Source organism: Telmatherina bonti (genome assembly GCF_933228915.1).
Source record: "Telmatherina bonti genome assembly, chromosome: 3".
Classification (NCBI taxonomy): Eukaryota; Metazoa; Chordata; class Actinopteri; order Atheriniformes; family Telmatherinidae; genus Telmatherina; species Telmatherina bonti.
Genome location: NC_136621.1, coordinates 41,895,847 through 41,967,935, shown reverse-complemented (window position 1 = coordinate 41,967,935; position 72,089 = coordinate 41,895,847). Strand labels below are relative to the sequence as shown.

The 72,089-nt window shown below is 50.7% G+C and overlaps 1 protein-coding gene across 2 annotated transcripts; it reads left to right on the top strand.

Annotated features, from left to right (window-relative positions):
• Positions 1 to 34,819: 34,819 nt before the first annotated feature.
• Positions 34,820 to 48,443, top strand: LOC306774929 (creatine kinase M-type). Of its 2 annotated transcripts, XM_079265119.1 has the most exons (10): positions 34,820 to 34,918; positions 35,020 to 35,117; positions 35,237 to 35,283; positions 36,526 to 36,724; positions 37,617 to 37,771; positions 37,844 to 37,976; positions 40,724 to 40,877; positions 40,967 to 41,090; positions 41,166 to 41,355; positions 47,275 to 48,443. In XM_079265119.1, the coding sequence occupies exons 2-10, from the start codon at positions 35,099 to 35,101 to the stop codon at positions 47,433 to 47,435; spliced, it is 1,182 nt and encodes a 393-aa protein (XP_079121245.1). In that variant the 5' UTR covers positions 34,820 to 34,918; positions 35,020 to 35,098; the 3' UTR covers positions 47,436 to 48,443. The 2 variants fall into 2 exon arrangements, with proteins under 2 accessions (XP_079121245.1, XP_079121246.1); XM_079265120.1 differs by lacking the exon at positions 35,020 to 35,117 and having other exon boundaries at positions 34,853 to 34,918.
• The last annotated feature ends 23,646 nt before the right edge of the window (positions 48,444 to 72,089 follow it).

The following is a 72,089-nucleotide window of genomic DNA, read 5'->3' as shown; positions in this document are numbered from 1 at the left end:
TTTCAAACTGAGGCTGGATTTTTTTTTTTTTTTTTTTTTTTTTAAATTTTTTTTTTTTTTTTTCTTTTTTTTTTTTTTTTTTGTCTTGTCCAGCATTTAAGCAGCAGACTGATGTTCTGGATGCTGTGTTCTGCTGAGCACATTTATTTTGCCAAGGGGAACTTTTATAGATGTAATGATCCCCTTGTATTTCTTGATTCTTATTTTATTTTTCTATTTGCTTTGGATAATAGTTAACTATTATTAACTATTATTATTAACTAACTATTAAATAGTTAAGTTAGTTACAGAGTTTATGCTGCTGGACCCGACCGGAAAGGACAGGAAAGGGGCAGAAAGAGAACAGAAAAGAGAACATAAAAAACAAAAAGAGATCAATGCATACACGTATATGCACATACATACCCACCTACATATATATGTATATACACTCGCACATACATTATATATATACATATATACATGAACACACACACACACACACACACACACACACATACATACATACATATATGTGGATATATATATATATATATACATACATATACATATCCATACACATACATACATACATATGTACACACACATACCCACCCACACACATAAATATATACACCCACACAAGCCAACTCTAGATCCATGGTCCCTGTGGAGAATAAAACCATTGACAATCAGGAGGACCAGAAACTAGCAAGTTAAATCAGAAAGACAGAAAGAGAGGTACCTGCTGTTAGTGAATAAACTTGCTGGATGACTCAGTGACTGTGACACATGCAGAACATTCATGCAGAACATTCAGAGTGGAACGTGTTTAGAGAAGAGTGATCATGCCAATGTGACCCCGCCCGCCTACAGCTAGAGGAAGGCCAGGAGAACCCAGAGACCCGGGTAACCGACAGTCACCCCCAGGTACAGATCCCAACCCCCCCACTCCAGAGCCAGCCATGCATCTGCCCAGGAGGTGGCGAAGGAGGTGCCCAACCAGAGTCCCCCGCAGTCAGGGGGAACAGGCCCCAGCAGGCCCAGGCCGGCAAGGGCCGATCCCACCGGGCACCGGCCACCTAGGGCAGACAGAGCGCAGGCCCCAGGGCCCCAAGAGCCCGAGAGCAGCCCCCCGCCCCCGCAGGCAGAGGGTACAGCCCACACCGACGGAGGACCAGGATCCCCAGACCGCCACCCAGCGGCAGCCAGGCTGCACCCCAGCGCACCAGCTGCGCCCCCGGGTACAGGACACCACCCCCCCACCACCAAACCACACACACATATACATGCATACCCTCCCTCCCCCAACACGCACTCCCCTCTCAGCCCCCATCCACACACCCCTCCGCAATCCACACACATCTCCCATCACATACACACCCCCACCCCACCTCTACTCACTCACCCATACCAAGTCACACAAACCCCAACCCACCCCTCCCCCCCTCCCCACCCCCACACACGCTCACCCCCCCGCCACCCCATCCCTCTACTTCTACCCAACCATACATGCCCCACCAAACACCCCTCCACCACCCACAGCCCCCCCACAGACACCCTCACCCCTCCAACACAGGCACACCCCATTACATACAACCCACCCACCAACATACCCCTCCACACACACACACACACACACACCTACTCATCCGCACACGTCCCTATCCCCTCACCCCCCTACCCACCTATATCCCTAACCCTAATCCCCCCCCCAGCCATCCCACCATCCATCTGTAACCCCATACACCCACTCCCACACATCCTCACCTCACCCCTCCATCATGTCCCATGTGAGATACCTCAGAGGGGGCAGAGGACAGGATGGCCCCGATCAGGGCCCCCATAATTACCGCCCACCACTCCCAGCGTCCCCCCCACCACCCCACAGATGCAGCCGACCCAGCACCCCCCCAGGGCCGGCGACAACCCTCCTACAGCCAGGCCAGCCCAGACTTAGGTCTAATGGACGGCACTCTTTCCCCACCCGTACCCCCCCCCCCCCCAGTAAAGCCCCGAGAGCAGGGGCATGAGAAGACCCTATCGTCCCTGCCTCCCCCCCGCTTATGACTGATTGTGAAGTATGTTTTTTAAATTTTTTTTAACAGACCATCTTCATTCAGTCAGAAGTCTTCGTGCCCGTCTTGTCTCCCCTGTCTCCCGACAGGTTTTGGAAATGTAGTTTTTGTTAAGAATTGTTTTTGTTGGGAATTGTCGTTTTGGAATTGTTTTTGACAGGAATTTGGAGTTTACGTGGTCGCTTTTCGTCTCTTCAGAGCAGAATTAACTTTTATTCATGGAAAGTCAGCCTCTGGTTCAGATTTAGTTGACATGATGTTAGTATGACATGACGACAACTCGGTCAGCCATGCAGTTGCTCAGATGTAAAAGGCCGGAGCTTATCACGGACGGACAGTCATGACCGACCCGGCTGCTGCAGCCAAAACCGGACTAAATGTTAGAAATAAAACAAGTGTGTTACAGGTGAATTGTTAGAAATGATCTCTGCAGCGAATGCAGAACAAAGAGAAGAGCCAATCAGAGCGGCCAGCGGACGGCATCTCACATCCCTGCCGATGACGACAAGAGTTTCAACTTATTTCAACAGATAAAACTTTAACTTTTGTTGTCATGTGACTTTGAAATGAGAACCTGTCTGCCCCAGACAAGTTTATTAGGTCCTTTTTACATGAAAACACAATCTGATGAGTTTCACCTCATTATCTCCAGTCCACACTGAGGAGTCTTCAGCCGACAACCGGGCTCTTCCAGGAACTTGGACAGCTCTGCAATGCTGCTGTCCTTCACGTTGTTTCTGGCCAGATCCAGAACTTTCAGATGTGCAGGGTTGGACCTCAGACTGGAAACCAGTGCAGCACAGCTGCTCGCTGTAAACCGGCAGCCTTCGAGTCTGCCAGGAGAAGTTTGACGATTAAAGCTCTGGAGAAGTTCCATCTCACCGTGTTTAAAACTTCTACCGAGTCGTGTCGAGACGGTTGGATTTACAGCTCAGACCTGGACTTCTCACAGCCTCAGATTTCTGTCTGGACCGGTCGATTGTCAGAACCGATCCGAAAGGAACCAGATTGGACTGGTTTCAGTCATATTCAGTCACATAGTCAAGATTTTCCCAACAAAGCTCAGAGTTTACTGCTGGTTCCCAGGAAGGCAGAACCTTCGGTCAACAGAACCGTCTCTGTGGAACCGGATCCCGGTCTGGCTTCAGGAAGCAGAACCGGATCCCGGTCTGGCTTCAGGAAGCAGAACCAGGACCCGGTCTGGCTTCAGGAAGCAGAACCGGATCCCGGTCTGGCTTCAGGAAGCAGAACCAGGACCCGGTCTGGCTTCAGGAAGCAGAACCGGATCCCGGTCTGGCTTCAGGAAGCAGAACCGGATCCCGGTCTGGCTTCAGGAAGCAGAACCAGGACCCGGTCTGGCTTCAGAAAGCAGAACCGGATCCCGGTCTGGCTTCAGGAAGCAGAACCAGGACCCGGTCTGGCTTCAGGAAGCAGAACCAGGACCCGGTCTGGCTTTAGAAAGCAGAACCGGATCCCGGTCTGGCTTCAGGAAGCAGAACCGGATCCCGGTCTGGCTTCAGGAAGCAGAACCAGGACCCGGTCTGGCTTTAGAAAGCAGAACCGGATCCCGGTCTGGCTTCAGGAAGCAGAACCAGGACCCGGTCTGGCTTCAGGAAGCAGAACCAGGACCCGGTCTGGCTTCAGGAAGCAGAACCAGGACCCGGTCTGGCTTCAGGAAGCAGAACCGGCTCCCGGTCTGGCTTCAGGAAGCAGAACCGGCTCCCGGTCTGGCTTCAGAAAGCAGAACCGGATCCCGGTCTGGCTTCAGGAAGCAGAACCGGGACCCGGTCTGGCTTCAGGAAGCAGAACCGGGACCCGGTCTGGCTTCAGGAAGCAGAACCGGGTCTCGGTCTGGCTTCAGGAAGCAGAACCAGGACCCGGTCTGGCTTCAGGAAGCAGAACCGGCTCCCGGTCTGGCTTCAGGAAGCAGAACCGGCTCCCGGTCTGGCTTTAGAAAGCAGAACCGGATCCCGGTCTGGCTTCAGGAAGCAGAACCAGGACCCGGTCTGGCTTCAGGAAGCAGAACCGGATCCCGGTCTGGCTTCAGGAAGCAGAACCGGATCCCGGTCTGGCTTCAGGAAGCAGAACCGGATCCCGGTCTGGCTTCAGGAAGCAGAACCGGATCCCGGTCTGGCTTCAGGAAGCAGAACCAGGACCCGGTCTGGCTTCAGGAAGCAGAACCGGCTCCCGGTCTGGCTTCAGGAAGCAGAACCGGCTCCCGGTCTGGCTTTAGAAAGCAGAACCGGATCCCGGTCTGGCTTCAGGAAGCAGAACCGGATCCCGGTCTGGCTTCAGGAAGCAGAACCGGATCCCGGTCTGGCTTCAGGAAGCAGAACCGGATCCCGGTCTGGCTTCAGGAAGCAGAACCGGATCCCGGTCTGGCTTCAGGAAGCAGAACCAGGACCCGGTCTGGCTTCAGGAAGCAGAACCGGATCCCGGTCTGGCTTCAGGAAGCAGAACCGGATCCCGGTCTGGCTTCAGGAAGCAGAACCGGATCCCGGTCTGGCTTCAGGAAGCAGAACCGGATCCCGGTCTGGCTTCAGGAAGCAGAACCGGATCCCGGTCTGGCTTCAGGAAGCAGAACCGGATCCCGGTCTGGCTTCAGGAAGCAGAACCGGATCCCGGTCTGGCTTCAGGAAGCAGAACCAGGACCCGGTCTGGCTTTAGAAAGCAGAACCGGATCCCGGTCTGGCTTCAGGAAGCAGAACCGGATCCCGGTCTGGCTTCAGGAAGCAGAACCAGGACCCGGTCTGGCTTTAGAAAGCAGAACCGGATCCCGGTCTGGCTTCAGGAAGCAGAACCGGATCCCGGTCTGGCTTCAGGAAGCAGAACCAGGACCCGGTCTGGCTTTAGAAAGCAGAACCGGATCCCGGTCTGGCTTCAGGAAGCAGAACCGGATCCCGGTCTGGCTTCAGGAAGCAGAACCGGGTCCCGGTCTGGCTTCAGGAAGCAGAACCGGGTCTCGGTCTGGCTTCAGGAAGCAGAACCGGATCCCGGTCTGGCTTCAGGAAGCAGAACCGGGTCTCGGTCTGGCTTCAGGAAGCAGAACCGGGTCTCGGTCTGGCTTCAGGAAGCAGAACCGGGTCTCGGTCTGGCTTCAGGAAGCAGAACCGGATCCCGGTCTGGCTTCAGGAAGCAGAACCAGGACCCGGTCTGGCTTCAGAAAGCAGAACCGGATCCCGGTCTGGCTTCAGGAAGCAGAACCGGGTCTCGGTCTGGCTTCAGGAAGCAGAACCGGGTCTCGGTCTGGCTTCAGGAAGCAGAACCGGGTCTCGGTCTGGCTTCAGGAAGCAGAACCGGATCCCGGTCTGGCTTCAGGAAGCAGAACCGGGTCTCGGTCTGGCTTCAGAAAGCAGAACCGGATCCCGGTCTGGCTTCAGGAAGCAGAACCGGGTCTCGGTCTGGCTTCAGGAAGCAGAACCGGATCCCGGTCTGGCTTCAGGAAGCAGAACCAGGACCCGGTCTGGCTTTAGAAAGCAGAACCGGATCCCGGTCTGGCTTCAGGAAGCAGAACCGGATCCCGGTCTGGCTTCAGGAAGCAGAACCGGGTCTCGGTCTGGCTTCAGGAAGCAGAACCGGGTCTCGGTCTGGCTTCAGGAAGCAGAACCGGGTCTCGGTCTGGCTTCAGAACGTACAGCTCCTCTACGGTACACATAAGGACTGTCTTACCTCAGTACCTCCAGCCTGCAGTCTGGATTCTTTAGTAAAGATGAAATGTGTTCCACTCCTGAATCACGTAGAACATTTGCACCTAGATCCAGTTCCCTGAGGTGGGTCGGGTTACACAGCAGGGCTGAGGCCAGAACGTCTGCATCTTCCGCCTGTAGTTCTGTCTTAAAAAGCCTGAAAAAGGAAAAGCAGCAGAAGTTTTTCTGTTTATCCTGCAGTTCTCTGAGCAGGTCCAGAGGTCCAGTGATGAGGGAATAATTAACACGTCATTTTGACATATTATCATTAAGATGAATTGGTGGCGGATGTGGGTGCTCGGGCAACTGTACGTAATCTACATACCAGCTGTAATAAAAAAAATCAGTTCCAGGGAGAGTTTGATCAAACAGTGCTGTAAGAAATGTTGACATTCCTTTTGTTTTTTACCTAGTGATTGTGTGAAACAGGAGTTATCATAATGGCATCTCTGCGTATTCAGACAGGACATTCATGTTTTTATTGATTCATTCTAAGCTTTTATTTTGCTTTCTGCCATAACTCACCATAACCGTTCCAGCTTGCAGTCACGGTGCTTCAGGAAGTCTGACAGCGGAGCGACTGCCTGACGTCCAACGTTGTTCATGCTCAGGTCCAGCTTTTTTAGATGGCAAGGTTTCTTACTGAGAGCTGAAAGCAAACATTTGCATCCACTCTGTGTGATTCCACACCCACGTAGCCTGCAGACGCGACAAACGACATGGTTATGCTCTGGAATTAGCTCATTTACAAGTCATTACATTAGGAAGCCGACCTGGAGAGATAATACCAGAGCGCTCTCGTTATCAGTGTCTGTTTCTAAAAGCTAACGTAAAAGAAAAGAATTCCCCCCATGTCTTAGACTTAGACAGACTTTATTCATCCACAAGGGAAATTCTGTTGTCACAGTAGCTCAGAACAGCAATAGAGGAAGAAATAGAAACAGCAATAGTAGGTAAGAGAAAAAAAAAGTAAATAATAATAATAAAATAGAATAGGTACTATCCATAAAGCAATCTGGAATATGTACACTTTTACAAAGATAAATAAAACTATCAAGTAAAATTGGCAATATAGAATATGGAAATTTAGAAATTTACAATATATACAACATGTGACTAAATGCAGTGCCAGTTTACACAGAGGCTTTGAAATGAATGTTAGTTATCTGTCACAAAGTGGGGAGTTATTGTACATCTGTATAGAGAATGGTAAGAATGTGTTCTTGTAGCGCTCACTGTGACAGCGCAGCTGTAAAAGTCTATTGGAGAAGGAGCTCCTTAATTGCCCCTCTACAGTCCGGTGGAGTGGATGAGCAGGATTGTCCATAATAGAGAGCAGTTTGTCCAGAGTCCCCCTGTCCCTCACTGTCACAAATGTCTCCAGTTGACAGCCAACCACCTGTCCAGCTTTGCGGATCAGTTTGTCAATCCGAGAGATGTCCCTTTTGGATGTACTGCTGCCCCAGCAAGCCACAGCGAAGTACAGGGCGCTGGAGACCACAGACTGGTAAAAGATCTCCAGCAGTTTACTGCACACATTGAAAGACCTGAGCTTCCTCAGGAAGTACAGTCTGCTCATGCCCTTCTTGTAAACAGCATTACAGTTGTCCCTCCAGTCTAGTCTGCTGTTCACATGGACTCCGAGATATTTGTAGCAGTCCACTATCTCCACCTCTGAGCCCTGGATGGTGATGGGCTCCACTGGTGTCCTCTTTCTCCTGAAGTCGATGACCAGCTCCTTTGTCTTGTCCACATTCAGGAGCAGATGGTTAGCCTGGGACCACTTCACAAAGTCTGCAATCAGTGTCCTGTACTCCATCTCCTGTCCATCCCCGATACACCCCACCACCGCAGAGTCATCAGAGAACTTCTGCAGGTGGCAGGACCCGGAGCTGTACTGGAAATCAGAGGTGTACAGAGTGAACAGGAAAGGAGACAGGACAGTGCCCTGTGGAGCTCCTACATTACTGACCACAGTATCAGACAGGGTGTTCCCCAGCCGCACATACTGAGGCCTGCCAGACAGGTAGTCAGCAATCCAGGAGACAGTGGAGGAGCTGACACCCATCCCGAGCAGCTTGTCACTCATCAAAACAGGCTGAATAGTGTTAAAGGCACTCGAGAAATCAAAAAACATGATTCTCACCGAGCCTTTAACACTATCCAGGTGTGAGTGAGCACGCTGCAGAAGATAGATGACGGCATCATCCACACTAAGTTGAGCCTGATATGCAAACTGTAAAGGGTCCAGGGCAGATGACACGAGGGGTCTCAGCTGGGCCAGGACGAGTCTCTCAAACACCTTCATCACGTGAGATGTCAGTGCAACCGGTCTGAAGTCATTGAGGCCAGATGGGACGGGCCTCTTTGGTACCGGTACTATACAGGAGGTCTTCCATAGCACCGGTATCTTCTCCAGCTTCAGATTCAGGTTGAAGATGAGGTGCAGGACTCCAGTCAGCTGAGCAGCACAAGTCTTCAGGACCCATGGGTTGACTTGGTCCGGTCCAGGAGACTTGTTCTGACGAACCTTTTCCGGCTGCTTCCTCACCTGGCCGGCTGTCAATGTCAGAGGGGACGTTTCCTCTGTGGGGGTGGGGGCAGGTAGGGGGGTAGAGGTGTTGAGCTGCGACAGGGGGGCAGGTAGGGGGGCAGGGGTGTTGAGCTGCGACAGGGGGGCAGGTAGGGGGGCAGGGGTGTTGAGCTGGGACAAGGGGGCAGGTAGGGGGGCAGGGGTGTTGAGCTGGGACAAGGGGGCAGGTAGGGGGGCAGGGGTGTTGAGCTGGGACAAGGGGGCTGAAGGTGAGGGTTGTTGATTGTCCGTCTGAGTGCTCTGTGGGGAGGTGTGTGTAGACGGTCCAGGAAGTGTGAGTACAGGAGGGGAGGAGGAGGGGGCAACAGGAGGTGAGAGGCTAAATCTGTTGAAATGCAGATTGAGTCGTTCAGCCATGTCCTCTCCACCATCCTGTTGTTTGGCTTTGGTGTTGAAGCCAGTGATGGACTTTACACCCCTCCAAACCTCTCTGGTGTTGTTCTGTTGGAGCTTGGCCTCCAGCTTCCACCCATAAGCGCTCCTACACTCCCTTAGTCTGACCTTGATCTGTCCCTGTATCTCTTTCAACTTGTCCTTATCAACAGACGCAAAAGCCCTCTTCTTCTGATTAAGAAGACCCTTCAGCTGACTGGTGATCCAGGGCTTGTTGTTCGGATAACAGCTGACAGTCTGAGTGGGCACAGCTACATCCTCACAGAAGTTGATGTAGTCCGTGATGCAGTCCGTTAAACTGTTGATGTCCTCCCCATGGTCCTGACAGAGCACATCCCAGTCTGTAGTGCCAAAGCAGTCCTGCAGCGCCTCAGTGGCCCCCTGGCTCCACTTCCTCACAGTTCTAGTGGAAACAGGAAGCCTCTTCACAACAGGGACATACTCCGGTGACATCCAGATAAGGTTATGATCCGATCGGCCGAGGGGGGGCAGGGCAGTGGAGCTGTATGCATCCTTGGAATTAGCATACAGCAGGTCCAAAGTTTTATTGTCCCGTGTGGCACAGTTCACAAACTGATTAAAGGTGGGCAGGACAGAGTCAAGAGAAACATGATTAAAATCTCCAGAAATAAGGACGAGGGCCTCCGGATGTTTAGCCTGTAGTCCTGCTACAGTGGAGTGTAAAGTGTCACACGCAGCAGCCTCGTCCGCTGAGGGCGGAATGTAGACTCCAATGAACTGCACAGACGTGAATTCCCTTGGTAAATAATAAGGACGTAATCCCACAGCCAAAAGCTCAATGTCCGGTGAGCAGACACGCTCCTTCACAGTAATATGTCTAGGATTGCACCACCGCTCGTTCACAAAAATAGCAATTCCACCGCCTTTCTTCTTACCGCTCAGGTGCTTGTCTATGTCCGCACGTAGAGATTTGAAGCCGGGTACAGACGCGCTGTGGTCAGGGAAGTCCGCATGGAGCCATGTCTCCGTGAAGCACATGATACTACTCACAGCATACTCCTTCTGAGTCCGGACAAGCGCATGAAGTTCGTCCATCTTATTTCCCAAAGACCTCACGTTCCCCATAAGCACAGCTGGAACTGCAGGCTTGAACTTCCTCCTCCGCTCCTTCACTTTCGCTCCAGCACGGACTCCTCGGCGCTTCTTCCTCTGCAGTTGCTTGGGGATGACTGGCTTAGCTCCACTCAGGAATGGGACCCTGGCCAGAGAAAGAAGCTGTTCTCTGGAATACACAAAGGGCCGGCAGTGCTGCTGGGCCAGACAGCCAAACACAAAAAGTCCAGAGAAAAACCAAAAAAGCAGTTTAAACAAACAAAAACGCCCAAAAAACATGTTTCATGTTTCATAAGGCAGGTAAAGTGAGGAAAAAAGAGAGAAAAAAAAGACAAAAAGTCAACTCTAGAAGGTGTGAAAAGGTGTGAAACCCAGGAGCTACTGTGACCTGCTGCCTCTCTCTCAGGCGCCAGGCTGTCTCCCTAGCTCATGAGGGGACACAAAACAGACATCCCTCCATCATTTGCATTATGTTAAGCTAAGCTAAACTAAAGTAAGCTAAGCTCAGCTAAACCAAGCTGAATTGAACTGAACTAAGCTAAGCCAAGCTAAACTAAACAATGCTAAGCTAAGCTAAACAAAGCTAAGGCAAGTTAAACTAAACCAAGCTAAGCTTAACTAAACCAAGCTAAGCTAAACTAAACCAAGCTATGCTAAGCTAAACTAAACCAAGCTCAACTAAACTAAGCTACGCTAAGCTATTTAAACTAAACTAAGCTAAGCCAAACCAAGCTCCTGGATTTTTAGCGCAGGTTTGATGAAAAAAAAAAATATATATCACAATTTTTCCTGATCTGTCAGGGACGTCAACATTTTACGTCAAGTAGAAGGATCTAGCAACATTTGGCCAGAGATAAGATTGACAAAGTGTCCTGCTAAGGAGATATTCAATACTAACAGACCTGAAGAATGGCCCAATCGTGACATCATCAATATAAGCATGGAAGGTCACATAGGACATAAATATAAGCATGGCATTACACATGGAATTTTCATACCACCAATTTAAACTAAACCAGATCAGACTAATGGTAAGGCAGAGGAAAAATTTTGCATGAAGGTTTGAGTTGCATGAATCCCAGCATTCCCACCTCAGCGTTTCCAGAAAACATTCCAGGAGAACTTCAGAAAGCCGCTCTGCTCCATCATCATGACACTTATTTTTACTCAGATCTAGCTCCCTCAGATGGGAAGGGTTCAAAGATAAACCACTGACCAAAGACTGGCATCCATTCTGTGTAATCCCACATTGTTCCAGCCTATATCACAGGAGGGAAAAAATGTCATTTACATTGGAATGACCACGATTATTATTTAAAAAGAAGCAACAAGTTATACTTTCTCCAATTATTTGCAACGAACAACTGACATGATCATTTCACATTTAACAAAAAAATATGTCTGGAGTTGTGATCAAATGGTGTCAGGGTCTTCTGAAGCAACATGTGTTGTATACATGCTCCTATTTTCTCGCCAAGCTTTGCACAGTTGCACAAGTTGTATTTCCATGACACTTTTTCTGGAAATGGAATGATATTATATTCTTTTAAAATGGACAAGATAGCAATGTCACCAGATTGCCATGTAACCAGATAGACATGTAAGCATGTAACCAGATAGCCATGTAACCAAATAGCCATATAGCCAGATAGCCATGTAAGCATGTAACCAGATAGCCATGTAACCAAATAGCCATATAGCCAGATAGCCATGTAAGCATGTAACCAGATAGCTGTGTAACCAGATAGCCATGTAACCAAATAGCCATGTAGCCAGATAGCCATGTAAACATGTAACCAGATAGCCATGTAACCAAATAGCCATATAGCCAGATAGCCATGTAAGCATGTAACCAGATAGCCATGTAACCAAATAGCCATATAGCCAGATAGCCATGTAAGCATGTAACCAGATAGCCATGTAACCAAATAGCCATATAGCCAGATAGCCATGTAAGCATGTAACCAGATAGCCATGTAACCAAATAGCCATATAGCCAGATAGCCATGTAAGCATGTAACCAGATAGCCATGTAACCAAATAGCCATATAGCCAGATAGCCATGTAAGCATGTAACCAGATAGCCATGTAACCAAATAGCCATATAGCCAGATAGCCATGTAAGCATGTAACCAGATAGCCATGTAACCAAATAGCCATATAGCCAGATAGCCATGTAAGCATGTAACCAGATAGCTGTGTAACCAGATAGCCATGTAACCAAATAGCCATGTAGCCAGATAGCCATGTAAGCATGTAACCCGATAGCCATGTAGCCAGATAGCCATGTAGTCAGATAGACATGTAACCAAATAGCCATGTAGCCAGATAGCCATGTAAGCATGTAACCCGATAGCCATGTAGCCAGATAGCCATGTAGTCAGATAGACATGTAGCCAGATAGCCATGTAGTCAGATAGGCATGTAAGCATGTAACCAGATAGATATGTAGCCAGATAGCCATGTAGTCAAATAGACATGTAGCCATATAGCCAGATATCCATGTAAGCATGTAACCAGATAGCCATGTAAGCATGCAACCAGATAGCCATGTAGTCAGATAGACATGTAGCCAGATAGATATGTAAGCATGTAACCAGATAGACATGTAGCCAGATAGCCATGTAAGCATGTAACCAGATAGATATGTAGCCAGATAGCCAGATAGCCATGTAAGCATGTAACCAGATAGACATGTAGCCAGATAGCCATGTAAGCATGTAACCAGATAGATATGTAGCCAGATAGCCAGATAGCCATGTAAGCATGTAACCAGATAGACATGTAGCCAGATAGCCATGTAGTCAGATAGACATGTAGCCAGATAGCCAGATAGCCATGCAAGCATGTAACCCGATAGCCATGTAGTCAGATAGACATGTAGCCAGATAGCCATGTAGTCAGATAGACATGTAGCCAGATAGCCAGATAGCCATGCAAGCATGTAACCCGATAGCCATGTAGTCAGATAGCCATGTAGTCAGATAGACATGTAGCCAGATAGCCATGTAGTCAGATAGACATGTAGCCAAATAGCCAGATAGCCATGTAAGCATGTAATCAGATAGCCATGTAAGCATGTAGTCAGATAGCCATGTAGCCAGATAGCCAGATAGCCAGGCAAGCATGTAACCCGATAGCCATGTAGTCAGATAGCCATGTTAGATAGACATGTAGCCAGATAGCCATGTAGTCAGATAGACATGTAGCCAGATTGCCAGATTGCCAGGCAAGCATGTAACCCGATAGCCATGTAGTCAGATAGCCATGTAGTCAGATAGCCATGTAGTCAGATATACATGTAGCCAGATAGCCAGGTAAGCATGCAACCAGATAGCCAAATAGCCAGATAGCCATGTAAGCATGTAATCAGATAGCCATGTAAGCATGTAGTCAGATAGCCATGTAGTCAGATAGTCATGTAGCCAGATAGCCATGTTGTAAGATAGCCACGTGCAGTTAGTTGTTCAAAAGGTATAGCTCAGATAATCAGAGGAACAGTAGAAGAATTTGGCACGCATTTTACATATGAAATATGTTTGTTGGTGGCGAAAAGTGTTTTATTTAACAGTCAGTTCACTCTTAACGTACGACTAGATTCGTCAACTGCATACGTCATAGTGGCGCGAAGTTCTGTTCCAATCCACAGGCTCCTTCCAGTCTTTTATATTCCCACATATTTGTCCCAACAGACAAGTTTGGAGGACAGCAAAATTGTGTCCAATAATCACTAATTAATTTAATTGCAGTCGTCTAACAAGGATTATTTTCCACTAAAGTTAACATCAGCCTGACAGGATGAGCTGTCAGCCAGAGGAGAGCGCGTATAAACCACCTCCTCATGTTTGTCATTTAATCACAAAGGAAAATTAATAAAATCAAAATTACTGGCACCATTTTTTGTCATTTCAAAAACATTTTTATGCTTTTGTGGAAGAATTGATGAGTATTCAGATAAACCTGACAGTTTGTGCAGACCCTGAATTGAGACACAGAAGTTAAGAGCAGTCCAAACTTTGAGGTTTTGTTCTTCTGGTGTTGTAGACAGTTGTAAACAACTTAATAGCAGTGTGTTGCCGCTACCGACTGCTGCCAGAACGTAGAAGTAAACTGAACTCAGCACTGCCCCCTAGCTGCCTTAACAACCGTGGGAATGTGGAAGCAAACTGGAAGTATGAGGACGGAGTCATCAGACAACATTGGAAACAGACGTGAAGGAGCATGGCGCTCTGCTGTTCTGGTAAAGTGCCTGATTTATGTTCTGATCCATGTAGTGATCTTGGCCTTCCAGGATTACAAGACATTCGAACTGGATTAAACAATAGTTGTTATTTCTTTCTCTGCAGTAAGACTGATCCACACAGGACGAGGAGGGGTGACCATTTGACCCAAGAGGAGGGTGACACCCCGAGATTTACACCTTTTCTCTCTACAGAATGCGGCTGTGTCAACACAAAGGGAGTAGAACATCTAGCAATTTATGGTTGCAGGTCGGGGGATGCCGAGAGTCGCATCTGACCAAACCCTGGTTCTTGTCAGAAATGACACCTTTAAGCCAAAGAAGAGACTCCATGGCGCCAGCCAGACCAACAACTTGACGGAGAAGGAGACTGGAAAGGAATCCAAACTTCTTTCCCCAATTGAAGGAACCGATTTAACTTAGTCTAAAGGACTGTGGTTAATTGTTTATGATTGAATTTCTTCTTTTCCATTATTTTATCTTGATATGTGATTTAATTCTTTGAACTGAGCACACATGCATATTAATCATAAACACTGTATTAAATAATTGTTGATTATGTTTTCCAAGCTTCAGACTTCTCTTAGGCTACTAATGTGATTGAATAAAATGCGAGTTTCCTTTCTTTTTAGGATTACCCGATGAGGACAAGTCATGACAATTAATTAATCAACCTTTAATAAAAATACATGCAGCCAATCTCTTCATGTGTGAAAGTAATACTATAAAATGCTTTCCTTCCCCAGCAAACGAGGAATCTGCATAACTCTGAAAGGATGTGACTTGATGTGTATTGGAGTCAAACAAAGCAAAGAATTGTGGGTATTCTGTTCACATCAATAAGATGCAGAGGGAAGGAACTAGAGCTGACCTGATTGGATAAGGTTGGTCAGCCTCTGACAGAAGCAACTCATGATTGGCTGGAAGTTCGAAAATTAGATTAAATTAGACTGGCAGACCGACTTCCTGGGCTTTTCGTCTCCTCCTAAAGTTTCTGTCTTCTTTCTCTCAGCTTTTGCCTTCTGTTTAGTTCTTTAGCCTTTCGCCTTCTTTTCTTTTTGTTATTTCATTATAAGTTTTTACCTCTCCGTTCTTCCGAACGGGAGAAAGTACAACAAGTGTTTATTCGTAACCAGTATTTTTCCCGAGATCAGTAATTAACTAGAACCGTAGCTCCAACTTTTTCCACTACGTCTTTACACGTAAAATCTGGAACTATCTATTTTTGGGACAATCTGGATCATCATCACGCCGCTCTGGACTCCGCTGAACGGATCCAGAAGGCCAGAGTAGCTGCGTAGACCTACCCGTCTGACGCTCCAGGGATCCAATTCCCCCGGAAACGCGGCAAATAGGGAACCAACCACCCGCTTCGACACACACTCCGGATTCAGCGATCAAAAGTAGGATCTGATAGCGCTCTGACATTTGTGATGTCCCAAACCAGTACATCAAATTCTAATTAAATAATTAAAATTGAATTCTTATCCAAATTTAGAATTATTGAACACGTTCTTATCAAAGATTTAAGTAAGATAATCATCCCGATTTATTTGCTTAATTTCAACCAGTTTCTTCCTGCCTCCATCTCATTTAATTAATTTCAGCGTTCCTTATTAATGTCATAAATGAAAATCCATGCAGCCAAATCCATTAGACCATCTTACCAATAACCTCTCCATCATTGCTCATTTCCACTGTTGTATGTTTACCATCATTGTAATAAATATGTGTAATCAATTCATCCGTTCCTGTCATAATTTCTGAATGCACAATTTGTGGTTCATTCGTTCTTAGGATTTACTCCTTTGAAGTGAGACTGTTTATTGAATTGAGTTTATTTCAGGTGTCTCATCCGCTTGAATTTTAAGTTAATTAAAAGTGATGAGTGGTGCTCCGAGGTAATTAATAAATTCATAATTTGTAGAGACTATTCCGCTACATCCATTTATTGGCTTTGTGTTGCAGACTGGTGAACCTGGTTACCAGCAACTGCTTTGCACATTAAACTACTCATAGTTTCAGCCCATTTAAGGTGTGATAAATTTATCACACCTTAACGGGTCTTTTTTTCTTACCTGAGCTTTTGAAGTTTGCATTCAGGACTTTTAAGGCCAACAAACAGAAGCTGCATTCCAGAGTCCTGTAGCTTGTTTCTGCTTAGGTCTAACTCCTCCAGACCAGAAAACTTCAAGCTTAGAACTGAAGAAATGCAGTGGCAGCATCTGTCAGTGAGGTTGCAGTCACTTAACCTCAAATGAATAGAAAACAACTGATTACCTTTCACACTCATACGATGGCAAATGACACCCTCAAATGAACTTATTTGAAATCATGAACCTACAATGCTGTCTTTGATACTTTGAGCACTGGAAGCAGCCTCTCCAGAACTTCATCCGATCCATAGTACTTCCTCAGATCAAAAACGGACAAGTCATCATTGGAGACGAGCAGCACAAAAGCCAAAGCTGACCAATGGGATGGAGAGATTTTACTAACATCTCCTGAACGCTGGTACTTCTGAACTTGCGTTACAAGCGACTGGTCACCCGACTCGTTTAAGCAATGGAACAGATTGATACTCTTGTCCGTGTAGGACAGTTTCTTGATCTTCTCATGAATGTAGGTGATTGTGTTCTGGCTGCTCTGTGAAAGTCGCTCTGAGAATCCAAAAGCGTTGTGAAGAAGCTTCTGGTTTTTATCTTGAGACAGGCCAAGCAAGAATCGCAGGAACAAGTCCCATTGTCCATACTTGCTGTCCAAAGCCACCTCTACAGCCGTCTTGTGGAGGAAGATGATCGGACTTTCTCCTTTCTCAGACATCACTTTCACACTTTTTGGGCTGAGAAGATTTTCTCCACTATCGATGAAAGTCTCTTGGACATACAAGGCTGCGAGAAACTCCTGAACGGTTAAGTGTATGAAAGAGTAAACTTCAACTCTGTGAAGGCCGTGTTCTTTCCTGACAATCTGTGTACAAACTCCTGAATAAATTGCAGCTTGTTTCAGGTCAATCTGACAATCTTTAAGGTCTTGCTCATAGAAGTAGATGTTGCCCTTTTTTAACTGTTCAAATGCCAGCTTTCCCAGTTTCATGACCATGTCTCGGTCAGCGTCGCCTTCCTGATAAGCCTTTTGCTGTTTCAGCTTAGTCTGGATGATCAGGAAGTGCGTATACATCTCGGTTAGAGTCTTGGGCAACTCGCTGTCATTGCCGTTGGCGAGGAGGTCTTGAAGCGCTTCGGCTGAAATCCAACAGAATATGGGAATGTGACACATGATGTGGAGACTTCTCATCGGCTTAGACCGAAGATGATGGAGGATCTTCTGAGCCACCATCTGGTCAGGGACTTTCTTTAGAAAGTATTCTTCCTTCTGCTCATCATTAAAGCCTCGAACCTCCGTCAGTCTGTTGATGTGTTGCAGAGGAATCTTTGCGACAGAGGCCCCATCCAACAGTTCCCCATTTATTAAGTTAGTGAGGAGGACATCTACTGTTGTTTTTCTTGTAATATTGCGACACCTGTCATTCCGATGAAAATCCAGAGGGAGTGTGGTTTCGTCCAGGCCGTCGAAAATCAACAAAACATTTGAACTTTTGTAATCTGACCTCTGCAAATCCTCAACCTCTTCCTCAAAGTAGTGTGATATTAATTCCATCAGACTGAACTGCTTGTCTCTCAGCAAGTTCAAGTCTCTGAACGTAAAGGGAAATATGAAGTGGAAGTTTTGATTGGCTACTCCATCGGCCCAATCCTGAGTGAATTTCTGCACAGCAACACTTTTTCCAATGCCAGCAATTCCCTTTGTCAGGACTCTCTGTGGTGGGATGTCTTCCTTTGGGAAAGGCGTAAAAATGTCATTGAGAGGGATTTTCCTTTCTTCGCTGGCAGGCCTCATACACTGTCCTTCAATTATTTCGTGTTCACTGTTGACTTCACCACTGCCTCCTTCGGTGATGTAGAGCTCCGTGTAGATCTTGTTTAAGGGAGTCGATGACGGGTCGTCCTTTGTTCCCTGAGACAGAGTTCTTGTTTTACGCCCAAGGTAAGACTTTAGTTCCTTTTGGCAGCTTTGGATCGTCTCTGAAACTTAAAAATTAGACTTATATTATTAAAATACATCTATTGATATTCCTGTAAACACAAACTAAAGCAAAAAAAAAAACAAAAACAAAAAAACAAAACAAGCAGTGTGGCAAATGTGTTCGGTTGTTGGAAGACTACCCAGCCATCAAGTCCATGTGAGGCCCATAAGGATTAAGTTCAGGTATATGGGTTTAACTTTGCAGGTCTCCTGTGGTTTCAGTTACATGGACTCCATATGTGAAGGGATCTATGAGCCCCCCTATGGGATGTACCCTGTACCCTAGGAGACACAACGCTCTGCGACAGGGGCGTCAGGCATGAAACTGTTATAGTTGGATGGTGGCATGGGGGGTTTGGCTTGTGCTCCCCCCATGAAAACAAACATACAACTAAAATAAAAAACAAAAAAAAAACAAAAAAAACATTATTATCAATTCTTTAGTGTCGTCAGGCTTCGTGATACCTTTGGCCCTGGGAGTAACAGCTTCGCTCTCTTCTGCTCTGACAGCTGGTTGAACTGAAACAAATGTGCAGCTTGTTATCTATCAAATTTCAAGCTAATTTTAAACGCTCTTATTAAATAATTATTTTTTCAATTATTTGAAAATAAGAGAAATAAAATCTGTGGAAACATTACCAACTGTATTGATGGTAAGGTTATTAATGGTCACGTTATTCAACTGAGGTGTGCTGACAACGCTCCCGTTCTGGGCTGTGATCGCAGGTTGACCTAAATAAGAAGGGACAAAAACATTTTATTTGTTTTTAGAAATAACTAAATGTTGAAGTGTCATGCATGGGACTGAAACACATTTTAATACAAATTCTGACAATTCCTGTTGGACTGCCCACCCTTCCACCATTAATGAGTGGCCTAGAGGGGTGTGGGCCACCCCCGGGTACCATCCCATGCATGGACAACCTTTACCTGATGGTCCGATTCCCAGCTACAGAAGCTAGTTGTAAGGATGTGAACATCACCTGCCTGTTGGAGAACGAGTCTGAACCGGTGTGCAAAGTCAGCGAGGTGCAGGCATCTCACCTGACCATGTAAAGGGTTAATCTCTTCATCACAGTTTGACAAACTACAGACCCCCAAACAGCATTTTGCCCAGGGCCCCCACAAAGCTAGAAACGGCCCTGTTACATGTGGTCAGCAACGGTGGTCAGTGCCTGTCATGGCGGTAACCCTCGAAGCTGTGGGAAAATACCAATGATGAGGGCTGATGTCAGGCTGAAGAGGGAGTTCTGCTGGACCTTTTTCTCCTGTAGACTTAGAGTTTCTGCATGGGTCTGTCCTGGTGAAGAAGGAGTGGAGCAGAAAGGAGAAGCTCTGGATTTGCCGTCCATCTACATTCCTACCCTCGCCTATGGTCATGAGCTGTAGAGACTCAAAGAACCAGATCATGAACACAAGCAGCTCTTCCTCCTCAGTGTCAGGATTTTTCTCCACATCCGGAGGAACCAGATGAGGTGGATCAGACATCTGGTCCGGATGCCTCCTGGACGTCTCTCTAGTGAGGTGGTCCAGACACGTCCCACCGGCGGAGACCCCCCAGTAAGACCCAGGACACGCTGGAGGGACTATGTCTCTCAGCTGGTTTGGGAGTCAGGTGTGTTGGGGCAGGGAAACATGGAAAACCTGCAGCACGGGAAATGGATGCCCCTGCTGTAGCAGGTGAGAGGCAGGTACACCTGGACAGGTCACCTGTCTACCGGGACATATTTCCACGCCTAGCATAGACTTTTGTTTGTAAGGGACTGTTTTCCAACAAGTTGGGACAGATATGACGGATTTTCTCCCAGCATGACTCATCGTTTTCTGCCTGCTGCAGACAGACATGCCAAGCTGACATCAACACAAAGGAAAAGAAAAACTGACTGTGACTGAATTACTGAGGGTGTTGAAGCTTTTGAATAAATAACTGATATTAACTCATAAAAACAGCCTTATCTCACCGCGGTGGGAAGGTGCTGGGAGCGCAGCTCCATCAGGTCTCCAGTCGTCTCCCATTTTGATTCACTGTCCCTCAAATTCAGAAGGTATCTCAGAAAAATCACAGAAAACATACAAATCTGCAATAAAAACAAAGAACTGCAGCATTTTCCTGTATTTCTGTTTCTGTAATAACTATAATCCTGTTTAGTGGTGTTGAAGTGGAGACAAGCAGCAAGCCTCTTGTTTGTTAGCTTGACTTTTGTTTCTTCAAAGGAACCTCAGTGAGTTTCTTTCTAGTTTTCATCTCAGCCCTTCCTTCCTTTCACATGAAACAGGAAGTGAATTGTTACCATGTTACTCATCACACCACTGTGCCACCCTCTTTGTTTTCCTCTGAGCGGATGATAGAGAAAGGTAATTTATTACAGTGTAAGCCATGGAGGAGATGATGACTTTGTTTCTGGCATTATAAACTTTATAAATCATCATGCCTAAGCGAAAGCTGGAAGAAGAAATTCACCACCAGCCACAGGAAAAAGATATTTGAGAGCTGGTCTGTGAACTGGTCTTACTGGTCAGTAATAAAATGCCATTCTTCTTCTTTACTGCGACTGACTAACCAATCCTCCCGTGTCGGGAACCCAGGAACATGCATCCAACAGGGTCTGGAATAACATTGGACCGTTCATCCAAACTGGTCCAGAATAACACTGGAAGTCTGTCCAACTGGGTCTGAAGTAATACTGGAATGTTCATTCAACCAGTTCGAGGATGATTCTCTCCTTCACTGACAAAAGGCATCGGGGTTTGGATGGTGGAAGTGTTAGGTAGGTTTTTTTGTTTTTTATGTTCTCTTTTCTGTTCTCTTTCTGCCCCTTTCCTGTCCTTTCCGGTCAGGTCCAGCAGCATAAACTCTGTAACTAACTGTTAACTATTTAATAGTTAGTTAATAATGATAGTTAATAATAGTTAACTATTATCCAAAGCAAATAGAAAAATAAAATAAGAATCAAGAAATACAAGGGGATCATTACATCTATAAAAGTTCCCCTTGGCAAAATAAATTTGCTCAGCAGAACATCCAGAACATCAGTCTGCTGCGACGGCGTTAGGAAGGCGAAGGCGTTAGGTAGGCGAAGGCGTTAGGAAGGCGGAGGCGTTATGAAGACGACGGCGTTAGGAAGGCGAAGGCGTTAGGAAGGCGAAGGCGTTATGAAGACGACGGCGTTAGGAAGGCGAAGGCGTTATGAAGGCGAAGGCGTTAGGAAGGTGAAGGCGTTATGAAGGCGAAGGCGTTATGAAGGTGAAGGCGTTAGGAAGGCGAAGGCGTTAGGAAGGCGAAGGCGTTATGAAGGTGAAGGCGTTAGGAAGGTGAAGGCGTTATGAAGGCGAAGGCGTTATGAAGGCGGAGGCGTTATGAAGACGACGGCGTTAGGAGGTGAAGGCGTTAGGAAGGCGAAGGCGTTATGAAGACGACGGCGTTAGGAAGGCGAAGGCGTTATGAAGGTGAAGGCGTTAGGAAGGTGAAGGCGTTATGAAGGCGAAGGCGTTATGAAGGTGAAGGCGTTAGGAAGGCGAAGGCGTTATGAAGGTGAAGGCGTTAGGAAGGCGAAGGCGTTAGGAAGACGACGGCGTTAGGAAGGCGAAGGCGTTAGGAAGGCGAAGGCGTTATGAAGGCGAAGGCGTTATGAAGGCGAAGGCGTTAGGAAGGCGAAGGCGTTATGAAGGCGAAGGCGTTAGGAAGGCGAAGGCGTTAGGAAGACGACGGCGTTAGGAAGGCGAAGGCGTTAGGAAGGCGAAGGCGTTAGGAAGACGACGGCGTTAGGAAGGCGAAGGCGTTAGGAAGGCGAAGGCGTTAGGAAGGCGAAGGCGTTATGAAGGCGAAGGCGTTAGGAAGGCGAAGGCGATAGGAAGGCGAAGGCGATAGGAAGGCGACGGCGTTAGGAAGGCGACGGCGTTAGGAAGGCGATAGGAAGGCGAAGGCGATAGGAAGACGACGGCGTTAGGAAGGCGACGGCGTTAGGAAGGCGAAGGCGATAGGAAGGCGACGGCGTTAGGAAGGCGAAGGCGTTAGGAAGGCGAAGGCGTTATGAAGGCGACGGCGTTAGGAAGGCGAAGGCGTTAGGAAGGCGAAGGCGTTATGAAGGCGACGGCGTTAGGAAGGCGAAGGGGTTAGGAAGGCGAAGGCGTTATGAAGGCGACGGCGTTAGGAAGGCGAAGGCGTTAGGAAGGCGAAGGCGTTAGGAAGGCGAAGGCGTTAGGAAGGCGAAGGCGATAGGAAGACGACGGCGTTAGGAAGACGACGGCGTTATGAAGACGACGGCGTTAGGAAGGCGACGGCGTTAGGAAGGCGAAGGCGATAGGAAGGCGACGGCGTTAGGAAGACGACGGCGTTAGGAAGGCGACGGCGTTAGGAAGGCGAAGGGGTTAGGAAGGCGACGGCGTTAGGAAGACGACGGCGTTAGGAAGACGACGGCGTTAGGAAGGCGACGGCGTTAGGAAGGCGACGGCGTTAGGAAGGCGAAGGCGTTAGGAAGGCGAAGGCGTTAGGAAGGCGACGCCGTTAGGAAGGTGAAGGCGTTAGGAAGGCGACGGCGTTAGGAAGACGACGGCGTTAGGAAGGCGAAGGCGATAGGAAGGCGATGGCGTTAGGAAGACGACGGCGTTAGGAAGGCGAAGGCGATAGGAAGGCGACGGCGTTAGGAAGGCGACGGCGTTATGAAGGCGACGGCGTTAGGAAGGCGACGGCGTTAGGAAGGCGACGGCGTTAGGAAGGCGAAGGCGTTAGGAAGGCGAAGGCGTTATGAAGGCGACGGCGTTAGGAAGGCGACGGCGTTAGGAAGGCGAAGGCGTTATGAAGGCGACGGCGTTATGAAGGCGACGGCGTTAGGAAGGCGAAGGCGTTATGAAGGCGACGGCGTTATGAAGGCGAAGGCGTTAGGAAGGCGAAGGCGTTAGGAAGGCGAAGGCGTTATGAAGGCGACGGCGTTAGGAAGGCAACGCCGTTAGGAAGGCGAAGGCGTTAGGAAGGCAACGCCGTTAGGAAGGCAACGCCGTTAGGAAGGCGAAGGCGTTAGGAAGGCAACGCCGTTAGGAAGGCGAAGGCGTTAGGAAGGCAAAGGCGTTAGGAAGGCAACGCCGTTAGGAAGGCGACAGCGTTGGGAAGACGACATCGTTAGGAAGACGACGGCGTTAGGAAGGCGACGGCGTTGGGAAGGCGAAGGCGTTATGAAGGCGAAGGCGTTATGAAGGCGAAGGCGTTAGGAAGGTGAAGGCGTTATGAAGGCGAAGGCGTTAGGAAGGCGAAGGCGTTAGGAAGGCGAAGGCGTTAGGAAGGCGAAGGCGTTAGGAAGGCGAAGGCGTTAGGAAGGCGAAGGCGTTATGAAGGCGAAGGCGTTAGGAAGGCGAAGGCGTTAGGAAGACGACAGCGTTAGGAAGGCGACAGCGTTGGGAAGACGACATCGTTAGGAAGACGACGGCGTTAGGAAGGCGACAGCGTTGGGAAGACGACATCGTTAGGAAGACGACGGCGTTAGGAAGGCGACAGCGTTGGGAAGACGACATCGTTAGGAAGACGACGGCGTTAGGAAGGCGACGGCGTTGGGAAGGCGAAGGCGTTATGAAGGCGAAGGCGTTATGAAGGCGAAGGCGTTAGGAAGGTGAAGGCGTTATGAAGGCGAAGGCGTTAGGAAGGCGAAGGCGTTAGGAAGGCGAAGGCGTTAGGAAGGCGAAGGCGTTATGAAGGCGAAGGCGTTAGGAAGGCGAAGGCGTTATGAAGGTGAAGGCGTTATGAAGGCGAAGGCGTTATGAAGGCGAAGGCGTTATGAAGGCGAAGGCGTTATGAAGGCGAAGGCGTTAGGAAGGCGAAGGCGTTATGAAGACGACGGCGTTAGGAAGGCGAAGGCGTTAGGAAGGCGAAGGCGTTAGGAAGGCGAAGGCGATAGGAAGGCGAAGGCGTTAGGAAGGTGACGGCGTTAGGAAGGCGAAGGCGTTAGGAAGGCGAAGGCGATAGGAAGGCGAAGGCGATAGGAAGGCGACGGCGTTAGGAAGGCGACGGCGTTAGGAAGGCGAAGGCGATAGGAAGGCGAAGGCGATAGGAAGACGACGGCGTTAGGAAGGCGACGGCGTTAGGAAGGCGAAGGCGATAGGAAGGCGACGGCGTTAGGAAGGCGAAGGCGTTAGGAAGGCGAAGGCGTTATGAAGGCGACGGCGTTAGGAAGGCGAAGGCGTTAGGAAGGCGAAGGCGTTAGGAAGGCGAAGGCGTTATGAAGGCGACGGCGTTAGGAAGGCGAAGGGGTTAGGAAGGCGAAGGCGTTATGAAGGCGACGGCGTTAGGAAGGCGAAGGCGTTAGGAAGGCGAAGGCGTTAGGAAGGCGAAGGCGTTAGGAAGGCGAAGGCGTTATGAAGACGACGGCGTTAGGAAGACGACGGCGTTAGGAAGACGACGGCGTTATGAAGACGACGGCGTTAGGAAGGCGAAGGCGTTAGGAAGGCGAAGGCGTTATGAAGGCGACGGCGTTAGGAAGGCGAAGGGGTTAGGAAGGCGAAGGCGTTAGGAAGGCGAAGGCGTTAGGAAGGCGAAGGCGTTAGGAAGGCGAAGGCGTTATGAAGGCGACGGCGTTAGGAAGGCGAAGGCGTTAGGAAGGCGAAGGCGTTAGGAAGGCGAAGGCGTTAGGAAGGCGAAGGCGTTATGAAGACGACGGCGTTAGGAAGACGACGGCGTTAGGAAGACGACGGCGTTATGAAGACGACGGCGTTAGGAAGGCGAAGGCGTTAGGAAGGCGAAGGCGTTATGAAGGCGACGGCGTTAGGAAGGCGAAGGGGTTAGGAAGGCGAAGGCGTTAGGAAGGCGAAGGCGTTAGGAAGGCGAAGGCGTTATGAAGACGACGGCGTTAGGAAGACGACGGCGTTAGGAAGACGACGGCGTTATGAAGACGACGGCGTTAGGAAGGCGACGGCGTTAGGAAGGCGAAGGCGTTAGGAAGGCGAAGGCGATAGGAAGGCGACGGCGTTAGGAAGACGACGGCGTTAGGAAGGCGACGGCGTTAGGAAGGCGAAGGGGTTAGGAAGGCGACGGCGTTAGGAAGACGACGGCGTTAGGAAGACGACGGCGTTAGGAAGACGACGGCGTTAGGAAGGCGACGGCGTTAGGAAGGCGACGGCGTTAGGAAGGCGACGGCGTTAGGAAGGCGAAGGCGTTAGGAAGGCGAAGGCGTTAGGAAGGCGACGCCGTTAGGAAGGTGAAGGCGTTAGGAAGGCGACGGCGTTAGGAAGACGACGGCGTTAGGAAGACGACGGCGTTATGAAGACGACGGCGTTAGGAAGGCGAAGGCGATAGGAAGGCGACGGCGTTAGGAAGGCGACGGCGTTATGAAGGCGACGGCGTTAGGAAGGCGACGGCGTTAGGAAGGCGACGGCGTTAGGAAGGCGACGGCGTTAGGAAGGCGAAGGCGTTAGGAAGGCGACGGCGTTAGGAAGGCGACGGCGTTAGGAAGGCGAAGGCGTTATGAAGGCGACGGCGTTATGAAGGCGACGGCGTTAGGAAGGCGAAGGCGTTATGAAGGCGACGGCGTTATGAAGGCGAAGGCGTTAGGAAGGCGAAGGCGTTAGGAAGGCGAAGGCGTTATGAAGGCGACGGCGTTAGGAAGGCAACGCCGTTAGGAAGGCGAAGGCGTTAGGAAGGCAACGCCGTTAGGAAGGCAACGCCGTTAGGATGGCGAAGGCGTTAGGAAGGCAACGCCGTTAGGAAGGCGAAGGCGTTAGGAAGGCAACGCCGTTAGGAAGGCGTCGGCGTTATGAAGACGACAACGTTAGGAAGGCGAAGGCGTTAGGAAGGCGACGGTGTTAGGAAGGCGTCGGCGTTTTGAAGACGACAACGTTAGGAAGGCGTCGGCGTTATGAAGACGACAACGTTAGGAAGACGAAGGCGTTAGGAAGGCGACGCCGTTAGGAAGGCGACGCCGTTAGGAAGGCGACAGCGTTATGAAGACGACGCCGTTAGGAAGGTGAAGGCGTTATGAAGGCGAAGGCGTTATGAAGGCGACGGCGTTAGGAAGGCGTCACCGTTAGGAAGGCGTCACCGTTAGGAAGGCGACTGCGTTAGGAAGGCGTCACCGTTAGGAAGGCGAAGGCATTATGAAGGCGACGGCGTTATGAAGGCGTCACCGTTAGGAAGGCGTCACCGTTAGGAAGGCCACGGCGTTAGGAAGGCGTCACCGTTAGGAAGGCGTCACCGTTAGGAAGGCGACGGCGTTAGGAAGGCGTAGGCGTTATGAAGGCGATGGCGTTAGGAAGGCGAAGGCGTTATGAAGACGACGCCGTTAGGAAGGCGAAGGCGTTATGAAGGCGAAGGCGTTAGGAAGGCGAATGCGTTAGGAAGGCGAAGGTGTTATGAAGGCGACGGCGTTATGAAGGCGACGGCGTTATGAAGGCGACGGCGTTAGGAAGGCAACGCCGTTAGGAAGGCGACAGCGTTATGAAGACGACAGCGTTATGAAGACGACAGCGTTATGAAGACGACAGCGTTATGAAGACGACGCCGTTATGAAGACGACGCCGTTAGGAAGGCGACGGCGTTAGGAAGGCGACGGCGTTAGGAAGGCGACGGCGTTAGGAAGGCGAAGGCGTTAGGAAGGTGACGGCGTTATGAAGACGACAACGTTAGGAAGGCGACGGCGTTATGAAGGCGACGGCGTTAGGAAGGCAACGCCGTTAGGAAGGCGACAGCGTTATGAAGACGACAGCGTTATGAAGACGACAGCGTTATGAAGACGACAGCGTTATGAAGACGACGCCGTTATGAAGACGACGCCGTTAGGAAGGCGACGGCGTTAGGAAGGCGACGGCGTTAGGAAGGCGACGGCGTTAGGAAGGCGAAGGCGTTAGGAAGGTGACGGCGTTATGAAGACGACAACGTTAGGAAGGTGACGGCATTAGGAAGGCGACGGCGTTAGGAAGGCGACGGCATTAGGAAGGCGACGGCGTTAGGAAGGTGACGGCATTAGGAAGGCGACTCCGTTAGGAAGGCGACGGCGTTAGGAAGGCGACGGCGTTAGGAAGGTGACGGCATTAGGAAGGCGACTCCGTTAGGAAGGCGACGGCATTAGGAAGGCGACGGCGTTAGGAAGGCGACGGCATTAGGAAGGCGACGGCGTTAGGAAGGTGACGGCATTAGGAAGGCGACGGCGTTAGGAAGGCGACGGCGTTAGGAAGGCGAAGGCGTTAGGAAGGCGACGGCGTTATGAAGACGACAACGTTAGGAAGACGACGCCGTTAGGAAGGCGACGGCATTAGGAAGGCGACGGCGTTAGGAAGGCGAAGGCGTTAGGAAGGCGACGCCGTTAGGAAGGTGACGGCATTAGGAAGGCGACGGCGTTAGGAAGGCGACGGCTTTAGGAAGGCGACGCCGTTAGGAAGGTGACGGCGTTAGGAAGGCGACGCCGTTAGGAAGGTGACGGCATTAGGAAGGCGACGGCGTTAGGAAGACGACGCCGTTAGGAAGGTGACGCCGTTAGGAAGGTGACGGCATTAGGAAGGCGACGGCGTTAGGAAGGCGAAGGCGTTAGGAAGGCGACGGCGTTAGGAAGGCGACGGCGTTATGAAGACGACGGCGTTATGAAGACGACGCCGTTAGGAAGGCGACGGCGTTAGGAAGGCGAAGGCGTTAGGAAGGCGACGGCATTAGGAAGGCGACGGCGTTAGGAAGGTGACGGCATTAGGAAGGCGACGGCGTTAGGAAGGCGACGGCATTAGGAAGGCGACGGCGTTAGGAAGGTGACGGCATTAGGAAGGCGACGGCGTTAGGAAGGTGACGGCATTAGGAAGGCGACGGCGTTAGGAAGGTGACGGCATTAGGAAGGCGACGGCGTTAGGAAGGCGACGGCGTTATGAAGACGACGCCGTTAGAAGGGCGACGGCGTTAGGAACGCGACGGCATTAGGAAGGCGAAGGCGTTAGGAAGGCGACGGCGTTAGGAAGGCGACGGCATTAGGAAGGAAAAGGCGTTAGGAAGGCGAAGGCGTTATGAAGACGACAACGTTAGGAAGGCGAAGGCGTTATGAAGACGACAACGTTAGGAAGGCGAAGGCGTTAGGAAGGCGACGGCATTAGGAAGGCGACGGCGTTAGGAAGGTGACGGCATTAGGAAGACGACGGCGTTAGGAAGGTGACGGCATTAGGAAGGCGACGGCGTTAGGAAGGTGACGGCATTAGGAAGGCGACGGCGTTAGGAAGGCGACGGCGTTATGAAGACGACGCCGTTAGAAGGGCGACGGCGTTAGGAACGCGACGGCATTAGGAAGGCGAAGGCGTTAGGAAGGCGACGGCGTTAGGAAGGCGACGGCATTAGGAAGGAAAAGGCGTTAGGAAGGCGAAGGCGTTATGAAGACGACAACGTTAGGAAGGCGAAGGCGTTAGGAAGACGACAACGTTAGGAAGGCGAAGGCGTTAGGAAGGTGACGGCGTTATGAAGACGACAACGTTAGGAAGGTGAAGGCGTTAGTAAGGCGACGCCGTTAGGAAGGCGAAGGCGTTAGGAAGGTGACGGCGTTATGAAGACGACAACGTTAGGAAGGCGAAGGCGTTAGGAAGACGACAACGTTAGGAAGGCGAAGGCGTTAGGAAGGTGACGGCGTTATGAAGACGACGGCTTTATGAAGACGACGCCGTTAGGAAGGCGAAGGCGTTAGGAAGACGACAACGTTAGGAAGGCGAAGGCGTTAGGAAGGTGAAGGCGTTAGTAAGGCGACGCCGTTAGGAAGGTGAAGGCGATAGGAAGGCGACGCCGTTAGGAAGGCGAAGGCGTTAGGAAGACGACGGCGTTAGGAAGGCGACGGCGTTATGAAGACGACAGAGTTATGAAGACGACGCCGTTAGGAAGGCGACGCCGTTAGGAAGACGACGCCTTTAGGAAGGCGACGCCGTTATGAAGACGACGCCGTTATGAAGACGACGCCGTTAGGAAGGCGACGGCGTTAGGAAGGCGACGGCGTTAGGAAGGCGAAGGCGTTAGGAAGACGACGCCGTTAGGAAGGTGACGGCGTTAGGAAGGCGACGCCGTTAGGAAGGTGACGGCATTAGGAAGGCGAAGGCGTTAGGAAGGCGACGGCATTAGGAAGGTGACGGCATTAGGAAGGCGACGCCGTTAGGAAGGTGACGGCATTAGGAAGGCGAAGGCGTTAGGAAGGCGAAGGCGTTAGGAAGACGACGCCGTTAGGAAGGCGACAGCGTTATGAAGACGACGCCGTTAGGAAGGCGACGGCGTTATGAAGACGACGCCGTTAGGAAGGCGACAGCGTTATGAAGACGACGCCGTTAGGAAGGCGACGGCGTTATGAAGACGACGCCGTTAGGAAGGCGACGGCGTTAGGAAGGTGACGGCATTATGAAGACGACGCCGTTAGGAAGGCGACGGCGTTAGGAAGGCGACGGCGTTAGGACGGCGAAGGCGTTAGGAAGACGACGCCGTTAGGAAGACGACGGCGTTATGAAGACGACGCCGTTAGGAAGGCGACGGCGTTAGGAAGGCGACGGCGTTAGGACGGCGAAGGCGTTAGGAAGACGACGCCGTTAGGAAGGCGACAGCGTTATGAAGACGACGCCGTTAGGAAGGCGACGGCGTTATGAAGACGACGCCGTTAGGAAGGCGACGGCGTTAGGAAGGTGACGGCGTTAGGAAGGTGACGGCGTTAGGAAGGCGACGGCGTTAGGACGGCGACGGCGTTAGGAAGGCGACAACGTTAGGAAGGCGACGGCGTTATGAAGACGACGCCGTTAGGAAGGCGACGGCGTTAGGAAGGCGACGGCGTTAGGAAGGCGAAGGCGTTAGGAAGGTGACGGCATTAGGAAGGCGACGGCGTTAGGAAGGCGAAGGCGTTAGGAAGGCGACGGCGTTAGGAAGGCGAAGGCGTTAGGAAGGCGACGGCGTTAGGAAGGCGAAGGCGTTAGGAAGGCGACGGCGTTAGGAAGGCGAAGGCGTTAGGAAGGCGAAGGCGTTAGGAAGGCGACGGCGTCAGGAACGCGAAGGCGTTAGGAAGGCGAAGGCGTTAGGAAGGCGACGGCGTTATGAAGACGACAACGTTAGGAAGGCGAAGGCGTTAGGAAGGCGACGGCGTTAGGAAGGCGACGGCGTTAGGAAGGCGAAGGCGTTAGGAAGGCGACGGCGTTAGGAAGGCGACGGCGTTAGGAAGGCGACGGCGTTAGGAAGGCGACGGCGTTAGGAACGCGAAGGCGTTAGGAAGGCGAAGGCGTTAGGAAGGCGACGGCGTTATGAAGACGACAACGTTAGGAAGGCGAAGGCGTTAGGAAGGCGAAGGCGTTATGAAGGTGACGGCGTTATGAAGACGACAACGTTAGGAAGACGACGGCGTTATGAAGATGACGGCGTTATGAAGGCGACAGCGTTAGGAAGGCGACGCCGTTAGGAAGACGACGGCGTTAGGAAGGCGACGGCGTTGGGAAGGCGAAGGCGTTATGAAGGCGAAGGCGTTAGGAAGGCGACAGCGTTAGGAAGGGGACGGCGTTGGGAAGGCGAAGGCAATATGAAGGCGAAGGCGTTAGGAAGGGGACGGCGTTATGAAGATGACGGCATTAGGAAGACGACGGCGTTATTAAGGCGACGCCGTTAGGAAGACGACAGCGTTAGGAAGGCGACGGCGTTATGAAGATGACGGCGTTAGGAAGGCGACGCCGTTATCAAGGCGAAGGCGTTATGAAGGCGACGGCGTTAGGAAGGCGACGGCGTTAGGAAGGCGAAGGCGTTAGGAAGGCGACGGCGTTAGGAAGGCGACGCCGTTAGGAAGGCGACGGCGTTAGGAAGGCGACGGCGTTAGGAAGGCGACGCCGTTATGAAGGCAACGCCGTTAGGAAGGCGACGGCGTTAGGAAGGCAACGCCGTTATGAAGGCGACGGCGTTAGGAAGGCGACGGCGTTAGGAAGGCGACGGCGTTAGGAAGGCGACGCCGTTATGAAGGCGACGCCGTTAGGAAGGCGACGGCGTTAGGAAGGCGACGGCGTTAGGAAGGCGACGGCGTTAGGAAGGCAACGCCGTTAGGAAGGCGAAGGCGTTATGAAGACGACAACGTTAGGAAGGCGAAGGCGTTAGGAAGGCGACGGCGTTAGGAAGGCGAAGGCGTTGTGAAGGCGACGGCGTTAGGAAGGCAACGCCGTTAGGAAGGCGAAGGCGTTATGAAGGCGACGGCGTTAGGAAGGCAACGCCGTTAGGAAGGCGTCGGCGTTATGAAGACGACAACGTTAGGAAGGCGAAGGCGTTAGGAATGCGACGGCGTTAGGAAGGCGTCGGCGTTTTGAAGACGACAACGTTAGGAAGGCGTCGGCGTTATGAAGGCGACGGCGTTAGGAAGGCAACGCCGTTAGGAAGGCGTCGGCGTTATGAAGACGACAACGTTAGGAAGGCGAAGGCGTTAGGAAGGCGACGGCGTTAGGAAGGCAACGCCGTTAGGAAGGCGTCGGCGTTATGAAGACGACAACGTTAGGAAGGCAACGCCGTTAGGAAGGCGAAGGCGTTATGAAGGCGACGGCGTTAGGAAGGCAACGCCGTTAGGAAGGTGTCGGCGTTATGAAGACGACAACGTTAGGAAGGCGAAGGCGTTAGGAATGCGACGGCGTTAGGAAGGCGTCGGCGTTTTGAAGACGACAACGTTAGGAAGGCGTCGGCGTTAGGAAGGCAACGCCGTTAGGAAGGCGAAGGCGTTAGGAAGGCAACGCCGTTAGGAAGGCGAAGGCGTTATGAAGGCGACGGCGTTATGAAGACGACAACGTTAGGAAGGCGAAGGCGTTAGGAAGGCGACGGCGTTAGGAAGGCGATGGCGTTAGGAAGACGCCGCCGTTAGGAAGGCGAAGGCGTTATGAAGGTGAAGGCGTTAGGAAGGCGACGGCGTTATGAAGGCGTCACCGTTAGGAAGGCGAAGGCGTTAGGAAGGCGAAGGCGTTAGGAAGGCGACGGCGTTATGAAGACGACAACGTTAGGAAGGCGAAGGCGTTAGCAAGGCGACGGCATTAGGAAGGCAACGCCGTTAGGAAGGCGTCGGCGTTATGAAGACGACAACGTTAGGAAGGCGCAGGCGTTAGGAAGGCGACGGCGTTAGCAAGGCGACGGTGTTAGGAAGGCAACGCCGTTAGGAAGGCGATGGTGTTAGGAAGGCGAAGGCGTTATGAAGGCGACGGCGTTATGAAGACGACAACGTTAGGAAGGCGAAGGCGTTAGCAAGGCGACGGTGTTAGGAAGGCGATGGCGTTAGGAAGGCGACGGCGTTAGGAAGGCGAAGGCGTTATGAAGGTGAAGGCGTTATGAAGATGACGCCGTTAGGAAGGCGACGGCGTTATGAAGGCGTCACCGTTAGGAAGGCGAAGGCGTTAGGAAGGCGAAGGCGTTAGGAAGGCGACGGCGTTATGAAGACGACAACGTTAGGAAGGCGAAGGCGTTAGCAAGGCGACGGCATTAGGAAGGCAACGCCGTTAGGAAGGCGTCGGCGTTATGAAGACGACAACGTTAGGAAGGCGCAGGCGTTAGGAAGGCGACGGCGTTAGCAAGGCGACGGTGTTAGGAAGGCAACGCCGTTAGGAAGGCGACGGTGTTAGGAAGGCAATGGCGTTAGGAAGGCGACGGCGTTAGGAAGGCGAAGGCGTTAGCAAGGCGACGGCGTTAGGAAGGCGACGGCGTTAGGAAGGCGACGGCGTTAGGAAGGCGACGGCGTTAGGAAGGCGACGGCGTTAGGAAGGCGACGCCGTTATGAAGGCAACGCCGTTAGGAAGGCGACGGCGTTAGGAAGGCAACGCCGTTATGAAGGCGACGGCGTTAGGAAGGCGACGGCGTTAGGAAGGCGACGGCGTTAGGAAGGCGACGCCGTTATGAAGGCGACGCCGTTAGGAAGGCGACGGCGTTAGGAAGGCGACGGCGTTAGGAAGGCGACGGCGTTAGGAAGGCAACGCCGTTAGGAAGGCGAAGGCGTTATGAAGACGACAACGTTAGGAAGGCGAAGGCGTTAGGAAGGCGACGGCGTTAGGAAGGCGAAGGCGTTATGAAGGCGACGGCGTTAGGAAGGCAACGCCGTTAGGAAGGCGAAGGCGTTATGAAGGCGACGGCGTTAGGAAGGCAACGCCGTTAGGAAGGCGTCGGCGTTATGAAGACGACAACGTTAGGAAGGCGAAGGCGTTAGGAATGCGACGGCGTTAGGAAGGCGTCGGCGTTTTGAAGACGACAACGTTAGGAAGGCGTCGGCGTTAGGAAGGCAACGCCGTTAGGAAGGCGAAGGCGTTAGGAAGGCAACGCCGTTAGGAAGGCGAAGGCGTTATGAAGGCGACGGCGTTATGAAGACGACAACGTTAGGAAGGCGAAGGCGTTAGGAAGGCGACGGCGTTAGGAAGGCGATGGCGTTAGGAAGACGCCGCCGTTAGGAAGGCGAAGGCGTTATGAAGGTGAAGGCGTTAGGAAGGCGACGGCGTTATGAAGGCGTCACCGTTAGGAAGGCGAAGGCGTTAGGAAGGCGAAGGCGTTAGGAAGGCGACGGCGTTATGAAGACGACAACGTTAGGAAGGCGAAGGCGTTAGCAAGGCGACGGCATTAGGAAGGCAACGCCGTTAGGAAGGCGTCGGCGTTATGAAGACGACAACGTTAGGAAGGCGCAGGCGTTAGGAAGGCGACGGCGTTAGCAAGGCGACGGTGTTAGGAAGGCAACGCCGTTAGGAAGGCGATGGTGTTAGGAAGGCGAAGGCGTTATGAAGGCGACGGCGTTATGAAGACGACAACGTTAGGAAGGCGAAGGCGTTAGCAAGGCGACGGTGTTAGGAAGGCGATGGCGTTAGGAAGGCGACGGCGTTAGGAAGGCGATGGCGTTAGGAAGACGCCGCCGTTAGGAAGGCGAAGGCGTTATGAAGGTGAAGGCGTTATGAAGATGACGCCGTTAGGAAGGCGACGGCGTTATGAAGGCGTCACCGTTAGGAAGGCGAAGGCGTTATGAAGACGACAACGTTAGGAAGGCGAAGGCGTTAGCAAGGCGACGGCATTAGGAAGGCAACGCCGTTAGGAAGGCGTCGGCGTTATGAAGACGACAACGTTAGGAAGGCGCAGGCGTTAGGAAGGCGACGGCGTTATGAAGACGACAACGTTAGGAAGGCGAAGGCGTTAGCAAGGCGACGGCGTTATGAAGACGACAACGTTAGGAAGGCGAAGGCGTTAGCAAGGCGAAGGCATTAGGAAGGCAACGCCGTTAGGAAGGCGTCGGCGTTATGAAGACGACAACGTTAGGAAGGCGCAGGCGTTAGGAAGGCGACGGCGTTAGCAAGGCGACGGTGTTATGAAGGCGACAACGTTAGGAAGGCGAAGGCGTTAGCAAGGCGACGGCATTAGGAAGGCAACGCCGTTAGGAAGGCGTCGGCGTTATGAAGACGACAACGATAGGAAGGCGCAGGCGTTAGGAAGGCGACGGCGTTAGCAAGGCGACGGTGTTAGGAAGGCAACGCCGTTAGGAAGGCGACGGTGTTAGGAAGGCAATGGCGTTAGGAAGGCGACGGCGTTAGGAAGGCGACGGCGTTTGCAAGGCGACGGTGTTAGGAAGGCAACGCCGTTAGGAAGGCGATGGTGTTAGGAAGGCGACGGCGTTAGGAAGGCGACGGCGTGCAGGAGACCAGCTGGTTCTGTAGTGTAAAACCTGGAGGTGATGTCATGTGAAGCCGTGTGTGGTTATAAAAAGGATGACATTGTTTGGACTGTAACTGGACTCCTGCAGGCGGCGGGACGAGCCGATCTGGACCAACACGACTATTCTTAGAGCTTTTGTTGTCCTGACTGTCAGACATCTGAAATCCAGCAACGACATGTGGAAGGTCAAACGTAAGTGTATGCCATCAGTTTCACCGCATGCCTCGGTTTTTCTCGACAAAAACAACACTGAAGTCTGCGTTTGTCTCAATAATGATGAATTTCATTTTCAGTACTTCTAAATGTGGAAATGTAAAGCCTGCTGGTCAAATCATTTATCTAAAGGAAACAATCTGGTATTTTGTTCATCACATGAACAAAATACAGTTTAGTAAGTTTACTTTCTTCTATTTAAAGCAAAAAAGGGGAACATATTGATATTTAATTTGCATTTTCTGACTTTTAAACTTTCTGACCAAGAATTTGATCCATTTTCTGTGTCTGATGCAGCTCCAGTTACATTTCCCATGGAGATACGCTACCGGCCCATCCTGGAGGTAAATTCCATCCAGCATTCTTTTGGTTTCCTGCTGAATAACAGGAGTCACAAAGAAGAATAATCAATATAACAGTTATCACATTCAGTCAGTTACGGTGTGTTTAACCCGTCGTCAGACTGAACAGATGTTATTACACTGATGAAAATCCATCATTATTAATGTTCTTGGTTTCCAGCTGAAAAACGTTCAGAAAATTCTTTCAGAAATAGAATAGCAGACATAAAACAAGCTTCAGGAAAAGAAATACGGGTTGCAGAAACCACAGATTAGAGGTGATGTTTTCCTGCAGACAGTCCGTCTTTTTATAAATTCATGTATATATAAGTTGTGGAGGATCCTCGGGAGGAAAACACTGGAGTAACAGTCAGTCAACGGAGGTCTTTCTGCCTGAAGTTTGCATGTTTATGTGTGGGTTCTCTCCTGGTTTTCCGGCTTCCTCCCGTCCACTGGACACGCTTGTAATGCTGTGGTTCATTGATCACTTATTACATGTCGCTGTGGATAAAAGCATGGAGTAGAATAGAATAGAATAGAATATGAGAGTCTATAAGGATTGTTTATGTTTTGGGGCCCCTAGTGGATGAGAAGGGAACTGCAGTTTTTGACTTAACTTTTAACTGCCTGCTTGGCTTGTCCATGCTACATGCTACAGGCAACCTGCTAAATGCTAAATGCTACAGGCTACATGCAACAGCCTACAGGATACAGGATACATCCTACATGCTACAGTCTAAATACTACAGCCTACATGCTATATGCTATAGGCTACATGCTAGAGGCTACATACTACAGTCTACGTGCTACATGCTACATGCTAAATGCTAAATGCTAAATGCTACAGGCTACATGCTACATGCTAAATACTAAAGGATACATGCTACAGGCTACATGCTACAGGCTAAATACTACAGCCTACATGCTACAGGCTACATAGAGGTGTATAGTGAGAAGAGAAGAGGGCTGAGCACCGACCATTTAGGCACCCCTCTTTTCAACTTATGTGAGCTGGACATTTCTCCTCACCTACATGCCAAATGCTACAGGCTACATGTGCCATGCTGGATCCTGCCTCTCCAGACTTTCACATCAATAACTTTAACAAACCACACACTTTAGACACACTTTCCCATTAAATCCAGTGGGAAAGTATCCAAACGGCTGTATAGGCGGGGCATCAGTCCAACGGGTTGTACACAGCCATCAGCCGATGGCTTCGCACTCTCCTCTTTCTGTGTTCAGAGTCTGGTTCCCCCAGATCCCATGTCCCAGTTCAGGCTGAAGAGAGGTTCTCCTGAGGAGGAGTTTCCTGACCTGTGCAGGAATTCTACCTGGATGGGACGGATCCTCACACCCGCCATGTACCGCAGACAATTCAACCGCTGCACCCACAGTGGAGTCATCTTTGATGATGTAATCCGTCCTGGTATCGAGGAACCAGGTAAAAATGCCGTGACACTTTAAAAGCTGAAGTTGGGTGTTTAAACCAAATAAGCCCAAAATCTACTAAATATTAGATTCGGCATAAAACATGGAGGAACTTATAAAACTGATGAAAAAGATGTAAATATGAGTAAAATGGCGCGTAAGTACATTCAACATGAAAAAAAAACATTTTAGCAAGTTTACTTTCTTTTCTGTAACACCTTTTACCTGATGTTAGCATGGAGCTACGTTAAAGTGCTAAGTAACTTTAAGCTAATGTGGGGAAACCATGTCATATTTAGTTCAAATTATTCATATGTAAGTCGCTTTGGGTAAAAGAATCTGCTAAATGACTGTAGAATAGAATAGAATAAACTGTAAATAAATGTTAGTTTATTCAGACATTTAAATAAAAACATTTATTTATTTACTAATGTTTTTTTAGAGTTGTCAGACACAACAGATGTTTTTCTACTTCTGTTTGTGTTAAAATTCTCCCGTCTTTCTCCGAAACTGTTGATGCTTCAGAGCTTAGCTAATGTTAGCTAACACTCCATGCACAGCATTCAGCTCTGCATTGTTACAAAGGCAGCGTTAATAAGTTGGATTGTTCTTGTGTAATATTTTATCCCATTGGGACCATGTCACTCTTCAGTTTTTGTTTTAAATACTTTTTCATAACCTTCGCTACAGGCTAACAGCTAGCGGCTAGCTGACGATTGCCTTCTGCTTAGTGGAAAATATTGAACTGACACATTACTACCACCAAGTGGTGGGAAGCTGCATTGCAACTGAGGTTCTCGTGGATTATTATAATATTTCTTGCTCCTAGCTGATAAGTGATGCTGTATTGCAGCCATGTCAGCCCTCATTACAGAAGTAATTAAAATTAAATGTTGTGCGTGAAGACTGCTCAGGTCCTGCATCCGTCGGGTGTGTCGCGGGTGACGCCCAGTCCTACATCCTGTTCTGTGACTTCTTTGACCGAATTATCGAAGCTTATCACGAACACAAGGTCACAAACGAAACTCCAGAAAGCGACTGGAACTTCGATAACCTGAAGGTAGAAGCAACACCACGAGAAGACATGCTGCTTACTGCAGCGCTGCTCATGTGTGTTTGTGTGTGTGTGAAGGGAGGGGATGACTTGGACACGTCGTATGCCGTACGGTGTGAGGTCAGTACTGTTAGAGGTGTTGAAGACTTCTGCTTTCCAACACACTGTAGCCGAGGAGAGCGCAGACAGCTCCTCTCGCTGGCCAGAAGAGGTAATGCATTATCATCACTGTCACCCCACCAACAGCATTATACTGGTTCAAACTGGACTGGATTCCAGTTTCCATCACTGTGTTTCTTTCTATAATTACCAGACCAAATAAAGCCATCACTGGTGGCTACACCTTTAAAATCAGATATTCCTTGTTGGGTAATTAAAGGTCCCCGTGGAAGGGGGACCAAACTCCTGCAGGGATCACCAGTATAATTACACCAGTATAACTACACCAGTATAACTACACCAGTATAACTACACTGGTACCACTTGGCAAATATCACTACACCGGTATAATTACACCGGTATAACTACACCAGTATAACTACACCAGTAAAATTACACCAGTATATCTACACCAGTATAACTACACCAGTATAACTACACCAGTAAAATTACACCAGTATATCTACACCAGTATAACTACACCGGTATAACTACACCAGTATAATTACACCAGTAAAATTACACCAGTATATCTACACCAGTATATCTACACCAGTATAACTACACCGGTATAACTACACCAGTATAATTACACCAGTAAAATTACACCAGTATATCTACACCAGTATAACTACACCGGTATAACTACACCAGTATAACTACACCAGTATAATTACACCGGTATAACTACACCAGTATAACTACACCAATAAAATTACACCAGTATATCTACACCAGTATAACTACACCAGTAAAATTACACCAGTATTTCTACACCAGTATAACTACACCTGTAAAATTACACCAGTATATCTACACCAGTATAACTACACCGGTATAACTACACCAGTATAACTACACCGGTATAACTACACCAGTATAATTACACCAGTAAAATTACACCAGTATAACTACACCGGTATAACTACACCAGTATAATTACACCAGTAAAATTACACCAGTATATCTACACCAGTAAAATTACACCGGTATAACTACACCAGTATAACTACACCGGTATAACTACACCAGTATAACTACACCAGTAAAATTACACCAGTATATCTACACCAGTAAAATTACACCGGTATAACTACACCAGTATAATTACACCAGTAAAATTACACCAGTATATCTACACCAGTAAAATTACACCAGTATATCTACACCAGTATAACTACACCGGTATAACTACACCAGTATAATTACACCAGTAAAATTACACCAGTATATCTACACCAGTATAACTACACCAGTATATCTACACCAGTATATCTACACCAGTATAACTACACCGGTATAACTACACCAGTATAATTACACCAGTAAAATCACACCAGTATATCTACACCAGTATATCTACACCAGTATAACTACACCGGTATAACTACACCAGTATAACTACACCAGTATAATTACACCAGTATATCTACACCAGTATAACTACACCAGTATATCTACACCAGTATATCTACACCAGTATAACTACACTGGTATAACTACACCAGTATAATTACACCAGTAAAATCACACCAGTATATCTACACCAGTATATCTACACCAGTATAACTACACCGGTATAACTACACCAGTATAACTACACCAATAAAATTACACCAGTATATCTACACCAGTATAACTACACCAGTAAAATTACACCAGTATATCTACACCAGTATAACTACACCAGTAAAATTACACCAGTATATCTACACCAGTATAACTACACCGGTATAACTACACCGGTATAACTACACCGGTATAACTACACCAGTATAATTACACCAGTAAAATTACACCAGTATACCTACACCAGTAAAATTACACCGGTATAACTACACCAGTATAACTACACCGGTAAAATTACACCAGTATATCTACACCAGTATATCTACACCAGTATAACTACACCGGTATAACTACACCAGTATAACTACACCAGTATAATTACACCGGTATAACTACACCAGTATAACTACACCAGTAAAATTACACCAGTATATCTACACCAGTAAAATTACACCGGTATAACTACACCAGTATAACTACACCGGTATAACTACACCAGTATAATTACACCAGTATAACTACACCGGTATAACTACACCAGTATAACTACACCAGTAAAATTACACCGGTATAACTACACCAGTATAACTACACCGGTATAACTACACCAGTATAATTACACCAGTATAACTACACCGGTATAACTACACCAGTATAACTACACCAGTAAAATTACACCAGTATATCTACACCAGTAAAATTACACCGGTATAACTACACCAGTATAATTACACCGGTATAACTACACCAGTATAATTACACCGGTATAACTACACCAATTTAAAGTAAATAACTCAGTAAGCACCTCTTCCTCCGGTAAAAATCTCCATGTTTTTGCAGAGATTTTGTTCCTGTACAGCTAATTTTGATGTTAGTATGAAGCTACGTATAAGGGCTAATTGGTTCTATGCTAGCACTAGATTAGCTTTAAGCAAATGTGCAGAAACCATGGTATATTTAGTTTTCAGTGTATTTAGTGACACATCAACTCAGTTCAAGTTCACATTGGAGCTGAAAATAAACTAGAAAGATGCTCAGAGGTTGGCTTAGCACTAACTAAGCTAGCGCTACAGAAGGTTAGCAATGATGCTAGCTGGTTTTATAGTAATTCCATACGGTCTAGCACCAGACAGTAGACTCGATCCGTCTACCACCACTTCCGGATCCATTTGGCTTGTATATGAACAGGTTTTATAGATACTACAGCTGATTGTCCATGTTATGTCTCAGCTTTGCAGCAGCTGGAGGACGAGCTGCCGGGCTGTCTCTTCACGTTGGACAACCTGAACCCAGAACAGCAAAGGGAACTGAACCTAAACTCTCCATCGTGCTCACAGCTCCGTACCGGTCTGGCCCGGGACTGGCCCGATGCCAGAGCAGTCTGGTCATTCTGGTTTTGTGTATAATTAAAAATAACTGGCTGCTGGAAGGCAGCACTTCAATCGTCCAACATTTCTGCTGTTCTTCATGCAGGCTGAGTAAAGATGGTGGCTTGGTGGTCTGGGTTAACATGGAGGACCACCTCAGGATGGTGGCGGCACGGGACGATGCTAATGTGGCCGAAGCTTTTAAATGCATCTGCATCAACCTGCAGAAGGTGAGCTACACCTCCTGACTTCCTATCAGTCGACTCTGCTTGGCAACTGTTGGCTTCCTCTCTGGGTGTCTCCAGCTGGAGGAGTTCTACAGGGACCTCAGGCACCCCTTCATCTACAAGCAGCAGCTGGGATGGGTGACCAGCTCCCCGGCTGATGTGGGGACAGGTCTGAGGATCAATGTCTACATCAAGCTGCGACTCCTTCCTCAACACAAACGTCTCCATGATGTCCTGAAGAGGCTGAGGGTTCACATGAACAAAGCAGGTACCAGAGAACACCTTCCAGCGGACGCCTGCTGACATCAGAACTGACGGAAACAGAGTACGGCAAACTTTATGCAACTTACTGCTCCTTTAAATACGTAAATCAGGACGTTTGCTTCAAACGTCGTGTCCTCATACTTCCATGTATCTTGCCTTGTTGTTCAGCTAATCCACCAGGGGCAGCGCTGAGTTCAGAGTTTTGACACCGGTTGGTCGCAGTGAGCTGTTCCTCAATTCAGGGTCTGCACACTTCGAAGTATGCACACGACGTAGGCTACCAGGTGTTCTACAGACGACGTAGGCTACCAGGTGTTCTACAGACGACGTAGGCTACCAGGTGTTCTACAGACTACATAGACTACCAGGTGTTCTACAGACGACGTAGGCTACCAGGTGTTCTACAGACGACGTAGGCTACAAGGTGTTCTACAGACTACATAGACTACCAGGTGTTCTACAGACTACATAGACTACCAGGTGTTCTACAGACTACATAGACTACCAGGTGTTCTACAGACTACATAGACTACCAGGTGTTCTACAGACTACATAGACTACCAGGTGTTCTACAGACTACATAGACTACCAGGTCTTCTACAGACTACATAGACTACCAGGTCTTCTACAGACTACATAGACTACCAGGTGTTCTACAGACTACGTAGACTACCAGGTGTTCTACAGACGACGTAGACTACCAGGTGTTCTACAGACGACGTAGACTACCAGGTGTTCTACAGACTACGTAGACTACCAGGTGTTCTACAGACTACGTAGACTACCAGGTGTTCTACAGACTACGTAGGCTACCAGGTGTTCTACAGACTACGTAGACTACCAGGTGTTCTACAGACTACGTAGGCTACCAGGTGTTCTACAGACTACGTAGACTACCAGGTGTTCTACAGACTACGTAGACTACCAGGTGTTCTACAGACTACATAGGCTACCAGGTGTTCTACAGACTACATAGACTACCAGGTGTTCTACAGACGACGTAGGCTACCAGGTGTTCTACAGACGACGTAGGCTACCAGGTGTTCTACAGACTACATAGACTACCAGGTGTTCTACAGACTACATAGACTACCAGGTGTTCTACAGACTACATAGACTACCAGGTGTTCTACAGACTACGTAGACTACCAGGTGTTCTACAGACGACGTAGACTACCAGGTGTTCTACAGACTACGTAGGCTACCAGGTGTTCTACAGACGACGTAGACTACCAGGTGTTCTACAGACTACGTAGGCTACCAGGTGTTCTACAGACTACGTAGACTACCAGGTGTTCTACAGACTACGTAGGCTACCAGGTGTTCTACAGACGACGTAGGCTACCAGGTGTTCTACAGACTACATAGACTACCAGGTGTTCTACAGACGACGTAGGCTACCAGGTGTTCTACAGACGACGTAGGCTACCAGGTGTTCTACAGACTACATAGACTACCAGGTGTTCTAAGACTACATAGACTACCAGGTGTTCTACAGACTACATAGACTACCAGGTGTTCTACAGACTACATAGACTACCAGGTGTTCTACAGACTACATAGACTACCAGGTGTTCTACAGACTACGTAGGCTACCAGGTGTTCTACAGACTACATAGACTACCAGGTGTTCTACAGACGACGTAGGCTACCAGGTGTTCTACAGACTACATAGACTACCAGGTGTTCTACAGACTACGTAGGCTACCAGGTGTTCTACAGACGACGTAGGCTACCAGGTGTTCTACAGACTACATAGACTACCAGGTGTTCTACAGACGACGTAGACTACCAGGTGTTCTACAGACTACGTAGGCTACCAGGTGTTCTACAGACTACATAGACTACCAGGTGTTCTACAGACTACATAGACTACCAGGTGTTCTACAGACGACGTAGGCTACCAGGTGTTCTACAGACTACATAGACTACCAGGTGTTCTACAGACTACATAGACCACCAGGTGTTCTACAGACTACATAGACTACCAGGTGTTCTACAGACTACATAGACTACCAGGTGTTCTACAGACTAAATAGACTACCAGGTGTTCTACAGACTACATAGACTACCAGGTGTTCTACAGACGACGTAGGCTACCAGGTGGTCTACAGACGACGTAGACTACCAGGTGTTCTACAGACTACGTAGGCTACCAGGTGTTCTACAGACGACGTAGACTACCAGGTGTTCTACAGACTACATAGACTACCAGGTGTTCTACAGACGACGTAGGCTACCAGGTGTTCTACAGACGACGTAGGCTACCAGGTGTTCTACAGACTACATAGACTACCAGGTGTTCTACAGACTACATAGACTACCAGGTGGTCTACAGACGACGTAGACTACCAGGTGTTCTACAGACGACGTAGGCTACCAGGTGTTCTACAGACGACGTAGGCTACCAGGTGTTCTACAGACGACGTAGGCTACCAGGTGTTCTACAGACTACATAGACTACCAGGTGGTCTACAGACGACGTAGGCTACCAGGTGTTCTACAGACGACGTAGGCTACCAGGTGTTCTACAGACGACGTAGGCTACCAGGTGTTCTACAGACTACATAGACTACCAGGTGGTCTACAGACGACGTAGGCTACCAGGTGTTCTACAGACGACGTAGGCTACCAGGTGTTCTACAGACGACGTAGACTACCAGGTGTTCTACAGACTACGTAGGCTACCAGGTGTTCTACAGACGACGTAGGCTACCAGGTGTTCTACAGACTACATAGACTACCAGGTGTTCTACAGACGACGTAGACTACCAGGTGTTCTACAGACTACATAGACTACCAGGTGTTCTACAGACGACGTAGGCTACCAGGTGTTCTACAGACGACGTAGACTACCAGGTGTTCTACAGACTACGTAGACTACCAGGTGTTCTACAGACTACATAGACTACCAGGTGTTCTACAGACGACGTAGGCTACCAGGTGTTCTACAGACGACGTAGACTACCAGGTGTTCTACAGACTACATAGACTACCAGGTGTTCTACAGACGACGTAGGCTACCAGGTGGTCTACAGACGACGTAGGCTACCAGGTGTTCTACAGACTACATAGACTACCAGGTGTTCTACAGACGACGTAGACTACCAGGTGTTCTACAGACTACATAGACTACCAGGTGTTCTACAGACGACGTAGGCTACCAGGTGTTCTACAGACTACATAGACCACCAGGTGTTCTACAGACGACGTAGGCTACCAGGTGTTCTACAGACTACATAGACCACCAGGTGTTCTACAGACGACGTAGACTACCAGGTGTTCTACAGACGACGTAGACTACCAGGTGTTCTACAGACTACGTAGGCTACCAGGTGTTCTACAGACTACGTAGACTACCAGGTGTTCTACAGACGACGTAGACTACCAGGTGTTCTACAGACTACATAGACCACCAGGTGGTCTACAGACGACGTAGGCTACCAGGTGTTCTACAGACTACGTAGACTACCAGGTGTTCTACAGACGACGTAGACTACCAGGTGTTCTACAGACGACGTAGACTACCAGGTGTTCTACAGACGACGTAGACTACCAGGTGTTCTACAGACGACGTAGGCTACCAGGTGTTCTACAGACGACGTAGACTACCAGGTGTTCTACAGACTACATAGACCACCAGGTGGTCTACGTTGTCTGCAGACAGCTGAGCTTACGGCCAGTAAAATGAGACAGCCTCCGTTGCCGAGCAACTATATATGCCAAGTTTATCTAATTACTGATCCCATTGTTCCACAAAAAGACACAAAAATAGTTTTAAAATGACAGAAAATGGTGCGATTAATTTAACTTAGATTTCTTTTCCATTTTCTTTGTGTATAAATGAGCAACAGGAGGCGGTTTAGACGAGCTCTCCTCTGGCTGACTGCTCATCATTTCAAACTGACATTAACTTCAGTCAATAATAGTCCTGGTCAGACGACTGGAATTTGTGGTTATTGGACACAATGTCCTCCCAGCTTGTCTGCCGGGACAAATATGTGTGTTTATACATAAAAATAAATAAATAAACGGTCTGGCTGGTGTGGTACAGACACCGGCGCTCTGCTGCTTCTTTTCTATCAGGAACGCAATGCATTCTGGGATAGGAGAGGGCGCTTAGAATGCATCTCTGGTCGCCTTCATTTTAAGCTGATCTGGAGCCAAACGAAGGGCGGACTGGGAGGACCGGGAGGACTGGGAGAACTGGGAGGACTGGGAGGACTGGGAGAACTGGGAGGACTGGGAGGACTGGGAGAACTGGGAGGACTGGGAGAACTGGGAGGACTGGGAGGACCGGGAGGACTGGGAGGACTGGGAGAACTGGGAGGACTGGGAGGAGTGGGAGGACTGGGAGGACTGGGAGGAGTGGGAGGACTGGGCGGACTGGGAGGACTGGGAGGACTGGGCGGACTGGGCGGACTGGGAGGACTGGGAGGAGTGGGAGGACTGGGAGGACTGGGAGGACTGGGAGGAGTGGGAGGACAGGGAGGACTGGGAGGAGTGGGAGGACTGGGAGGACTGGGAGGAGTGGGAGGACTGGGAGGAGCCTTTGAACTGGGACAGCACTTGGTACCACTATGACCCATGCAGTCGATGAATCTGTACTTTAAAGTGTGTAGAACCTGAACTGGAACGCAGCCTAAGTTTACAGCCATCCAAAAACAGCAGAAGAAGAGTAATAAAGGCTGTGTCTGAACGTCCACCCTGTCCCCCTCATAGTGACCTACATAGTCGTCACACCATTTTCTAGAGGTGTCAGAATGTCCAGAGACACAAAGTAGTGCACTTAAAATTACCCACAATGCATCTTGAAAAGCATCAGTGGTCACTAGACGGGTCAGTATAGACCACAATGCATTGCAGCAGGAGCTCGAAGTGACATGAAAGCCAAAGCAGGTTAAAAACAACTGTAAATCATTTATTTATATCCTTATTTGTCAAATAAATATGCAACAAAGACAGAATAAAATATCATTTAAAAAAATTTCACACAAATCGGGATTGGATTCGGAACGTGTGGTAGTTGCCGCGGTGACCGTCGGTAGGCGTGTGATCGACGAGGAGACGTTCGGACGCTGCTTCGGACGTTGCTCTTTTTTAAACCTCTTCTTCAGGTGCTTTTTTACTGTGGTTTCTACATCCTCTTCTTCCTGTTACTCCTCTTCTTCTCTGGTTTGATGCTCTACTGTGACTCTGCCCCGGTGGTCTCCAGTGGTATTGCTCAGTTTTCTGGTTTGGTAACGATTAGCAAAGCTCCTTGAAAACGGACATTATTTACATTAGCGACGCAGAAAACGGACGAACCTGTCCGTGAGATGGACTTTAAGATTCAGTTTTCCCTTCGTCAGTTCTTTTTTGTTTCTAGCGAGGGTCTTTGTGGAGTGACGTTCCAGCTGTTGGGAAACATTACGTTTAACATGATCTGGAATTTGGTTTAGTCGGTTTAAGGCCTGATTGACGTCGTTGACTTGAGAGTTTGTCAAAACATGAGTGGCACATAAGAAGTCTATTCCAGGCCAGCTCCTCATGTTGGACCACATCCATAATCCACATCCAAGTCTAAATATGACACCGGGACCATGCCACGCCTGCCAGTCCTGATCCTGAGCCGTAAGTACCAGACGTAGTCCAGTTTAGGCATGATGCTAACTGGGCCTGGTCGGACTGAACACACTGAAAGATGTTTAGGACTTTAGTCGATGATTTCATGTAAGACTAAACATCAACGTTCCCGCATCAGACGGTGCTGGATTTTATGAACCGGTTACTGATCACATGTATGAAAAGTTTCTAACGGAGCAAAGGGAGCGTGAGGCTGCTGGCTGAATCTGATGTAAATCCAATCTTTCCCCAGAATCTCATGTTGCAGAAGAGGAAGTCTAAATGAAAGCAGCAGCTCAGGCTTTGTTTTCTCCTGCAGAATCACCGACGCTGTATCGCATCAGCAACGCCGTCGCTTTTGGCCTGAGTGAAGTTGAACTGACTCAGCTGGTGGTGGATGGGGTCAAACTGCTCATCGCCATGGAGAAGAGGCTGGAGGGTGACGGAGACATCGACGAGCTTGTTCCTATGCAGAAGTAGAACTGGACTGTAGGACTCTTGAACCTGCAACCCACTGGGTTTCTCAAAGCTTCCCGACAGGATTGCCAGCAGGCACGATGTCAGGAGTTTAAGGGACATTGTGCAACATTTTCTGTTTACTGCATTTATATCTGTCATCATTGGTGTATTATGACCTCCACTAATAATCTCAAAATATTTCCTAAATTAACAGTTTCAGGTTCGTTTATACAAACAGCAGGAAAAGTCGCTGCTGGATGCAGAAGACTGAAAGATTGATGGAAAGACTGTCCATCTCCTGCGTCAGTTCTTGTCTCAGACATTGTCACGTAATGTAGAAAACAGAGCAACACCACCAGAAACCATTGGGGGCAGCGCTGAGTTGTACAGCTGACACACAACCAGAGAAGAAGACGACGCAGAAACCCGCAGATACGCAGCTGAAAAAGACGCAGAAAGTAAACAGAAAAATACTTTTTACTTTTCTTCTTCTGATGTTTTTGGACAGTTGTAACTTGTTGCGTTGCGTCGCCGCGACCACCCGGTGTCAGATCGTGGAAGTGAATGCTGCACTCAATACTGCCCCCAGTGGGTGACTGATGTAACACATAGAAGTATGAGGACAACATGGAAGCAGCAGAATGGACCTTAAGCCAGTAGGAACGCACCGTGACAGTCAGCCTTTTTTAAACTACAGCTGCCTGGAGGGACAAACCCACCAGAAAAAGGACCAAGAACACAGTGATGGAGTTGCAGGAGGAGAAGATCAGCGAGAGAACTGGCTCCGCAGGCTGGAAAATCTCTTCAATTTAATAAAAATGCAGGAGCATCCGGATGCAGCTAGCCACTAGCAGCTAGCGGCTAGCTGCTAGCCAAAGATTTGTAGGACTTGTCGTATTTTTACAGAAACACTGATGACAGTTTAAACACTAAATAAAAACTTGTTAAAGAAACTGAGATAAGAGTCTGATGAGAGTTGTTGAATTAATCATCCTGCCTTCTACCGAGGGAATATTAGGGTTTTACCGCGACCCCTTTCCTGCTGGTCTAAAGATGGAATAAAACCCTAAAAATGAGTTGATGTTGTGGGACTGAAGGTTTTTATCTTGACTGATGATTCAGTTTTCTGTTTGGCAACTTAAAAACAAACTTTGTCATAGATTGTCATAGATTTTCAGAGACTCCTCACGTCTCTCTTTCATACCGTCACCAGTTCTGGGATCTGGTCCTGGTTTAATCCTGGAACAAGCCCGGGGTGTGTTCCTGCCAAGATAGGAAGAAGGTTTAGCCCAAATCTGGTCCGCATGAGACTCAGACTCAGCAGCGTGACTAAATGTGAGTTGAGCTGGTCAACTCGGTCACGACCGTCACATGTGACCCACAAGGAGACTACCATCGGCAAGGGCACCACATCAGGACCACTTCTGGCACATGTAGTACTTACTGAAAACCACGTCCAGACTGGTACCTGACATGTGGTCTACACGAGGCCAGAATCCACGTCCAGACTGGTAGCTGACATGTGGTCTACACGAGGCCAGAATCCACGTCCAGACTGGTAGCTGACATGTGGTCCATAAGAGGCCAGAATCCACGTCCAGACTGGTAGCTGACATGTGGTCCATAAGAGGCCAGAATCCACGTCCAGACTGGTAGCTGACATGTGGTCTACACGAGGCCAGAATCCACGTCCAGACTGGTAGCTGACATGTGGTCTACACGAGGCCAGAATCCAGGTCCAGACTGGTAGCTGACATGTGGTCCATAAGAGGCCAGAATCCACGTCCAGACTGGTAGCTGACATGTGGTCCATAAGAGGCCAGAATCCACGTCCAGACTGGTAGCTGACAAGTGGTCCATAAGAGGCCAGAATCCATGTCCAGACTGGTAGCTGACATGTGGTCCATAGGAGGCCAGAATCCACGTCTAGACTGGTAGCTGACATGTGGTCTACACAAGGCCAGAATCCACGTCCAGACTGGTAGCTGACATGTGGTCTACACGAGGCCAGAATCCACGTCCAGACTGGTAGCTGACATGTGGTCCATAAGAGGCCAGAATCCACGTCTAGACTGGTAGCTGACAAGTGGTCCATAAGAGGCCAGAATCCATGTCCAGACTGGTAGCTGACATGTGGTCTACACGAGGCCAGAATCCACGTCCAGACTGGTAGCTGACATGTGGTCTACACAAGGCCAGAATCCACGTCCAGACTGGTAGCTGACATGTGGTCCATAAGAGGCCAGAATCCACGTCTAGACTGGTAGCTGACATGTGGTCTACACGGGGCCAGAATCCACGTCCAGACTGGAAGCTGACATGTGGTCCATAAGAGGCCAGAATCCACGTCCAGACTGGTAGCTGACATGTGGTCCATAAGAGGCCAGAATCCACATCCAGACTGGTAGCTGACATGTGGTCCATAAGAGGCCAGAATCCACGTCCAGACTGGTAGCTGACATGTGGTCCATAAGAGGCCAGAATCCACGTCCAGACTGGTAGCTGACATGTGGTCTACACGAGACCAGAATCCACGTCCAGACTGGAAGCTGACATGTGGTCCATAAGAGGCCAGAATCCACGTCCAGACTGGTAGCTGACATGTGGTCCATAAGAGGCCAGAATCCACATCCAGACTGGTAGCTGACATGTGGTCCATAAGAGGCCAGAATCCACGTCCAGACTGGTAGCTGACATGTGGTCCATAAGAGGCCAGAATCCACGTCCAGACTGGTAGCTGACATGTGGTCCATAAGAGGCCAGAATCCACGTCCAGACTGGTAGCTGACATGTGGTCCATAAGAGGCCAGAATCCACGTCCAGACTGGTACCTGACATGTGGTCTACACGAGGCCAGAATCCACGTCCAGACTGGTAGCTGACATGTGGTCCATACGAGGCCAGAATCCAGGTCCAGACTGGTAGCTGACATGTGGTCTACACGAGGCCAGAATCCAAGTCCAGACTGGTAAATGATATGTGGTCTACACAAGGCCAGAATCCACGTCCAGACTGGTAGCTAACATGTGGTCCATAAGAGGCCAGAATCCACGTCCAGACTGGTAGCTGACATGTGGTCCATAAGAGGCCAGAATCCACGTCCAGACTGGTACCTGACATGTGGTCTACACGAGGCCAGAATCCACGTCCAGACTGGTAGCTGACATGTGGTCGATGCAAGGCCAGAATCCACGTCCAGACTGGTAGCTGACATGTGGTCTACACGAGGCCAGAATCCACGTCCAGACTGGTACCTGACATGTGGTCTACACGAGGCCAGAATCCACGTCCAGACTGGTAAATGATATGTGGTCTACACAAGGCCAGAATCCACGTCCAGACTGGTAGCTGACATGTGGTCCATAAGAGGCCAGAATCCACGTCCAGACTGGTAGCTGACATGTGGTCCATAAGAGGCCAGAATCCACGTCCAGACTGGTACCTGACATGTGGTCTACACGAGGCCAGAATCCACGTCCAGACTGGTAGCTGACATGTGGTCTACACGAGGCCAGAATCCACGTCCAGACTGGTAGCTGACATGTGGTCCATAAGAGGCCAGAATCCACGTCCAGACTGGTAGCTGACATGTGGTCTACACGAGGCCAGAATCCACGTCCAGACTGGTAGCTGACATGTGGTCTACACGAGGCCAGAATCCACGTCCAGACTGGTAGCTGACATGTGGTCTACACGAGGCCAGAATCCACGTCCAGACTGGTAGCTGACATGTGGTCTACGCAAGGCCAGAATCCACGTCCAGACTGGTAGCTGACATGTGGTCCATAAGAGGCCAGAATCCACGTCCAGACTGGTAGCTGACATGTGGTCTACACGAGGTCAGAATCCACGTCCAGACTGGAAGCTGACATGTGGTCGATGCGAGGCCAGAATCCACGTCCAGACTGGTAGCTGACATGTGGTCCATAAGAGGCCAGAATCCACGTCCAGACTGGTAGCTGACATGTGGTCGATGCAAGGCAAGAATCCACGTCCAGACTGGTAGCTGACATGTGGTCTACACGAGGCCAGAATCCACGTCCAGACTGGTAGCTGACATGTGGTCTACATGAGGCCAGAATCCACGTCCAGACTGGAAGCTGATATGTGGTCCATAAGAGGCCAGAATCCATGTCCAGACTGGTACCTGACATGTGGTCTACACGAGGCCAGAATCCACGTCCAGACTGGTAGCTGACATGTGGTCCATAAGAGGCCAGAATCCACGTCCAGACTGGTAGCTGACATGTGGTCCATAAGAGGCCAGAATCCACGTCCAGACTGGAAGCTGACATGTGGTCTACACGAGGCCAGAATCCAAGTCCAGACTGGTAAATGATATGTGGTCTACACAAGGCCAGAATCCACGTCCAGACAGGTAGCTGACATGTGGTCCATAAGAGGCCTGAATCCATGTCCAGACTGGTACCTGACATGTGGTCTAGACGAGGCCAGAATCCACGTCCAGACTGGTAGCTGACATGTGGTCTACACGAGGCCAGAATCCACGTCCAGACTGGTAGCTGACATGTGGTCCATAAGAGGCCAGAATCCACGTCCAGACTGGTACCTGACATGTGGTCTACACGAGGCCAGAATCCACGTCCAGACTGGTAGTTGACATGTGGTCCATAAGAGGCCAGAATCCACGTCCAGACTGGTAGCTGACATGTGGTCTACACGAGGCCAGAATCCACGTCCAGACTGGTAGCTGACATGTGGTCCATAAGAGGCCAGAATCCACGTCCAGACTGGTACCTGACATGTGGTCTACACGAGGCCAGAATCCACGTCCAGACTGGTAGTTGACATGTGGTCCATAAGAGGCCAGAATCCACGTCCAGACTGGTAGCTGACATGTGGTCTACGCAAGGCCAGAATCCACGTCCAGACTGGTAGCTGACATGTAGTCCAAAAGAGGCCAGAATCCACGTCCAGACTGGTAGCTGACATGTGGTCTACACGAGGCCAGAATCCACGTCCAGACTGGTAGCTGACATGTGGTCTACACGAGGCCAGAATCCACGTCCAGACTGGTAGCTGACATGTGGTCCATAAGAGGCCAGAATCCACGTCCAGACTGGAAGCTGGCATGTGGTCTACAGGAGGCCAGAATCCACGTCCAGACTGGTAGCTGACATGTGGTCCATAAGAGGCCAGAATCCACGTCCAGACTGGTAGCTGACATGTGGTCTACGCAAGGCCAGAATCCACGTCCAGACTGGTAGCTGACATGTGGTCCATAAGAGGCCAGAATCCACGTCCAGACTGGTAGCTGACATGTGGTCTATGCAAGGCCAGAATCCACGTCCAGACTGGTAGCTGACATGTGGTCTATGCAAGGCCAGAATCCACGTCCAGACTGGTAGCTGACATGTGGTCTACACGAGGCCAGAATCCACGTCCAGACTGGTAGCTGACATGTGGTCTACACGAGGCCAGAATCCACGTCCAGACTGGTAGCTGACAAGTGGTCTACACGAGGCCAGAATCCACATCCAGACTGGTACCTGACATGTGGTCTACACGAGGCCAGAATCCACGTCCAGACTGGTAGCTGACATGTGGTCCATAAGAGGCCAGAATCCACGTCCAGACTGGTACCTGACATGTGGTCTACACGAGGCCAGAATCCACGTCCAGACTGGTAGTTGACATGTGGTCCATAAGAGGCCAGAATCCACGTCCAGACTGGTAGCTGACATGTGGTCTACGCAAGGCCAGAATCCACGTCCAGACTGGTAGCTGACATGTGGTCTAAACGAGGCCAGAATCCACGTCCAGACTGGTAGCTGACATGTGGTCTACACGAGGCAAGAATCCACGTCCAGACTGGAAGCTGACATGTGGTCTACACAAGGCCAGAATCCACGTCCAGACTGGTAGCTGACATGTGGTCCATAAGAGGCCAGGATCCACGTCCAGACTGGTAGCTGACATGTGGTCTACACGAGGCCAGAATCCACGTCCAGACTGGTAGCTGATATGTGGTCCAAAAGAGGCCAGAATCCACGTACAGACTGGTAGCTGTCATGTGGTCTACACGATGCCAGAATCTACGTCCAGACTGGTAGCTGACATGTGGTCTACACGAGGCCAGAATCCACGTCCAGACTGGTAGCTGACATGTGGTCTACACGAGGCCCGAATCCACGTCCACACTGATAGCTGACATGTGGTCTACACAAGGCCAGAATCCACGTCCAGACTGGAAGCTGACATGTGGTCCATAAGAGGCCAGAATCCACGTCCAGACTGGTAGCTGACATGTGGTCCATAAGAGGCCAGAATCCACATCCAGACTGGTAGCTGACATGTGGTCCATAAGAGGCCAGAATCCACGTCCAGACTGGTAGCTGACATGTGGTCCATAAGAGGCCAGAATCCACGTCCAGACTGGTAGCTGACATGTGGTCTACACGAGGCCAGAATCCACGTCCAGACTGGTAGCTGACATGTGGTCGATGCAAGGCCAGAATCCACGTCCAGACTGGTAGCTGACATGTGGTCCATAAGAGGCCAGAATCCACGTCTAGACTGGAAGCTGATATGTGGTCCATAAGTGGCCAGAATCCACGTCCAGACTGGTAGCTGACATGTGGTCTACAGGAGGCCAGAATCCACATCCAGACTGGTAGCTGACATGTGGTCTACACAAGGCCAGAATCCACGTCCAGACTGGTAGCTGACATGTGGTCCATAAGAGGCCAGAATCCACATCCAGACTGGTAGCTGACATGTGGTCCATAAGAGGCCAGAATCCACGTCCAGACTGGAAGCTGATATGTGGTCCATAAGTGGCCAGAATCCACGTCCAGACTGGTAGCTGACATGTGGTCTACACGAGGCTAGAATCCACGTCCAGACTGGTAGCTGACATGTGGTCTACACAAGGCCAGAATCCACGTCCAGACTGGTAGCTGACATGTGGTCTACACGAGGCCAGAATCCACGTCCACACTGGTAGCTGACGTGGTCTACACGAGGCCAGAATCCACATCCAGACTGGTAGCTGACATGTGGTATACACAAGGCCAGAATCCACGTCCAGACTGGTAGCTGACATGTGGTCCATAAGAGGCCAGAATCCACGTCCAGACTGGTAGCTGACATGTGGTCTACACGAGGCCAGAATCCACGTCCAGACTGGTAGCTGACATGTGGTCGATGCAAGGCCAGAATCCACGTCCAGACTGGTAGCTGACATGTGGTCCATAAGAGGCCAGAATCCACGTCCAGACTGGAAGCTGATATGTGGTCCATAAGTGGCCAGAATCCACGTCCAGACTGGTAGCTGACATGTGGTCTACAGGAGGCCAGAATCCACATCCAGACTGGTAGCTGACATGTGGTCTACACAAGGCCAGAATCCACGTCCAGACTGGTAGCTGACATGTGGTCCATAAGAGGCCAGAATCCACATCCAGACTGGTAGCTGACATGTGGTCCATAAGAGGCCAGAATCCACGTCCAGACTGGAAGCTGATATGTGGTCCATAAGTGGCCAGAATCCACGTCCAGACTGGTAGCTGACATGTGGTCTACACGAGGCCAGAATCCACGTCCAGACTGGTAGCTGACATGTGGTCTACACAAGGCCAGAATCCACGTCCAGACTGGTAGCTGACATGTGGTCTACACGAGGCCAGAATCCACGTCCAGACTGGTAGCTGACGTGGTCTACACGAGGCCAGAATCCACATCCAGACTGGTAGCTGACATGTGGTATACACAAGGCCACAATCCACGTCCAGACTGGTAGCTGACATGTGGTCTACACGAGGCCAGAATCCAGGTCCAGACTGGTAGCTGACATGTGGTCTACAGGAGGCCAGAATCCAGGTCCAGACTGGTAGCTGACATGTGGTCTACACGAGGCCAGAATCCATGTCCAGACTGGTAGCTGACATGTGGTCTACACGAGGCCAGAATCCACGTCCACACTGATAGCTGACATGTGGTCTACACAAGGCCAGAATCCACGTCCAGACTGGAAGCTGACATGTGGTCCATAAGAGGCCAGAATCCACGTCCAGACTGGTAGCTGACATGTGGTCCATAAGAGGCCAGAATCCACATCCAGACTGGTAGCTGACATGTGGTCCATAAGAGGCCAGAATCCACGTCCAGACTGGTAGCTGACATGTGGTCCATAAGAGGCCAGAATCCACGTCCAGACTGGTAGCTGACATGTGGTCTACACGAGGCCAGAATCCACGTCCAGACTGGTAGCTGACATGTGGTCGATGCAAGGCCAGAATCCACGTCCAGACTGGTAGCTGACATGTGGTCCATAAGAGGCCAGAATCCACGTCCAGACTGGAAGCTGATATGTGGTCCATAAGTGGCCAGAATCCACGTCCAGACTGGTAGCTGACATGTGGTCTACAGGAGGCCAGAATCCACGTCCAGACTGGTAGCTGACATGTGGTCTACACAAGGCCAGAATCCACGTCCAGACTGGTAGCTGACATGTGGTCCATAAGAGGCCAGAATCCACGTCCAGACTGGTAGCTGACATGTGGTCCATAAGAGGCCAGAATCCACGTCCAGACTGGTAGCTGATATGTGGTCCATAAGAGGCCAGAATCCACATCCAGACTGGTAGCTGACATGTGGTCCATAAGAGGCCAGAATCCACGTCCAGACTGGTAGCTGACATGTGGTCCATAAGAGGCCAGAATCCACGTCCAGACTGGTAGCTGACATGTGGTCTACACGAGGCCAGAATCCACGTCCAGACTGGTAACTGACATGTGGTCGATGCAAGGCCAGAATCCACGTCCAGACTGGTAGCTGACATGTGGTCCATAAGAGGCCAGAATCCACGTCCAGACTGGAAGCTGATATGTGGTCCATAAGTGGCCAGAATCCACGTCCAGACTGGTAGCTGACATGTGGTCTACAGGAGGCCAGAATCCACGTCCAGACTGGTAGCTGACATGTGGTCTACACAAGGCCAGAATCCACGTCCAGACTGGTAGCTGACATGTGGTCCATAAGAGGCCAGAATCCACATCCAGACTGGTAGCTGACATGTGGTCCATAAGAGGCCAGAATCCACGTCCAGACTGGAAGCTGATATGTGGTCCATAAGTGGCCAGAATCCACGTCCAGACTGGTAGCTGACATGTGGTCTACACGAGGCCAGAATCCACGTCCAGACTGGTAGCTGACATGTGGTCTACACAAGGCCAGAATCCACGTCCAGACTGGTAGCTGACATGTGGTCTACACGAGGCCAGAATCCACGTCCACACTGGTAGCTGACGTGGTCTACACGAGGCCAGAATCCACATCCAGACTGGTAGCTGACATGTGGTATACACAAGGCCACAATCCACGTCCAGACTGGTAGCTGACATGTGGTCTACACGAGGCCAGAATCCAGGTCCAGACTGGTAGCTGACATGTGGTCTACAGGAGGCCAGAATCCACGTCCAGACTGGTAGCTGACATGTGGTCTACACGAGGCCAGAATCCATGTCCAGACTGGTAGCTGACATGTGGTCTACACGAGGCCAGAATCCACGTCCACACTGATAGCTGACATGTGGTCTACACAAGGCCAGAATCCACGTCCAGACTGGAAGCTGACATGTGGTCCATAAGAGGCCAGAATCCACGTCCAGACTGGTAGCTGACATGTGGTCCATAAGAGGCCAGAATCCACATCCAGACTGGTAGCTGACATGTGGTCCATAAGAGGCCAGAATCCACGTCCAGACTGGTAGCTGACATGTGGTCCATAAGAGGCCAGAATCCACGTCCAGACTGGTAGCTGACATGTGGTCGATGCAAGGCCAGAATCCACGTCCAGACTGGTAGCTGACATGTGGTCCATAAGAGGCCAGAATCCACGTCCAGACTGGAAGCTGACATGTGGTCCATAAGTGGCCAGAATCCACGTCCAGACTGGTAGCTGACATGTGGTCTACAGGAGGCCAGAATCCACGTCCAGACTGGTAGCTGACATGTGGTCTACACAAGGCTAGAATCCACGTCCAGACTGGTAGCTGACATGTGGTCCATAAGAGGCCAGAATCCACGTCCAGACTGGTAGCTGACATGTGGTCCATAAGAGGCCAGAATCCACGTCCAGACTGGTAGCTGATATGTGGTCCATAAGTGGCCAGAATCCACGTCCAGACTGGTAGCTGACATGTGGTCTACACGAGGCCAGAATCCACGTCCAGACTGGTAGCTGACATGTGGTCTACACAAGGCCAGAATCCACGTCCAGACTGGTAGCTGACATGTGGTCTACACGAGGCCAGAATCCACGTCCACACTGGTAGCTGACATGTGGTCTACACGAGGCCAGAATCCACGTCCAGACTGGTAGCTGACATGTGGTATACACAAGGCCACAATCCACGTCCAGACTGGTAGCTGACATGTGGTCTACACGAGGCCAGAATCCAGGTCCAGACTGGTAGCTGACATGTGGTCTACAGGAGGCCAGAATCCACGTCCAGACTGGTAGCTGACATGTGGTCTACACGAGGCCAGAATCCATGTCCAGACTGGTAGCTGACATGTGGTCCATAAGAGGCCAGAATCCACGTCCAGACTGGTTGCTGACATGTGGTCTACACGAGGCCAGACTCCACGTCTAGACTGGTAGCTGACATGTGGTCTACACGAGGCCAGAATCCACGTCCAGACTGGTAGCTGACATGTGGTCTACACGAGGCCAGAATCCACGTCCAGACTGGTAGCTGACATGTGGTCTACACGAGGCCGGAATCCACGTCCAGACTGGTAGCTGACATGTGGTCCATAAGAGGCCAGAATCCACGTCCAGACTGGTAGCTGACATGTGGTCTACACGAGGCAAGAATCCACGTCCAGACTGGTAGCTGACATGTGGTCCATAAGAGGCCAGAATCCACGTCCAGACTGGTAGCTGACATGTGGTCTACACGAGGCCAGAATCCACGTCCAGACTGGTAGCTGACATGTGGTCCATAAGAGGCCAGAATCCACGTCCAGACTGGTAGCTGACATGTGGTCTACACGAGGCCAGAATCCACGTCCAGACTGGTAGCTGACATGTGGTCTACACGAGGCCAGAATCCACGTCCAGACTGGTAGCTGACATGTGGTCTACACGAGGCCAGAATCCACGTCCAGACTGGTAGCTGACATGTGGTCTACACGGGGCCAGAATCCACGTCCAGACTGGTAGCTGACATGTGGTCTACACGAGACCAGAATCCACGTCCAGACTGGTAGCTGACATGTGGTCTACACGAGGCCAGAATCCACGTCCAGACTGGTAGCTGACATGTGGTCTACACGAGGCCAGAATCCACGTCCAGACTGGTAGCTGAAATGTGGTCTACACGAGGCCAGAATCCACGTCCAGACTGGTAAATGACATGTGGTCCATAAGAGGCCAGAATCCACGTCCAGACTGGTAGCTGACATGTGGTCTACACGAGGCCAGAATCCACGTCCAGACTGGTAGCTGACATGTGGTCTACACGAGGCCAGAATCCACGTCCAGACTGGTAGCTGACATGTGGTCTACACGAGGCCAGAATCCACGTCCAGACTGGTAGCTGACATGTGGTCTACACGGGGCCAGAATCCACGTCCAGACTGGTAGCTGACATGTGGTCTACACGGGGCCAGAATCCACGTCCAGACTGGTAGCTGACATGTGGTCTACACGAGACCAGAATCCACGTCCAGACTGGAAGCTGACATGTGGTCTACACGAGGCCAGAATCCAGGTCCAGACTGGTAGCTGACATGTGGTCTACACGAGGCCAGAATCCAGGTCCAGACTGGTAGCTGACATGTGGTCTACACGAGGCCAGAATCCAGGTCCAGACTGGTAGCTGACATGTGGTCTACAAGAGGCCAGAATCCACGTCCAGACTGGAAGCTGACATGTGGTCTACAGGAGGCCAGAATCCACGTCCAGACTGGTAGCTGACATGTGGTCCATAAGAGGCCAGAATCCACGTCCAGACTGGTTGCTGTCATGTGGTCTACACGAGGCCAGAATCAAGTCCAGACTGGTAGCTGACATGTGGTCTACACGAGGCCAGAATCCACGTCCAGACTGGTAGCTGACATGTGGTCTACAGGAGGCCAGAATCCACGTCCAGACTGGTAGCTGACATGTGGTCCATAAGAGGCCAGAATCCACGTCCAGACTGGTAGCTGACATGTGGTCTACACGAGGCCAGAATCCACGTCCAGACTGGTAGCTGACATGTGGTCTACACGAGGCCAGAATCCACGTCCAGACTGGTAGCTGACATGTGGTCTACACGAGGCCAGAATCCACGTCCAGACTGGTAGCTGACATGTGGTCTACACGAGGCCAGAATCCACGTCCAGACTGGTAGCTGACATGTGGTCTACACGAGGCCAGAATCCACGTCCAGACTGGTAGCTGACATGTGGTCTACACGAGGCCAGAATCCACATCCAGACTGGTAGCTGACATGTGGTCCATAAGAGGCCAGAATCCACGTCCAGACTGGTAGCTGACATGTGGTCTACACGTGGCCAGAATCCACGTCCAGACTGGTAGCTGACATGTGGTCTACACGAGGCCAGAATCCACGTCCAGACTGGTAGCTGACATGTGGTCTACACGAGGCCATAATCCAGGTCCAGACTGGTAGCTGACATGTGGTCTACACGAGGCCAGAATCCACGTCCAGACTGGTAGCTGACATGTGGTCTACACAAGGCCAGAATCCACGTCCAGACTGGTAGCTGACATGTGGTCTACACGAGGCCAGAATCCAAGTCCAGACTGGTAAATGATATGTGGTCTACACAAGGCCAGAATCCACGTCCAGACTGGTAGCTAACATGTGGTCCATAAGAGGCCAGAATCCACGTCCAGACTGGTAGCTGACATGTGGTCTACACAAGGCCTGAATCCACGTCCAGACTGGTACCTGACATGTGGTCCATAAGAGGCCAGAATCCACGTCCAGACTGGTAGCTGACATGTGGTCTACACGAGGCCAGAATCCACGTCCAGACTGGTAGCTGACATGTGGTCCATAAGAGGCCAGAATCCACGTCCAGACTGGTAGCTGACATGTGGTCCATAAGAGGCCAGAATCCACGTCCAGACTGGTAGCTGACATGTGGTCTACACAAGGCCAGAATCCACGTCCAGACTGGTAGCTGACATGTGGTCTACACAAGGCCAGAATCTACGTCCAGACTGGTAGCTGACATGTGGTCCATAAGAGGCCAGAATCCACGTCCAGACTGGTAGCTGACATGTGGTCTACACAAGGCCAGAATCCACGTCCAGACTGGTAGCTGACATGTGGTCTACACGAGGCAAGAATCCACGTCCAGACTGGTAGCTGACATGTGGTCTACACGAGGCCAGAATCCACGTCCAGACTGGTAGCTGAAATGTGGTCTACACGAGGCCAGAATCCACGTCCAGACTGGTAAATGACATGTGGTCCATAAGAGGCCTGAATCCACGCCCAGACTGGTAGCTGACATGTGGTCTACACGAGGCCAGAATCCACGTCCAGACTGGTAGCTGACATGTGGTCTACACGAGGCCAGAATCCACGTCCAGACTGGTAGCTGACATGTAGTCCATAAGAGGCCTGAATCCACGCCCAGACTGGTAGCTGACATGTGGTCTACACGAGGCCAGAATCCACGCAAAGACTGGTAGCTGACATGTGGTCTACACGAGGCCAGAATCCACGTCCAGACTGGTAGCTGACATGTGGTCCATAGGAGGCCAGAATCCACGTCCAGACTGGTAGCTGACATGTGGTCTACACGGGGCCAGAATCCACGTCCAGACTGGTAGCTGACATGTGGTCTACACGAGACCAGAATCCACGTCCAGACTGGAAGCTGACATGTGGTCTACGCAAGGCCAGAATCCACGTCCAGACTGGTAGCTGACATGTGGTCCATAAGAGGCCAGAATCCACGTCCAGACTGGTAGCTGACATGTGGTCCATAAGAGGCCAGAATCCACGTCCAGACTGGTACCTGACATGTGGTCTACACGAGGTCAGAATCCACGTCCAGACTGGAAGCTGACATGTGGTCGATGCGAGGCCAGAATCCACGTCCAGACTGGTAGCTGACATGTGGTCCATAAGAGGCCAGAATCCACGTCCAGACTGGTAGCTGACATGTGGTCTACACAAGGCCAGAATCCACGTCCAGACTGGTAGCTGACATGTGGTCTACACGAGGCAAGAATCCACGTCCAGACTGGTAGCTGACATGTGGTCTACACGAGGCCAGAATCCACGTCCAGACTGGTAGCTGAAATGTGGTCTACACGAGGCCAGAATCCACGTCCAGACTGGTAAATGACATGTGGTCCATAAGAGGCCTGAATCCACGCCCAGACTGGTAGCTGACATGTGGTCTACACGAGGCCAGAATCCACGTCCAGACTGGTAGCTGACATGTGGTCTACACGAGGCCAGAATCCACGTCCAGACTGGTAGCTGACATGTAGTCCATAAGAGGCCTGAATCCACGCCCAGACTGGCAGCTGACATGTGGTCTACACGAGGCCAGAATCCACGCAAAGACTGGTAGCTGACATGTGGTCTACACGAGGCCAGAATCCACGTCCAGACTGGTAGCTGACATGTGGTCCATAGGAGGCCAGAATCCACGTCCAGACTGGTAGCTGACATGTGGTCTACACGGGGCCAGAATCCACGTCCAGACTGGTAGCTGACATGTGGTCTACACGAGACCAGAATCCACGTCCAGACTGGAAGCTGACATGTGGTCTACGCAAGGCAAGAATCCACGTCCAGACTGGTAGCTGACATGTGGTCCATAAGAGGCCAGAATCCACGTCCAGACTGGTAGCTGACATGTGGTCCATAAGAGGCCAGAATCCACGTCCAGACTGGTACCTGACATGTGGTCTACACGAGGTCAGAATCCACGTCCAGACTGGAAGCTGACATGTGGTCGATGCGAGGCCAGAATCCACGTCCAGACTGGTAGCTGACATGTGGTCCATAAGAGGCCAGAATCCACGTCCAGACTGGTAGCTGACATGTGGTCGATGCAAGGCAAGAATCCACGTCCAGACTGGTAGCTGACATGTGGTCTACACGAGGCCAGAATCCACGTCCAGACTGGTAGCTGACATGTGGTCTACACGAGGCCAGAATCCACGTCCAGACTGGTAGCTGACATGTGGTCCATAAGAGGCCAGAATCCACGTCCAGACTGGTAGCTGACATGTGGTCCATAAGAGGCCAGAATCCACGTCCAGACTGGAAGCTGACATGTGGTCCATAAGAGGCCTGAATCCATGTCCAGACTGGTACCTGACATGTGGTCTACACAAGGCCAGAATCCACGTCCAGACAGGTAGCTGACATGTGGTCCATAAGAGGCCTGAATCCATGTCCAGACTGGTACCTGACATGTGGTCTAGACGAGGCCAGAATCCACGTCCAGACTGGTAGCTGACATGTGGTCTACACGAGGCCAGAATCCACGTCCAGACTGGTAGCTGACATGTGGTCCATAAGAGGCCAGAATCCCCGTCCAGACTGGTACCTGACATGTGGTCTACACGAGGCCAGAATCCACGTCCAGACTGGTAGTTGACATGTGGTCCATAAGAGGCCAGAATCCACGTCCAGACTGGTAGCTGACATGTGGTCTACACGAGGCCAGAATCCACGTCCAGACTGGTAGCTGACATGTGGTCCATAAGAGGCCAGAATCCACGTCCAGACTGGTACCTGACATGTAGTCTACACGAGGCCAGAATCCACGTCCAGACTGGTAGTTGACATGTGGTCCATAAGAGGCCAGAATCCACGTCCAGACTGGTAGCTGACATGTGGTCCATAAGAGGCCAGAATCCACGTCCAGACTGGTAGCTGACATGTGGTCTACACGAGGCCAGAATCCACGTCCAGACTGGTAGCTGACATGTGGTTGATGCAAGGCCAGAATCCACGTCCAGACTGGTAGCTGACATGTGGTCCATAAGAGGCCAGAATCCACGTCCAGACTGGAAGCTGATATGTGGTCCATAAGTGGCCAGAATCCACGTCCAGACTGGTAGCTGACATGTGGTCTACAGGAGGCCAGAATCCACGTCCAGACTGGTAGCTGACATGTGGTCTACACAAGGCCAGAATCCACGTCCAGACTGGTAGCTGACATGTGGTCCATAAGAGGCCAGAATCCACATCCAGACTGGTAGCTGACATGTGGTCCATAAGAGGCCAGAATCCACGTCCAGACTGGTAGCTGACATGTGGTCTACACGAGGCCAGAATCCACGTCCAGACTGGTAGCTGACATGTGGTCTACACAAGGCCAGAATCCACGTCCAGACTGGTAGCTGACATGTGGTCTACACGAGGCCAGAATCCACGTCCAGACTGGTAGCTGACATGTGGTCTACACAAGGCCAGAATCCACGTCCAGACTGGTAGCTGACATGTGGTCTACACGAGGCCAGAATCCACGTCCACACTGGTAGCTGACATGTGGTCTACACGAGGCCACAATCCACGTCCAGACTGGTAGCTGACATGTGGTCTACACGAGGCCAGAATCCAGGTCCAGACTGGTAGCTGACATGTGGTCTACAGGAGGCCAGAATCCACGTCCAGACTGGTAGCTGACATGTGGTCTACACGAGCCCAGAATCCATGTCCAGACTGGTAGCTGACAAGTGGTCCATAAGAGGCCAGAATCCACATCCAGACTGGTAGCTGACATGTGGTCCATAAGAGGCCAGAATCCACGTCCAGACTGGTAGCTGACATGTGGTCTACACGAGGCCAGAATCCACGTCCAGACTGGTAGCTGACATGTGGTCTACACAAGGCCAGAATCCACGTCCAGACTGGTAGCTGACATGTGGTCTACACGAGGCCAGAATCCACGTCCAGACTGGTAGCTGACATGTGGTCTACACAAGGCCAGAATCCACGTCCAGACTGGTAGCTGACATGTGGTCTACACGAGGCCAGAATCCACGTCCACACTGGTAGCTGACATGTGGTCTACACGAGGCCACAATCCACGTCCAGACTGGTAGCTGACATGTGGTCTACACGAGGCCAGAATCCAGGTCCAGACTGGTAGCTGACATGTGGTCTACAGGAGGCCAGAATCCACGTCCAGACTGGTAGCTGACATGTGGTCTACACGAGCCCAGAATCCACGTCCAGACTGGTAGCTGACATGTGGTCTACACGAGCCCAGAATCCATGTCCAGACTGGTAGCTGACATGTGGTCCATAAGAGGCCAGAATCCACGTCCAGACTGGTTGCTGACATGTGGTCTACACGAGGCCAGAATCCACGTCCAGACTGGTAGCTGACATGTGGTCTACACGAGGCCAGAATCCACGTCCAGACTGGTAGCTGACATGTGGTCTACACAAGGCCAGAATCTACGTCCAGACTGGTAGCTGACATGTGGTCTACACGAGGCCAGAATCCACGTCCAGACTGGTAGCTGACATGTAGTCTACACGAGGCCAGAATCCACGTCCAGACTGGTACCTGACATGTGGTCTACACGATGCCAGAATCCACGTCCAGACTGGTAGCTGACATGTGGTCCATAAGAGGCCAGAATCCACGTCCAGACTGGTAGCTGACATGTGGTCTACACGATGCCAGAATCCACGTCCAGACTGGTAGCTGACATGTGGTCTACACAAGGCCAAAATCTACGTCAAGACTGGTAGCTGACATGTGGTCTACACGAGGCCAGAATCCACGTCCAGACTGGTAGCTGACATGTGGTCTACACGAGGCCAGAATCCACGTCCAGACTGGTAGCTGACATGTGGTCCATAAGAGGCCAGAATCCACGTCCAGACTGGTAGCTGACATGTGGTCTAAACGAGGCCAGAATCCAGGTCCAGACTGGTAGCTGACATGTGGTCTACACGAGGCAAGAATCCACGTCCAGACTGGTAGCTGACATGTGGTCCATAAGAGGCCAGAATCCACGTCCAGACTGGTAGCTGACATGTGGTCTACACGAGGCCAGAATCCACGTCCAGACTGGTAGCTGACATGTGGTCCATAAGAGGCCAGAATCCACGTCCAGACTGGTAGCTGACATGTGGTCTACACGAGGCCAGAATCCACGTCCAGACTGGTAGCTGACATGTGGTCCATAGGAGGCCAGAATCCACGTCCAGACTGGTAGCTGACATGTGGTCTACACGAGGCCAGAATCTACGTCCAGACTGGTAGCTGACATGTGGTCCATAGGAGGCCAGAATCCACGTCCAGACTGGTAGCTGACATGTGGTCTACACGAGGCCAGAATCCACGTCCAGACTGGTAGCTGAAATGTGGTCTACACGAGGCCAGAATCCACGTCCAGACTGGTAAATGACATGTGGTCCATAAGAGGCCAGAATCCACGTCCAGACTGGTAGCTGACTTGTGGTCTACACGAGGCCAGAATCCACGTCCAGACTGGTAGCTGACATGTGGTCTACACGAGGCCAGAATCCACGTCCAGACTGGTAGCTGACATGTGGTCTACACGGGGCCAGAATCCACGTCCAGACTGGTAGCTGACATGTGGTCTACACGAGACCAGAATCCACGTCCAGACTGGTAGCTGATATGTGGTCTACACGAGGCCAGAATCCACGTCCAGACTGGTAGCTGACATGTGGTCTACACGAGGCCAGAATCCACGTCCAGACTGGTAGCTGAAATGTGGTCTACACGAGGCCAGAATCCACGTCCAGACTGGTAAATGACATGTGGTCCATAAGAGGCCAGAATCCACGTCCAGACTGGTAGCTGACATGTGGTCTACACGAGGCCAGAATCCACGTCCAGACTGGTAGCTGACATGTAGTCCATAAGAGGCCTGAATCCACGCCCAGACTGGTAGCTGACATGTGGTCTACACGAGGCCAGAATCCACGCAAAGACTGGTAGCTGACATGTGGTCTACACGAGGCCAGAATCCACGTCCAGACTGGTAGCTGACATGTGGTCCATAGGAGGCCAGAATCCACGTCCAGACTGGTAGCTGACATGTGGTCTACACGGGGCCAGAATCCACGTCCAGACTGGTAGCTGACATGTGGTCTACACGAGACCAGAATCCACGTCCAGACTGGTAGCTGACATGTGGTCTACACGAGGCCAGAATCCATGTCCAGACTGGTAGCTGACATGTGGTCTACACGAGGCCAGAATCCAGGTCCAGACTGGTAGCTGACATGTGGTCTACACGAGGCCAGAATCCAGGTCCAGACTGGTAGCTGACATGTGGTCTACAAGAGGCCAGAATCCACGTCCAGACTGGAAGCTGACATGTGGTCTACACAAGGCCAGAATCCACGTCCAGACTGGTAGCTGACATGTGGTCCATAAGAGGCCAGAATCCACGTCCAGACTGGTAGCTGTCATGTGGTCTACACGAGGCCAGAATCAAGTCCAGACTGGTAGCTGACATGTGGTCTACACGAGGCCAGAATCCACGTCCAGACTGGTAGCTGACATGTGGTCCATAAGAGACCAGAATCCACGTCCAGACTGGTAGCTGACATGTGGTCTACACGAGGCCAGAATCCACGTCCAGACTGGTAGCTGACATGTGGTCTACACGAGGCCAGAATCCACGTCCAGACTGGTAGCTGACATGTGGTCTACACGAGGCCAGAATCCACGTCCAGACTGGTAGCTGACATGTGGTCTACACGAGGCCAGAATCCACGTCCAGACTGGTAGCTGACATGTGGTCTACACGAGGCCAGAATCCACGTCCAGACTGGTAGCTGACATGTGGTCTACACGAGGCCAGAATCCACATCCAGACTGGTAGCTGACATGTGGTCCATAAGAGGCCAGAATCCACGTCCAGACTGGTAGCTGACATGTGGTCTACACGTGGCCAGAATCCACGTCCAGACTGGTAGCTGACATGTGGTCTACACGAGGCCAGAATCCACGTCCAGACTGGTAGCTGACATGTGGTCTACACGAGGCCAGAATCCAAGTCCAGACTGGTAAATGATATGTGGTCTACACAAGGCCAGAATCCACGTCCAGACTGGTAGCTGACATGTGGTCTACACGAGGCCAGAATCCACGCAAAGACTGGTAGCTGACATGTGGTCTACGCAAGGCCAGAATCCACGTCCAGACTGGTAGCTGACATGTGGTCCATAAGAGGCCTGAATCCACGCCCAGACTGGTAGCTGACATGTGGTCTACGCAAGGCCAGAATCCACGTCCAGACTGGTAGCTGACATGTGGTCCATAAGAGGCCTGAATCCACGCCCAGACTGGTAGCTGACATGTGGTCTACACGAGGCCAGAATCCACGCAAAGACTGGTAGCTGACATGTGGTCTACACGAGGCCAGAATCCACGTCCAGACTGGTAGCTGACATGTGGTCCATAGGAGGCCAGAATCCACGTCCAGACTGGTAGCTGACATGTGGTCTACACGGGGCCAGAATCCACGTCCAGACTGGTAGCTGACATGTGGTCTACACGAGACAAGAATCCACGTCCAGACTGGAAGCTGACATGTGGTCTACGCAAGGCCAGAATCCACGTCCAGACTGGTAGCTGACATGTGGTCCATAAGAGGCCAGAATCCACGTCCAGACTGGTAGCTGACATGTGGTCGATGCAAGGCAAGAATCCACGTCCAGACTGGTAGCTGACATGTGGTCTACACGAGGCCAGAATCCACGTCCAGACTGGTAGCTGACATGTGGTCTACACGAGGCCAGAATCCACGTCCAGACTGGAAGCTGATATGTGGTCCATAAGTGGCCAGAATCCATGTCCAGACTGGTACCTGACATGTGGTCTACACGAGGCCAGAATCCAAGTCCAGACTGGTAGCTGACATGTGGTCCATAAGAGGCCAGAATCCACGTCCAGACTGGTAGCTGACATGTGGTCCATAAGAGGCCAGAATCCACGTCCAGACTGGAAGCTGACATGTGGTCTACACGAGGCCAGAATCCAAGTCCAGACTGGTAAATGATATGTGGTCTACACAAGGCCAGAATCCACGTCCAGACAGGTAGCTGACATGTGGTCCATAAGAGGCCTGAATCCATGTCCAGACTGGTACCTGACATGTGGTCTAGACGAGGCCAGAATCCACGTCCAGACTGGTAGCTGACATGTGGTCCATAAGAGGCCAGAATCCACGTCCAGACTGGAAGCTGACATGTGGTCTACACGAGGCCAGAATCCAAGTCCAGACTGGTAAATGATATGTGGTCTACACAAGGCCAGAATCCACGTCCAGACTGGTAGTTGACATGTGGTCCATAAGAGGCCAGAATCCACGTCCAGACTGGTAGCTGACATGTGGTCCATAAGAGGCCAGAATCCACGTCCAGACTGGTAGCTGACATGTGGTCCATAAGAGGCCAGAATCCACGTCCAGACTGGTACCTGACATGTGGTCTACACGAGGTCAGAATCCACGTCCAGACTGGAAGCTGACATGTGGTCGATGCGAGGCCAGAATCCACGTCCAGACTGGTAGCTGACATGTGGTCCATAAGAGGCCAGAATCCACGTCCAGACTGGTAGCTGACATGTGGTCGATGCAAGGCAAGAATCCACGTCCAGACTGGTAGCTGACATGTGGTCTACACGAGGCCAGAATCCACGTCCAGACTGGTAGCTGACATGTGGTCTACACGAGGCCAGAATCCACGTCCAGACTGGAAGCTGATATGTGGTCCATAAGTGGCCAGAATCCATGTCCAGACTGGTACCTGACATGTGGTCTACACGAGGCCAGAATCCACGTCCAGACTGGTAGCTGACATGTGGTCCATAAGAGGCCAGAATCCACGTCCAGACTGGTAGCTGACATGTGGTCCATAAGAGGCCAGAATCCACGTCCAGACTGGAAGCTGACATGTGGTCTACACGAGGCCAGAATCCAAGTCCAGACTGGTAAATGATATGTGGTCTACACAAGGCCAGAATCCACGTCCAGACAGGTAGCTGACATGTGGTCCATAAGAGGCCTGAATCCATGTCCAGACTGGTACCTGACATGTGGTCTAGACGAGGCCAGAATCCACGTCCAGACTTGTAGCTGACATGTGGTCTACACGAGGCCAGAATCCACGTCCAGACTGGTAGTTGACATGTGGTCCATAAGAGGCCAGAATCCACGTCCAGACTGGTAGCTGACATGTGGTCTACACGAGGCCAGAATCCACGTCCAGACTGGTAGCTGACATGTGGTCCATAAGAGGCCAGAATCCACGTCCAGACTGGTACCTGACATGTAGTCTACACGAGGCCAGAATCCACGTCCAGACTGGTAGCTGACATGTGGTCCATAAGAGGCCAGAATCCACGTCCAGACTGGTAGCTGACATGTGGTCGATGCAAGGCCAGAATCCACGTCCAGACTGGTAGCTGACATGTGGTCCATAAGAGGCCAGAATCCACGTCCAGACTGGTAGCTGAAATGTGGTCTACACGAGGCCAGAATCCACGTCCAGACTGGTAGCTGACATGTGGTCTACACGAGGCCAGAATCCACGTCCAGACTGGTAGCTGACATGTGGTCCACACGAGGCCAGAATCCACGTCCAGACTGGTAGCTGACATGTGGTCCATAAGAGGCCAGAATCCACGTCCAGACTGGTACCTGACATGTAGTCTACACGAGGCCAGAATCCACGTCCAGACTGGTAGCTGACATGTGGTCCATAAGAGGCCAGAATCCACGTCCAGACTGGAAGCTGACATGTGGTCTACACAAGGCCAGAATCCACGTCCAGACTGGTAGCTGACATGTGGTCCATAAGAGGCCAGAATCCACGTCCAGACTGGTAGCTGACATGTGGTCTACGCAAGGCCAGAATCCACGTCCAGACTGGTAGCTGACATGTGGTCCATAAGAGGCCAGAATCCACGTCCAGACTGGTAGCTGACATGTGGTCTATAAGAGGCCAGAATCCACGTCCAGACTGGTAGCTGACATGTGGTCTACAAGAGCCCAGAATCCACGTCTAGACTGGTAGCTGACATGTGGTCTACACGAGGCCAGAATCCACGTCCAGACTGGTAGCTGACATGTGGTCTACAGGAGGCCAGAATCCACGTCCAGACTGGTAGCTGACATGTGGTCTACACGAGGCCAGAATCCACGTCCAGACTGGTAGCTGACATGTGGTCTACACGAGGCCAGAATCCACGTCCAGACTGGTACCTGACATGTGGTCTACACGAGGCCAGAATCCACGTCCAGACTGGTACCTGACATGTGGTCTACACGAGGCCAGAATCCACGTCCAGACTGGTACCTGACATGTGGTCTACACGAGGCCAGAATCCACGTCCAGACTGGTACCTGACATGTGGTCTACACGAGGCCAGAATCCACGTCCAGACTGGTAGCTGACAAGTGGTCTACACGAGGCCAGAATCCACGTCCAGACTGGTACCTGACATGTGGTCTACACGAGGCCAGAATCCACGTCCAGACTGGTAGTTGACATGTGGTCCATAAGAGGCCAGAATCCACGTCCAGACTGGTAGCTGACACGTGGTCTACACGAGGCCAGAATCCAGGTCCAGACTGGTAGCTGACATGTGGTCTACACAAGGCCAGACTCCACGTCCAGACTGGTAGCTGACATGTGGTCCATAAGAGGCCAGAATCCACGTCCAGACTGGTAGCTGACATGTGGTCTACACGAGGCCAGAATCCACATCCAGACTGGTAGCTGACATGTGGTCTACACAAGGCCAGAATCCACGTCCAGACTGGTAGCTGACATGTGGTCTACACGAGGCCAGAATCCAGGTCCAGACTGGTACCTGACATGTGGTCTAAACAAGGCCAGAATCCACGTCCAGACTGGTAGCTGACATGTGGTCCATAAGAGGCCAGAATCCACGTCCAGACTGGAAGCTGACATGTGGTCTACACGAGGCCAGAATCCACGTCCAGACTGGTAGCTTACATGTGGTCTACACAAGGCCAGAATCCACGTCCAGACTGGTAGCTGACATGTGGTCTACACGAGGCCAGAATCCACATCCAGACTGGTAGTTGACATGTGGTCTACACGAGGACAGAATCCACATCCAGACTGGTAGCTGACATGTGGTCTACACGAGGCCAGAATCCAGGTCCAGACTGGTAGTTGACATGTGGTCTACACGTGGCCAGAATCCACGTCCAGACTGGTAGCTGACATGTGGTCTACACGAGGCCAGAATCCACGTCCAGACTGGTAGCTGACATGTGGTCTACACGAGGCCAGAATCCACGTCCAGACTGGTAGCTGACATGTGGTCTACACAAGGCCAGAATCCACGTCTAGACTGGTAGCTGACATGTGGTCTACACGAGGCCAGAATCCAAGTCCAGACTGGTAAATGATATGTGGTCTACACAAGGCCATAATCCACGTCCAGACTGGTAGCTGACATGTGGTCCATAAGAGGCCAGAATCCACGTCCAGACTGGTAGCTGACATGTGGTCTACACGAGGCCAGAATCCACGTCCAGACTGGTAGCTGACATGTGGTCTACACAAGGCCAGAATCTACGTCCAGACTGGTAGCTGACATGTGGTCCATAAGAGGCCAGAATCCACGTCCAGACTGGTAGCTGACATGTGGTCTACACAAGGCCAGAATCCACGTCCAGACTGG

Bases quoted from the DNA above. Each gene is read 5' to 3' on its own strand.
- LOC306774929 (XM_079265119.1), top strand. The intron at 40,878-40,966 runs GTCATTCTGGTT...TTCTTCATGCAG, and splicing joins CCCGATGCCAGAGCAGTCTG to GCTGAGTAAAGATGGTGGCT. The intron at 41,091-41,165 runs GTGAGCTACACC...GGGTGTCTCCAG, and splicing joins TCTGCATCAACCTGCAGAAG to CTGGAGGAGTTCTACAGGGA.